Consider the following 57,636-nt stretch of genomic DNA (forward strand, 5'->3'; position numbering starts at 1 on the left):
GACGCCCGGAAAGAGATTACAGAAATGAAACAAAATCTGGAAGGATTTATGAGCAGAATGGATAAGATGCAAGAGGCCATTGATGGAATAGAAACCAGAGAACAGGAACGCATAAAAGCTGACATAGAGAGAGACAAAAGGATCTCCAGGAATGAAACAATATTAAGAGAACTGTGTGACCAATCCAAAAGGAACAATATCTGTATTATAGGGGTACCAGAAGAAGAAGAGAAATAAAAAGGGATAGAAAGTGTCTTTGAAGAAATAATTGCTGTAAACTTCCCCAAAACGGGGGAGGAAATAATCGAACAGACCACAGAAATACACAGAACTACCAACAGAAAGGACCCAAGGAGGATAACACCAAGACACATAATAATTAAAATGGCAAAGATCAAGGACAAGGAAAGAGTTTTAAAGGCAGCTAGAGAGAAAAAGGTCACCTATAAAGGAAAACCCATCAGGCTATCATCAGGCTTCTCGACAGAAACCTTACAGGCCAGAAGAGAATGGCATGATATATTTAATGCAATGAAACAAGGGCCTTGAACCAAGGATACTGTATCCAGCACGATTATCATTTAAATATGAAGGAGGGATTAAACAATTCCCAGACAAGCAAAAGTTGAGGGAATTTGCCTCCCACAATCCACCTCTACAGGGTATTTTAGAGGAACTTCTCTAGATGGGAGCACTCCTAAGACTAAACAGATGTCACCAGAGGAAATAAAATCACAGCAAAGAAAGCAGACCAACCAAATACTAACTAAAGGCAAAAAATAAAATCAACTACCCACTAAAAGCAGTTAAAGGAAACACAAAAGAGCACAGAATAAAACAACCAACATATAAAGAATGGAGGAGGAGGAATAAGAAGGGAGAGAAGAAAAGAATCTCCAGACAGTGTATATAACAGCTCAATAAGCAAGCTAAGTTAGGCAGTAAGATACTAAAGAGGCTAACTTGAACCTTTGGTAACCATGAATCTAAAGCCTGCAATGGCAATAAGTACATATCTTTCAATAGTCACCCTAAATGTAAATGGACTGAATGCACCAATCGAAAGACACAGAGTAATAGAATGGATAAAAAAGCAAGACCCATCTATATGCTGCTTACAAGAAACTCACCTCAAACCCAAAGACATGCACAGACTAAAAGTCAAGGGATGGAAAAACATATTTCAGGCAAACAACAGCGAGAAAAAAAGCAGGGTTGCAGTATTAATATCAGACAAAATAGACTTCAAAACAAAGAAAGTATCAAGAGATAAAGAAGGACACTACATAATGATAAAGGGCTCAGCCCAACAAGAGGATATAACCATTCTAAATATATATGCACCCAACACAGGAGCACCAGCATATGTGAAACAAATACTAACAGAACTAAAGGGGGAAATAAACTGCAATGCATTCATTTTAGGAGACTTCAACACGCCACTCACCCCAAAGGATAGATCCACCGGGCAGAAAATAAGTAAGGACACGGAGGCACTGAACAACACAGTAGAACAGATGGACATAATAGACAACTATAGAACTCTACATCCAAAAGCAATAGGATATACATTCTTCTCAAGTGCACATGGAACATTCTCCAGAATAGACCACATACTAGCTCACAAAAAGAGCCTCAGTAAATTCCAAAATATTGAAATTCTACCAACCAACTTTTCAGACCACAAAGGTATAAAACTGGAAATAAATAAATTGTACCAAGAAAGCAAAAAGGCTCACAAACACATGGAGGCTTAACAACACACTTCTAAATAGTCAATGGATCAATGAACAAATTAAAATGGAGATCCAGCAATATATGGAAATAAATGACAACAACACACAAAGCCCCAACTTCTATAGGAGGCAGTGAAAGCACTCATAAGAGGAAAGTATATAGCAATCCAGGCACACTTGAAGAAGGAAGAACAATCCCAAATGAATAGTCTAACATCACAGTTATCGAAACTGGAAAAAGAAGAACAAATTAGGCCTAAAGTCAGCAGAAGGAGGGACATAATAAAGATCAGAGAAGAAATAAACAAAATTAAGAAGAATGAAACAATAACAAAAATCAATGAAACCAAGAACTGGTTCTTTGAGAAAATAAACAAAATAGATAAGCCTCTAGCCAGACTTACTAAGAGAAAAAGAGAATCAACACAAATCAGCAGAATCAGAAACGAGAACGGAAAAATCACAACAGACTCCACAGAAGTACAAAGAATTATTAGAGATTACTATGAAAACCTATATGCTAACAAGTTGGAAAACCTAGAAGAAATGAACAACTCCCTAGAAAAATATAGCATTCCAATACTGACCAAGGAAGAAACACAAAAGTTAAACAAACTAATTACGAGCAAAGAAATTGAAACGGTAACCAAAAAACTACCCAAGAACAAAACCCCCGGGCCGGACGGATTTACCTCGGAATTTTATCAGACACACAGAGAAGACATAATACCCATTCTCCTTAAAGTTTTCCAAAAAATAGAAGAGGAGGGAATACTCCCAAACTCATTCTATGTAGCCAACATCACCCTAATACTAAAACCAGGCAAAGACCCCACCGAAAAAGAAAATTACAGGTCAATATCCCTGATGAATGTAGATGCAAAAACACTCATTAAAATATTAGCAAACTGAATTCAAAAATATATCAAAAGGATCATACACCATGACCAAGTGGGATTCATCCCAGGGATGCAAGGATGGTACAACATTCGAAAATCCATCAACATCATCCACCACATCAACAAAAAGAAAGACAAAAACCACATGATCATCTCCATAGATGCTGAAAAAGCATTTGACAAAACTCAACATCCATTCATGATAAAAACTCTCAGCAAAATGGGTATAGAGGGCAAGTACCTCAACATAATAAAGGCCATATATGATAAACCCACAGCCAACTTTATACTGAACAGCGAGAAACTGAAAGGTTTTCCTCTGAGATCGGGAAAAAGACAGGGATGCCCACTCCCCCCACTGTTATTTAACATAGTACTGGAGGTCCTAGCCATGGCAATCAGGCAAAACAAAGAAATACAAGGAATCCAGATTGGTAGACAAGAAGTTAAACTGTCACTATTTGCTGATGACATGATATTGTACATAAAAAACCCTAAAGACTCCACCCCAAAACTACTAGAACTGATATCGGTATACAGCAAAGTTGCAGGATACAAAATTAACACACAGAAATCTGAGGCTTTCCTATACACTAACAATGAACCAGTAGAAAGAGAAATCAGGAAAACAACTCCTTTCACAATTGCATCAAAAAGAATAGAATACCTAGGAATAAAACTAACCAAAGAAGTGAAAGACCTATACCCTGAAAACTACAAGTCACTCTTAAGAGAAATTAAAGGGGACACTAACAAGTGGAAACTCATCCCATGCTCATGGCTAGGAAGAATTAATATTGTCAAAATGGCCATCCTGCCCAAAGCAATATACAGATTTGATGCAATCCCTATCAAATTACCAGCAACATTCTTCAATGACCTGGAACAAATAGTTCAAAAATTCATATGGAAACACCAAAGACCCCGATTAGCCAAAGCAATCCTGAGAAGGAAGAATAAAGTGGGGGGGATCTCACTCCCCAACTTCAAGCTCTACTACAAAGCCATAGTAATCAAGACAATTTGGTACTGGCACAAGAACAGAGCCACAGACCAGTGGAACAGATTAGAGACTCCAGACATTAACCCAAACATATATGGTCAATTAATATTTGATAAAGGAGCCATGGACATACAATGGGGAAATGACAGTCTCTTCAACAGATTGTGCTGGCAAAACTGGACAGCTACATGTAGGAGAATGAAACTGGACCATTGTCTAACCCCATACACAGAAGTAAATTCAAAATGGATCAAAGGCCTGAATGTAAGTCACAAAACCATAAAACTCTTAGAAAAAAACATAGGCAAAAATCTCTTAGACATAAACATGAGTGACCTCTTCTTGAACATATCTCCCTGGGCAAGGAAAACAACAGCAAAAATGAACAAATGGGACTATATTAAGCTGAAATGCTTCTGTACAGCAAAAGACACCATGAATAGAACAAAAAGGTACCCTACAGTATGGGAGAATATATTTGTAAACGACAGATCCGATAAAGGCTTGACGTCCAAAATATATAAAGAGCTCACCCACCTCAACAAACAAAAAACAAATAATCCAATTAAAAAATGGGCAGAGGAACTGAACAGACAGTTCTCCAAGAAAGAAATACAGATGGCCAACAGACACATGAAAAGATGCTCCACATCGCTAATTATCAGAGAAATGCAAATTAAAACCACAATGAGGTATCACCTCACACCAGTAAGGATGTCTACCATCCAAAAGACAAACAACAACAAATGTTGGCGAGGTTGTGGAGAAAGGGGAACCCTCCTACACTGCTGGTGGGAATGTAAATTAGTTCAACCATTGTGGAAAGCAGTATGGAGGTTCCTCAAAATGCTCAAAATAGACTTACCATTTGACTCAGGAATTCCACTCCTAGGAATTTACCATAAGAATGGAGCACTCCAGTTTGAAAAAGACAGATGCACCCCTATGTTTATCACAGCACTATTTAAAATAGCCAAGAATTGGAAGCAACCTTATTGTCCATCAGTAGATGAATGGATAAAGATGTGGTACATATACACAATGGAATATTATTCAGCCATAAGAAGAAAACAAATCCTACCATTTGCAACAACATGGATGGAGCTAGAGGGTATTATGCTCAGTGAAATAAGCCAAGTGGAGAAAGAGAAATACCAAATGATTTCCCTCATCTGTGGAGTATAAGAACAAAGGAAAAACTGAAGGAACAAAATAGCAGCAGAATCACAGAACCCAAGAATGGACTAACAGGTACCAAAGGCAAAGGGACTGGGAAGGATGGGTGGGTACGGAGGGATAAGGGGGGGAAGAAGAAAGGGGGTATTACGATTAGCATACATAATGGGGGGGTGGGAGAAAGGGGAGGGCTGTACAACACAGAGAAGACAAGTAGTGATTATACAACATTTTGCTATGCTGATGGACAGTGACTGTAAGGGGGTTTGTGGGGGGGACCTGGTATAGGGGAAAGCCTAATAAACATAATGTTCTTCATGTAATTGTAGATTAATGATAACAAAGAAAAAAGAAAGAAAGGGGGGATTACTCCCTGGTAGGATAAAACTAACTGCAAATCACCGATTAATGCATGCTTTAAATATCCTTAATTTTGATCATTTAACACGTGTCAGATGATCAGCTATGGAAGTACATTTTTCTGATAATATTCCTTTTTCTTAAAAAAAAAGCAGTTCCTGTGTGGTGATCTCCAATAAGTTCTTCACAATCGTATAAAGGGCATATCAAAGTGTGGGCAAAGGGTTTGTTTGTGTTTATACAGAGGATCAAAGCCTAATTTGGCTACCCAGAAAACGAATTAAGATACAACATGAAGAAGAACTTCCAATATCAACATTCTCTGGAAGAGTCATTCCAGAAGATGATCATCAAAACACTTCAACAAAGATCCTGGTGCTGTTGCAGTTGTAGCTGCATTCATCCCACCGGTTCCTGGACTTGCCATTGGAATGAAGAAAGAGATATCTAAGCTGGCCTGTGCATACAGTAAAACAACAAATTTGACTGGATCTATACTTTCGGAACTCAACCAAGAATTAGGAGAAGTGCAAGTTGCAGCGCTCCAAAATCTTGTGACTATAGACTATCTACTGTTAAAAGAACATATGGGATGTGAACAATTCCAGGAATGTGTTGTTTTAATTTGTCTGATTTTTCTCAAAATATTCAAATTCAGTTAGATAATATCCATCATATCACTGATAATTTTTCACAAATGCCTAGGGTGCCTAACTGGTTTTCTTGGTTTCACTGGATATGGCTGGTAATTGTAGGTCTGCTTTGGTTATGTAGCTGTATTCCTATTATGTTAATGTGTACACACAATTTAATTAGTAATTTAAAACCTATACATGCTTATGTTACACTACAAGAAGATATGTCAAAGAAATAATCAATCTTCCCATGTTTTCTTCCGTCTGCTACTTCTATAGCTTCTCTTCTTCCTTCATAATTACAAACCCTAAGTAGAATTCGTGCCTCATATCGAACATTACCGAGTATCATAATTCTTCCAAGTGGTAAAGATACCTCAAGACAAATGCTGGGCATAGAAGCCACAGGGCATAAATATGCAAAGAAGTAAAAAGCTAACCTTTTCAAACAATATTGCTTCTCTCTCACTTACCAACTTTACATTTCCCAGTATGGCCCTGGAAGACAGCTGTTTAGCCAGAGATGGGTAAGATTCCTCAAGGGAGGAACAACCTAAGACAGGCACAGTCGCAGGGGAGCCATCAGGTGAGAAATTGGGGATCAACAGAGGTGAGGCTTAGAACCTTACCCCCCCTGTTTTGAGAGAAATCCTTTGCATCCGTGGATGTTTTCTTGCCCTTGTCTAGCTTGGATAAATACTTAGTCTATAGGCACACACCTGATCATCTACATTTGTCCTCTTACAGCACTAAACTATGTTTTCTACCTTTATCTTGCATCTACCTACCACTTCAGCATTTTATTAAAGATAATAATAATAATAATAATAATAATAATAATAATAAGGGAGAAATGTGGGATTCACATATAAATCAAGTACAAAAATCAAACGAATAATCATAATTGACCTGATTGTTTATAGTTCATGATGCGTGATCAAAACCAAAAGTTTCTGTGATGACTGCCCTTGCACTGTTCACCATGTAAGAACTTATTCACTATGTAAAAACTTGTTCACCATGTAAGAACTTGTTCGTTATGCTTCAGAAGATTGGAGACTGTTGAGAATTAGGCATGGGGTTGATTAATGATTGTGCATTGAGTCCCCTATACAGAATTTTATTGTTGTTAACAACCATATGATCAATAAATATGAGAGATGCCCTCTTAAAAAAACTTAAAATAAATAAAATAAAATAAAGTGATTTTGCTCCCTTTCTACGTGCATCATGTCAGGGCACATGGTGTCTGTATGTTATACTTGCTGCTGCTAGTGTTCATCTTGAACATTTGATGGAGGTGGTGGCATTTATGTTGCTCCAGGTAATGCTGCTGTTTTCCCATTGATTGTTAATGACAAATACTTTATCAACTTGTGTAGGAAACACTTTGAGGCTATGAAAATACTGGTTTCTTCTCAGACGTTTACTCACTGCTTTTAGAATCCATCTGGGGATCTCGCCTACAGCAGTTATGACCTAATGCTGACTTCCTATTGTCCTCCTTCCTTTCACATTTACTTATTGGAATTCTGAAGAGCCATCCTTTATCCCCCATTTATTTATACATTGTTTTTACAAAATTTATCTCAAATTACTGATTCAGATAACTTATTCAAATTATTTTTCTCATTCTGGACTCCCAGACAACCATGATACATTATCAGTTATAGTCAAATTAGATCACAATTTATTTTTTTCCTTGAATTGTTCCAGCTCTGGTCATCCGGAGCCCCTTTTGGTTGGTTCTGTGTTCTTCTGACAGACCCTATCCTTTATGACACTGGCACCATAAGATGTTCATGTTCATTTTGTATTTTTTTCCCATTGCAATCCTGGCATCGAACCACGTCTGGAAGGATCCTTGGGTCCTTTTCTTGGAGACTGACATTTAGAATCCAGTATCTGTGCGCATCCATTGTTAGTGGGATTTCGTTGCTGCTAGGCCCTGTCCATCAAAACAAAGTAGAAAATACATTGTATGTATGTACCCACGCTTCCAGACACATCTATATTTATTTCTATACCTACCTATATGTATAGATAATAAAAGCCAGGTCATACTGACGTATCTAATTTCAATCCATTCTAGCCTTATCTGTAACTTCTCTGATCTGGCTCCCTTTATCTACACTGCTTACCGGTTTGTTCATTCATGAAGTATACACATAAAGTAGTTGCAGAAATGCTAACCTATATCCCTGTTAGAAACAGACCTGTCTACTAAGTTGTATTTTTGTAGAGTTCTTTTTGTCTTTAGCCTCAGAGGATGCAATCAAAATACTGTTTTCCAAAGTTTCTTAGCTTAGCTGTTTTCTTCCTCACCTCTCAGTGTGGTAAAGATAGTCATTTACAATATGGTTAGATTCATTTGTTGCTCTTTGTATTTGAGTTTGGGACCTGCCTCCACCCTCATTGATTTTAATTGTTCATTTAATTGTTGGGTATGCGAATCATTACCACGATTCAGAGTCAGAAATGTCTTCCCAGTGAAGGGTCACTTTTTTGTTTTAGTATTCATTTGTCTGATTGCAAGTTTGAATCATCATGTGTTTGAGGACCGTGATATATATTTTTGTGAATCGTCTGTTCATATCATTTTCCCATTTTTTGACAGAACTTTTAGCCCTTTGCTCTTCAATATTTAAAAGTTCTCTATATATTTGGGGCATTACCCATTTGTCCATGGTGTATGCTGCAAGTCCTATATTCCAGTTTCTCAGTCTCCTTTTGATTTATTTAGGATATGTTTGTCAAACATTTTTAAAGTTTTTGTGCAGTCAAATTGATCGTTCTTGTCTTTCACGGCCTCCTAATTTGAGTCACAGTTAGAAAGCCTTTCCCTACAATGAGGTTAAAGAAAAGTTTTGCCATATTTTCTTCAAGAACTTGTTGTGGTTTCTTTTTTTTATGTTTAAATCCTTAACACCATTGCAGTTTATTTTCTGGAAGGTGTGTGATATGAATCTACTGTTATTTTTCTCCAAATGTCTCAGTTGATCCAGCACCATTTATGAAATGTCCATCTTTGCCCCAGTGATGTTACATGCACACCCCACCTCTTTTTTAATACTAGAATTTCCGTATGTACTTGGGTGCATCTCTGTGTTTTCTATTCTATTTCATTGGGCTATGTATCTGTCCAGGTACCAGTGCTATGATGTTGTAATTGCAGAGTCTTTACACCGTGCTTGAATGTCTGGTATCATTCCTCCCCTCTCGTAGATTTTCTTTTTCATTTATATCCTAGGTATTCTTGCATTTTTTAAATTATGAACTTTATTATTGACTTATCTTACTCCATAACAATGTTTGCTGCTAGTTTTGAGATTTCATTCAATCTATAAATTAATTTAGGGAGAACTGACATCTTCTTAATGTTGAACTATTCTGTCCATGGACAGTGACTGTCCTTTCATTTGCTCACTGTCACAAAGGAAAAAGTATTCCTTGTATAAATGGAATGACAATTCCTTGTCATTCGGAAAAAACTTTCCTTGTATTGATGTTCTTGCTAAGTTTATACCTATATATTTAATACAGGATTTGTCCCTGGGATGTAAGCATGGGTCAACACACAAAAGGCAATATGTGATACACCACGTTAACAATATGAAAGACAAAAATCACACAATCATCTAAATAAATGCAGGAAAGCATTTGACAGAATTAAAATACCTTCACAAAAAAAACTCTCAACAAATTATGTTTCGAAGGAATGCACCTCAACATAATAAAGGCAATATTTGACAGCTAACATCATGCTTAACACTGAAAAGATGAAAGTTTTCCCTGTAGGATAACAAACGAGATAAGTCTTCATACTGGATACTCTAGTCAATGCATAAGATAAGAAAAGGAAATAGAAGCTACACAGATTGGGAAGGAAGGCACAAAACTATCTTTTTTTTTCACAGATGATGTGATAATCTATGAAGAAAATCTGAAAGCATCAAGAAACTCATGGAATTAATAAGTGATTATAACAAGGCTGCAGGATACCAACTTAATATACACAAGTCAATTGCTTTCTTATGTACCAGCAATAAACAAGTGAAATTTGAAAGTAAAACCACAATACCATCTATGTTAGTACCCCGGATAGGAAAAAAGTATGTATAAATCTGGCAAATTATGTGCAACATCTCTTTGAGTAAAATTACTAAGCTCTGAGGAATGAAATCAAAGAATAACTAAATTAATGGAGAAATAGTCTATATTCTTGGATAGGAAGACTCAGTATTATGAGGATGTCAGTTCTTCCCAAATTGATGTATAGATTCAATGCAATCTAAGTAAAAATCCCAGAAGTTGTTTCGTGGATATTGATAAAATGATCCTAAAGTTTCTATGGAGAGACAAAAGGACCAGAACAGCCAAGACAGTATTGAAGGAGAAGAACAAGGTTGGAGGACGGACACTACGCAACATCAAGACGTACTATAAAGTTACACTAATCCACGCAGTGTGGTACTGACAGAAGAACTGGCAAATTGAAATAGAATGGGGAGCCCAGAAATAGACCTATGTAAATACAGTCAATTGATCTTTGATGAAGGAACAGAGGCAATAAATACAATGGAGAAAAGATAGTTTCAACAATAAATGGTACTGGAATAACTGGACATCCACATGCAACAAAAAAATGAATATAGACACAGAACTTACACAGAACATACAAGCTAAGTCAAAATGGATCACAGACGTAAATGTAAAATGTGGAACTGTAAATCTCTGGTGACATTAAATAGGAGAAAACCTAGACAGCCTTGGTTGCGGTGATGTCATTTTAGATGTAACACCAAAGACACAATCCATGAAAGAAATCATTGACAAGCTGTACCTCATTAAAACTAGAAATTTTTGCCATGCCAAAGACAACATCAAGAGAATGAGAAGACAAGTCACAGACTGGGAGGAAATATTTCCAAGAGATATCAGATAAAGGAGTGCTGTCTAAAATATACAAACAACTCTTAAAACTCGACAAACAGAACCCAAACAACCTGATTAAAAATTGGGCCAGAGACCTTAACAGACACCTTGCCAAAGAAAATATACTGCCGGCAAATTAGCATATGAGAAGATGTTCCCCTTCCTATGTAATGAGGGAATAGCAAACTAAAATAAGGAGGTACCACCACACAACTATGAGAGTGGCCAAAATCCAGAAGGGCAACTCCACCAAACGCTGATGAGGATGTGGAGCAACAGAAAAATCTCATTCATTGCTGGTGGGAATGCAAAATAGCTGAGACACTTTGGAGGACAGTTTGGCAGTTTCCCTCAAAGTTCAACATACTCGTACCATATGAACCAGCACTCACATGCCTTGGTATTGACCCAAGGGAACTGAAAACTACTGTCCATGTGAAAACCTGCACACAGATGTTTATAGCAGTTTTATTCAGAATTCCCAAACCGTGGGAGCAACCATGATGTCCTTCAGTAGATGAGACTAAATACATACACTGTAGTATATTTTGACAATGGAATATTACTCAGAGCTAAAAATTAATGATAAGAAATGAAGGAATCTTAACTGAAAGAAGCCAATCTGAAAAGACTACTTACTGGATAACTCCAACCATACGACATTCTGGAAAAGAGATCGATGGCTTCCAGAGATTAGGTGGAAGCAAGGGATCAGTAGGCAGAGCACAGATGACTTTTAGGGCAGTGAAACTCCTCTGTGTGACACTATAATGGTGGATACATGTCTATACACATTTGTCCACTGCCACAGAAGGCACAACAGCCAAGAGTGAACCCTAAAGTAAACTATGAACTCTGGGTAACAATAATGTATCCATGTAGGATCAACAATTGTAAGAAATGCAGCACTCTGCGGATAGGGGGGATGCTGATAATGGGGCAGCCTATGCATGTATGGGGTCTGAGGGCATATGGGAGATTTCTGTACCTTCTGCCCAATTTTGCTGCAAACCTATAACTGCTCTATAAAATACAGACTTTCTTTTAAAAGACAGTTTAACTTACATGAGTTTTGTACTAATGGGATATTAGGTACCACTGCGTAGATTTTTTTTTTAAAGAGTGCAACTTTTTGTGAGGAAACAGATTGGTATTATTCTAGATACCTTTTCTTATGAAAAAGAAAACAAGTAGAAATGTGATTTTTTTAAAAAGAGAAATCAACTTCTAGTGTAATGACACATCTGCTTTATGAATGTAAAATGTGATGTTCAAACTAAGAAAACTATATTTAACTGTTTCTCCTGAGCTTTGTGTCACAGTAGACTTTGCTGAGCCAAGTATGAGGAGAGGATGAGGAAGGTACTCAGATTTAGTATTTATTACCATTACATGCTATCCAGTGAAGCAGTAAGTTTACTGGCCACGACCCCTCCTATGACACTCTTAGAACTGGAGGGTAGGGTAGAGCTTCCTTAGGCTGGAAAGTTCTCGGACCTCTCCTACATAACTTGCTTTCTCAAAACCCATATGTGTGCAAGACATCCACACTTCTGACACTAGCAAGGCAAGGTTTGGGATGAGGATGTGATCAAATTATGTCTTGTTTTATGAAAAAAAGAAAAAAAACAGCTAGTGGATTTGGAAATTAAGTCAGGATAAAAAAGCAGGATGGAATAGTGTAGTGTAGAAGCATGTTTTAAAAAGTATGTACATACTTGTCCATAATTTCAAAATGGACCAATCCAGGTGTCCTCTTATCACTGTGGTAAATGGCCAATGGAGTGAAAAAGTAACCTAGGATTAAAGAATGAGCAACCTAAGGGCCCTTAAAGTCGTGTATTCCAGCACTCTCAGGTTCTAGATGATCTCCAAGGCTCACAGGTGGATTGTAATGGAAAACATGCCAGTTCTTCAGTTGGGAGACCCCAACCAAACTCCAGGCCCCCTCACAGAATTATGGTCTTTCCCCTTCACCACACAGCTTCTATGACCAGCCCTTTAAAATGGTTCTTGGCTTCCATACTCATAAAGTGAGAGTTTAACAGCCTGTCTCCTTCACATTGTGTGGAGGATTCCCTTAGAAGGAAAAACCTCAAGACACAATTCTGTAATCTTGGTGATTGTTCATTTCTAAGGACTACATGAGCAGCATGAGGTCACACGCACACACACACACACACAGACACAGACACACACACACACGCACACCACTAATGCTCCTTTTCCTTTCTAAACGGTTATCTAATTCTGCTCTGCTCTGTGGAGAGAGGATAGTAACATTGGACAGGTCCTCGCCTGTGGGGGAGGAACAGGATTTGAGGTTAATTCCAAGTTTCTGACGGGCTTCGAGCCTATGAGAAAGATATGAGCCTGAGGCCTCTTCAGGGGGAAGCTCCATCTCCCACCTCTGTCGCCCAACGGTGGGTCCTGCTTGCCTTTCCTGCCCCCTTGGTCTCCGCGGCACCCTGGGGTCATGCCCCATCCTACGACCCGGGAGACTGGTCACCCTTTGTCTTCAGGTTTTGGACTCTTCCACCTAGCGTCGTTGGCAGGCAGGGGTGTGCGCCCGGTGGGTTTCATCACGCCCGTGGTTCCATCCTACCCGTTCCTGCCGATCTCCCCTCCTGCCCCTGCTGCTATGGTATGTCCCAGGACCGGACTGGAGAGGAAGAGAGGCTCCACCGGCAGGCACAGCTGAGCGGAAAAGCGGTTAAGGACTGGCCGGAGGTGAGGCACCAGGGTCCCCAGGGGTGTGTGTGTGTATGTGTGTGCTGGCAGGGGTGGTTCTCTTGCCGCCTGAGCCCACACGCCCGCCCTCGTCATAGCCAAAGGAGGGTCTGAGGCAGAAGTGGAGGAGGAAGGGGGTCATTTCCAGACTGAGTAAAGGCAACAAGACTAGAGGAAGTTCCCTCTCCCTTCCCTCTCCCAGCGTGGCCAGTTATGGGCACTGTGCCCTCTGGCAAGTCATTGTACATCTCCGGGCCTTGATATCCTCTTCTGCTTGCCCAACGCCAAACTTCTTTGACTTCAGGAAAGGAAGCCCTGCTAGTCCCAAGTTCTCCTCCCTGCCAGGGCTGCCTGAGGACCCCAGCTGTTCCAAGGAGAGGCCCTTGAAGCCCCTGTCCGCCACCTCCTCATCAGCGAGCAGCAGGTACAGTCATGCAGGCACATTGTGGTAGTTTAAGAGCCTTCCTCCCCCATCCCTGGGGCAGAGTCAGATCTTACACCACCAACTCGTCTCTTCTTTTCCTCCCAATTCCAGATAACATCAAGAGGCCCAGGATTGAAGAAACAGTGCTCCAGAATGATCCCAGTGAAACAGAGAGTGGGGCCGGTAAGCCTAAAACACCAGTGCAGAACCGGGAAAACAAGAGCTTCTGCTTAGACAGCCACTCTCCTGGCAGGTCTAGAACTCTATTACCACTTCCTAGGGCAGGGTTTGATAGCAGTGGGTTAAAGAACTAGGCAGCCTGGGCCTTAAGTGCCTTTAAGGAACACGCAAGGGTCTTGCAACCTTGCACTTCTCCTTCCTCATCCTCCTGCAGCTCCTCTTTCGGATTGTTCTTTTCCTTGTCTTTTTCATCATTCTAATCCTTACATATAGGACCTACGCCCCCCACTGGCAACTAACAATAAAAGGCTTTCTGGCTCCAGAGAGAGAGAGAGAACAACAAAGCATAATTACTTATGTTGGACAAGACTTGAGAGTGTTGGAGTTAGTCGAAAGCATGGGAAATAGATTGCATTCTTGTATTCTGATTTTGTAGATTGCAAATGGTAGATTCACGGTCGATCTGAAAGTATCCAAATTATTTAGTGCTGGAACTGTGTTCTGTCCTTTTCCAGGGGTGCTTTGTTGACATAAGAATAATCACTGCTCTCGGGTAAAGTTCTTCAGATCTGTAATAATAGTATTTTTCTGAATAGGGGCCTGAGGTCTCTTCCACACCTTATGATAGGCATTAACTAGCCAACCTCACAGGAACTCAAAACTGCAATGTCTTACAATAATCTTCAGTGAACTTACTCAAACATCAGTCTGATTTGTGCAAATGTAGTGACTTGATCTAAACTCTTAAAGGCAGAAATGGGAAAAATAGTTGGGATGATGATCCATTAAGCTGAATCGTATATGACTCTCTTATGCGGCCCCTTAGGGTCACTGCTAGTAAACAGAATGCTACAATTCCTAGTTCACAGTGTCTCTCAAATAAATGGCTTAATGAATTGATTCAGTGGTATGTTTTACCATATGTAGCTTTGTAATTAGAGTACAAAGGAGATGGGAATTGATGGGACTAACTTTTGTTGACAGGCCTTTTTAATGAGATGTAAATATGCCTAAGTAGACCATGTCTTTGGTGAGAGTTTTAGGATTCTCACAGGTGATTTCCTGTATCTTGGGGACAAACAGTTCTCTCTGAACAAATTATGGAACTATATTGAAAGTGAGTGAGAAAATGGTTTTATTGCATAGTTTATTGTATATGCCACGTACACCAAGTAATAGTTTTAACTACGGTATGTACTTACTCTGTATCACGGGTGTAAGTAGTCTGTATAACGAACTCAGAATTGTGGCTCCCAAATTCCAGTGCTAGTGTGTGACAAAGTTCTCACCAACCTTGAGTGAAATGAAGCAAAGATAGTATAACGATTTTGTAAAGTATAGTTAAATTGATTCAACTTAAAGGATTGCTCTATTCTGACTGTTTCCTCTCTGCCTTTTGAGATGTGAAAATGTACTTTTTAATGAAATGGTGGTTTGGATGATGATAAGCTAGATTTTTGTTTGTTTACTTTAATGTCATTACGTAGAAAAACAAAACAGCGTATAGTTGTCAGGCACTCATTTTTATTTGTGTATTTTTGAAAATGTGTTGGCCTGTGGAATCCCCAGGTTTGGGAACCTTGCTTTAAGCATGCCTCAGCTTTAGAGCCATCTAGTAAGATTTGCAGTGCTGTCTGTAAGGAGACTCTCACCTTGTCCATCTTCCTATCTCATCAGAGGTCGGAAGAGGGTAGTGGAAAGAGGAACCTTTAGATAAATGTTTATTTTATAGGCCACAACTTGCTTGTTGTGTCTTTGCTGTGTTTTATTTCTTGTTTTGATGTTTCAAGCAAAGGCTTCGAAATCAGTTTCAATTTTTCCTTCGTAAGCTAACCTCTCTTCTCCGCATGCCTGACCTCTCTCAGAGTTTCCAATGCTGTTGAAGGGCAAAGAGTTCAGAGAAGCTCAAATATATATACCAGAGTGATTGAGTGAGTGTGTAAATTTGCTTGATGAATCTAAATCTGGGGGCCTTACTTGGCCAAGTGAACCTCTGAGTAAAACAGAAATTCTGCTCAGGTGGGTTTCCTGCTAAGAATTGCTATGCCTTTTTCCAGAGAGCTGGCCACAAGCACTTTCTGTGACTGATCTGACAGAGATAGTCAGCAAAGTTTCTGAGCTTAGCATTGCTCATGAAATCGTGGTAAACCAAGATTTCTACATGGAAGAGAGTGTTTTACCTCTCAACAGGTACAGATGCTTCTATTTTTTTCCCTTTTCCTCCTCCCAGCACAGGTTCGTTGACTTTTGACCAGATTTGAAACATTTTTATCAATTATAATTCAAGTTTGAGTAGTCTTACTTGGTTCCAACAGATGAAACATACCCTTCCTAATTTCCCACCTTAAGTGCTTCTCTTTTGCCACTCTGGGAATCTTACGACTAAAGCGCTTAGCTCTGTCAGTGTTTCTCTTGATCTTCCCGCTGCTTAGTTTGCCCTTGCCTGTTGCCAACACGTACCCATGGCAGGCACAGCTTCCCTGAGGGAGGTTTTCACCAAAACACAGGTCTCCTAGCATTTTCCTTACCACCTTCATGGTCCCTGGAACCCAGGTTAGGTTTATTTTCTTGTGGCAGGGGTGCAGAGAAAGTGAAACTAGGAGAGGGAGGATCTGTTACAGTGGCTAGGGGTCGTGGTGGGGACAGTGGCCAGTGAAGCAGAGAAAGTAATACTGTTTAGAGCTTGATTTCCATCGTTTTGCTTTTTACAGCCTTATTGTAGTGCAGTCATGTAGAAAGTACACAGAAAAGAGGTTGAAACAGCATTTGGGGTTATGTGTTCTTTATAAATAATTGGCGATTGGGTTGACGTTTTGGCTTACAATGCTACTCATCACAGTTACAGATCCTTAAGGGCAATCTCATCATCGGATATTTCTTCAACAAACATTTGAGGACCCACGGGGTGGAAGGTAGAATGTTGAGTGTGGGGACCTACAGTCAAGCAAGATGCTGCCTTTGCCATCACGAAGCTTCTGCAGGGGAGATAGACAGAGAGTTACTGTGCAGTGATAAGTCCTCTCACATCTGGGATGTGGAGTTCTATGTTTGTGTTCAGCTGCCTGAAGAGGGTCAGGGAAGACTTCCCTGATAAGGCAACACTTGAGTTGGGTCTTGGAGTATTAATAGGTGCATTTCAGGTGGTCTGGGAGAAAAGGATTCTCCCTGAAGCAGACATGACATGCCAGAAGCGTAGAGTGGTAGAAGATGATTACGTATTCATTAGTAGTAGATTGTTATTGTCGGAGCACAGAGTGTTGGAAGGAGGAAAAGGATAAAATAGGAGAAATGGCAGGAGATAAAGGAGGAGAATAGGATCGTGAAGGGTCCTACAGGTCATGTATCCTGCTGGTGATGGGGAGCCCCTGAAGGACTTTAAATGAGTGTGCAATGGTGCTCAGATTTGTATCTTAGAAAAATTGCTTCTTTTATCGAGAGTATGTGGCATTGTGGGAGGTAGGCCATCAGGGCAGGATAGGCCAATGGATCGATTGTTGCAGTAGTTGAGGTTGGAGGTGATGGTAGATGTGGATGGAGTCCAGAGATATTCGGAAGCAAAGTCTTTGGAATTTTGTGGTCAAGTGGACAAAAGGATTGAGGGGGAAGTAATTAAGATGGACTCTGGCACACACCAGATAAACACTAGTTGGTGACATCTCACAGATGGGATTGGTGTGCTGGGGGAGGAAAGTTGACTTTTGTTCATTTGTCTTTTTATTGATTGTAAACAAATTAGCAAAAGCATCCATTATTATTGTATATTTTGAGGTGAAAATTGCTTTCTAGTTTGCGTGAATGAGGAGCAGGTGTGAAAGGGGAAGGTGAGTTCAGTTTTCTGCTTGCTGAGTTTGAGCTGTATGTAAGACTTTTTCAAGTGTTATCAAGAAGGAAAATAAATCCTCTCCCAGATTTCGAGACTGAAGTAAAAAGATCATTCAGTTCAAAGGATCTATTCTTTATAAATAATTGACCACCCACTTCAAAGTATGTGTCTTTGGAAATGGAAGCTAAGGCACACATTTATGTTAGATGCAGAACCAGGGCTAGAGCTCAAGAGCTCAACCCTTAGTTCATGGTTCTTCCCACTGCAGGAGGGGAACTTCTTAGGAAGCCTGAGGTACACTTCTGAGAGGGTGTGGCTAGGGCCTTTGCATCTGAGACTAAGCTTAGTTCATCCAACTCTGCTCAAGCTTAAATGCAGTGCCTGGCCTGTCAGTTGAACGGTATTTCATGATGTTAAATGCTGCTTGGGATTTAGGAGATTATGATCCTATAGCAATTCTCTGGGCAAAGAGTGATTTTCTCATTCATCCTTCCTGCAGTCTGGAAGGCTGGTTTGTGGAGAAAACGTACAGTGCTTTTTGGGACCACCTGATAGAACAGCTATCGTGTACTTCCCCTGACTTCACCTGTGCTCTTGAACTTCTAAAAGAAATTCAGGAGATGAGTAACCAACCTTCCATTTGTGGATGTTAAGTTCCTGCACATCCCAGAACTTTGGGTTGTGGGGAGATAGTGACATCCCAAGTAGCATACTTCCTTTCTGAGCATGGTCCACTACTTAAATAGATAATATGGAGAAGCTTTCATTTTATTTGTATGAGATGAAGCTCGAAAGTTGGGATCTGGCTATGACAACACAAAATATCTGCATGTCATTTGTCGGCCTCCTCCCTGTCTCCGACCCGCAGATAAAGGAGGCGACGTGATGAGATATCGAAGAACTGAGTAGGCCAGCCAGGGGACTCAAGGCATACCAGCTCAAGAGTGGTGCTGAGAAAGCACCTCTCGTATTTATTAGTCACACAAATACATCCAAGGACAGTTGATGATCTCATGCATACAACCATTGGCTCATTGTGATCTCAGTGCACAACTCCCTCCGCAACGTTCCCCAGCACAACCAATAGGGGAGATAACTATGTTGCAGGAACTGGCCTTGGTTAAGATACAACATTCTTTTAAGGCACACACCACATTCCTCATCACTGATTAATAGAGAAGAACAGTTGAGTCATGATATTTTGAGCCCACAATCATTCAATTAAATGTTTTGACTGAATCCCCACTATGCTTTATGTGTTTCTAAAATGCTTAGATGAATGAGAGCCCTTGCACATAAGGAGCATTGTGCCAGAAAACTCTGGGCCAGATGGCATGCTGTAGCAGCTGCTCCTCCTAGCTTTCCCATACTAAAGAACTGACCAATAGCTCTTATTTTCCTCCCTGGACTGTTGGCTTTTGTTTTCCAAGGACAGTCTCTCAGGGCCCTTTGGATGACTTTCAGATCACTTGGACGCCCTTTAAGAAGTGATGCCGTTAAACTTTGAAGTGCAGTAATTCTTTCCTCTAGAGATTTCCCAGATGCTCCCCTACGTGTCCTAACTCAAACCCTCTGAAGGGATGGGAGTGAGGATTATCCTTGTTTTGCACCTAGAAGAACCAAGATCTGGAAAGGTAAAGTGATATGCCCAATGAGCTAGAAACTCCATCACCATCATTATAACTACTCCCAGATAGTGGTTAAGACTTTGGTCATTTTCCTTCGACTGACTGCTGTTTCTGGGAGGTGAGAGAGTGGCTACAGTGGGAAGAACTCTAGACTGGTGACGAAAAGGTCAGGAGATGTATCTGTCCCTAGTTCTGCCAGAAACTCGCTCGGTAGCCTTGGGTTCCTGGCCAGTGACTTTATTTGTAAATTGGAGGAGGACTGCTGCTCTGAAGGCCCCTTTTAAGTCTAAAATACTGTAATTTTAGGACTCCTTGCTTGGGTTCCACCCATGCATGTTAGATTTCCTCTCATAGTGTAAATATTTGGTTGCTCCTTATGACAGCGGTGTCTTCCATGATGTGATGGAAATGGACATGGTGAGCTGTACCCTCCGGAGCCTTCAACCTTATCTGCAGGAACATTCTGTCTAGGATGAAGGAAATAAATTCCAGGGACGCCTCAACAAGCAGCCCAGTATGTTTAACATTTAAGGGAGGGAGAGGGATAGAGAGAGTTGACCTTGGGTCTACCTTCTTAGGGTGATAAGAGTATCTTCTAGGTCTTGAATTAAAAATAAAAAGATTAGGGGGAGGGGACGAGAGGCTGTAAGAAGTAGGAGCATTTCCCTGAGACAGAAAGACCTACAAAGTCACTTCTTTATTGACGAAGAGTGTGTCTAAAAGCCTTAGTCTTCAAGCCTGGGAGCTTGAAGATAATCGCATATTTCTCCTCTGTATCATAGATGTCCTTGCCTGCACCACAAAATGGCCAATCAAAGCAGCAGCAGACTCACTCCACCATCTCCGAGTTCTCCCAATCCTCCCCCCTCCTCCAGCACAGCCTGTTCATCTCCAAATTGGGCGGATGAAAACTGAGAGCTGGCAGCTCTACAATGGTGCTATCCCAGGGTTACCTGAACCTTCTTCCCTGGGATCCTGACAATGAAGATGTCCCTGAGGTTGGGAATGTGTGTGAAAGCTGCACCTTCTTGTTTGGTATTCAACACCCCCACCCAAACTCTCCTCTCCCGAAGGCCCACTCTTCCCTTCCTCAGCAGACTCTGCTGATGGACAGAACCTGGCTGCAGGAGATGGAGTCCCAGTTGCACAAGTGAACCATCCTGGCCTTAGTCCTGTGAGTGGCCAGAAGTTTCGGTGGTAATGTCTTATTTAGCTCATCTGCATTTGCGGATAAACTCAAAGGCATAACCAAAGCTCTGACAGAAGAATTTAACTTCAGGTAAACTTCATAGATTAAGCTTAGCCTTGAAAACAGTATGTGCTGTTAGGGACACAAGAGGAAGGTTCGGGTAACTATGGTATTGCTCATTCTTCATGACAAGCCACACAGGGGACCTTGGGAACCACCTACAATGATTGTTGGTGTCCTTCGATAAGTCATATTGAGACTTGGGACTGGGGGTGGGGGAAAGACCTTCTTTCTGAAGAGGAGAGTATGGGAGCCAGTTTGCTAAAAATGAGTCACTCTGTACTTGAAATGGTGACACTTGATTTGTGTATGTCCAGAAGCTGATCAGTTGGTCAAATATATTCATTGGTCATTCATGGCCTACAGAGAACTAAAGCCAAAGTGGAAAGAGGAATCACAGTGCAGGTCTCTTAACACAGTTACCATTTAATTGGTGAAACAGGAAAAGCAACCATGGAAAATACCCAAGAAAGTCTTAAAACAGTATTTAAATGTACGTATGGTACTAAAGAATAGTGAGTGGGTGCAAGGATAGACCTTGTCCAATTTATCTTTCCTTTGAAGTGGAATGTAACGTGGTGTGTCTGAATTAGTTGGCACCTTGAGGGTAACGGTGAAGGTATTTCACCTGCACATGGTGTCCTGTGGTCTACTAGTGGTGGGGGGCTGTGATTCTCCTTTGAGTGGGCCTGGTTTCAGGAATGGCGCTCTCTGTGCTTTGCTGCAATTCCAGGGCCACTCTGTTTTCTGTCCTTCATCACTAGGTCTGCAGAGGCGATGCTGAGTTGAGTGAACAAGTGTCTCAGGAAATCCACCAAGGCCTCAGAGACAGGGGCTTCACTGTCCTGAGCAGTGAAAATGCAGCATCTCTTATAGGCCAACTCCAGAACATTGCTAAGAAGGATTAACTGTGTTCGTAGCAACATCGGTAAGAGTCCCCCCCAGGTTGTGGTGGCAAGGGTTGGCAAGAATGGGGAGGATGAGCTGGTGGACTCAGCCCTGGAAGTCAGCTCCCAAACCATATAGAAATGGAAAAGCATGATCACTGGGAAATTCTTTTGGCCTTAGTTTCCTCATCTATAATATGCAGGGTTGCAGTTGACCTCTTGCAGTTTGAAGTGAATGCATAAGTCTGAGGTGTATCTGCAGCTAGGATATGTGACTTTGAGGTGTGTGAGATACTGTCCCACCAACCCTACTAATTCATCCCTGGTCATTGTCTGACTGCAGCCCAAGACCTATGGTAGGAAACCGTTTGTGTATCTCATGCCTTAAGCTACCAAGCAGGCCTCTACTTCCCTCCTAGGAACTGATGCTGACTTAGGCTGCAGGACATATTCCATGCTGGAATGGAAGCACTGAACTTGACCAGCTAGCTTCTAACTTTCCTATCTTTACATAGTCTGCTTTGGGTGTGTGAGCCTGAATTTGGTGCATTGGCAGCAATGTGTGGACCTTAGGATCTCACTTACAATATCTGGGAGCCTCCTAGTAGGTCAGATGTGCGCCAGGAGCTCACTTACAGCCACATAGTCTCATTAACAGACAGAAATTTATGAACTGAACATATTTTGATCATGCACTCTGTTGGGGAGCTTGGTCGTGTTCCCTCCCCCAGAATAAACCAAGCAGATCTCACTTAATTGAATTACCCAAATGGGTGCATAGGTCAGTGAAATACCTCAGGTAACTTAAACTTTGTGGAGCAGAGAGCACAAAGGCATTGTGCATTTCTTCTCAAACCTCTTTGATCTTCTCCTTTCCATAGTTTTCGCTACTTCACAGGAAGCGGACCCGTGTGCTTCTCCAATGCCGTTTGGTTCGCGACACGCAGAAATCTCGGGTAGACTTCCCAGGAGGCCTTACTGTCACTGAGGGGGAGCTGGCAAAACTGGGCTGGAAGTGTCCCAACCTGATGCATCCCAACCAGCAGGTGTTTAGCCTCTGCTATGCTGAAATCCTAAAATCATATCATTCTGTCGGCTCAGACACAGGGAATACCAGTGGGGTCTATCTGATAGTGCTGGCCCCTGACCTTGACAACAGGGATCCAGAGGAGAGGGCTCAACATGTTGGCTGGGATGCCATCACCTGTGGCCGGCAGAGCACACAGTCTTCCTCACGACATCCAGGACGCAGGACTGCAGGGTCCAGGCATGTAAACACCGAGTGGCCCAAACCCCTTCATCAATAAACTTCTGGGCTGCAGGAAAACCTTGGTTCCTTCTGTGTTGCAACTGGACCCAGATCGTGTGCCCTTATCCCCTAACTAGCTGAGAAGAAGCCAGTGGGCCCTCAGTTTTCCTTTCAGTGACTGATCTTTCTTCAATATGCTGGCTTGAGCAGGCACCAGGGTATCATCAGCTGCTAGTATTATTTTCTCTAGTGAGAAATCGGGGTCTTGAGAGCCATGAGAACTCTGTGAAATTGTCCAGAGTGTTAGTATAAGGGCTTCTGGAAGTCAGAAATTCACTGTGCTACAGATCAACAGAGGACATAGAACCCCATTTCTTGTACCAGATTTCCCTATGGTTTTCAAGGATGCAGCAGTAGTAAGAGCCCCCACCTCACTGTGTGACATGAAGCAGTATGAAAACTGGGGTCTGGACTAAAGCTGACACTGTCTGCTAGCAAGCACTCAGTTGGGGACAGGTCCCAGCCTCTGTCTCCCAAGGGATCCTCAGGGTCAGAGTCGGAGTCTCTGATAGTGACAGCGGAGCCAAGCAGTTAGGTCAGTGACTTATCTGTGTCACGTCCATCCCTGGTCCCATTCTGTAGCTGAAGGAATCTCCTGTTTCCACACTTCCAGGCTTTGAACACAGCATTCTCCCTAACAGAAGTGATGTGGGTATTCAGGGCTGGGAGCAGCCACCACGCCTCTTCCCACTTGCAGTCTGGGAACAGTCTTAACTGGCGGGTTACAATCGTCAGCATGGTTGGCATCACAGAAGCCCAGTGGTCTGGCTTTGCAGGTACCGGGGCTTGTTTTCTGAGTCTGTAGAGATTCATCCTCTCATTCTCAGGCCAGCTGAAGCAGACCAACAGCAATGTAGGAAATTACGGGGAAAAGTCAGTTTAGATTTGGACTTGGTTGGACTGGACAAGAGAAAATAAAAACTCACTTATGGGGTATTGTAACTGGGTGGGAAAATGTCCTTACCATTTCAGGATGGAAAGAGCTGTGTATCCTACTAGTCCCATCCCCACTCCCACCTCCACCCCCAAGGAAATAACAGGTGGGATTTTAGTTCTGTGAATCCCAGGGTGATTTCTCTGGAGAGTGGATCCCAGATGGGTGATACAGCCAGGTGAACAGAGTGAACCTTTTACTTTGGCTGGATGTAGTGAAGCTGGGAAAGAGACCATTCGGGGGTTCTAATTTTGTGACTTAAGTCTCAGGAATGAAACCAAGGCTGGTTACTATGGTGTATTTAATAAACAGGCAGTGAACTATTTCTAATTGGATTTTCTGAATCTGATTTGACATGAGGAAAGTTTAAAACAGAAATCTTAGCTTTGGAAGTCTGATTCTTAATGGAACGATGTGCTCTTAAGGGATCCCTGTGGAGGTGACTTGAGTAGTTGGCAGCTACAGACGTTGGACTGGAATGCAACTTTGCTTGTTATTTTATAATTAAAATTTGGCATGACTGATTTCTTAGGGATTCTGAGTTGGTTCTGTATCCTCACATGGAGGAGGTAGGAATCCTAATCGAAAACAAACACAGTCCACTGGATCCTGCTCATCATGGAGGGAGAATCATATGTATGTGGCACGTGCACGTGGTTAAAAAAGACGTGCAGAGAAAAGTCAATTGCTCTTCCACCCCATTTCTCATTTTCCCTATCCACAGGAAACCACTTTTACTGTATTTTCGCATATCCTTCCAGGGATGGTCTACACAAGTGCAAGTGCATATTATGATAATAGATAACGTTTATGAGCACATATGTGCCCAGCTCCCTACATAAATGATTTCTTTTATTCCTCCACAGTTTATCTCCAGTCTGTCCTTCCATTTCTAGCTCAGTGTGTCTCAAGAAGCTGCAGTTGGGAGTCAGAACTTGCTGTCTTCTCTGTCTGAGAGAGTAAGGTAAAATCTTTCGGTTTTTCTGGGCTTTTTCTTCATCTATAAAATTGCATATTGGATTGAATCGTTGATCTTATTGTTTAATCCCATACAGCCGTTCTACAGAACGATGAAATATTCCCAGGTAGCCATGAAATAGATAAAAAGTAGGCAGCCTGAGTTGAAGAACAGCTGGAAGAAGTAGTTTTGAGGATGGTTTGAAAACCACTGGCCCAGATGATGTCTAAAGGTTCCTGTATTATTTTCTTATGGCTGCTGTGACAAATTACCATGAACTTGGTAGCTTAAGACATGCATCACTCTCTCATAGTCCCAGAGCTCAAGTCTAAAATCAGCTTCACTGGGTCAAAACCAAGGTATCAGCAGGGCCACCCTCCCTCTGGTAGCTCTAGGGGAGAATTTGTGGACTTGCCTTTTCTACTTGCAGAGCTGCACTCTCGTCTTCCCTGCCTTGTGACCCATTCCCCCATCATCCAAACTGGTAGCATAGAATCTTGCTTCAGTTGCCACATTGCCCCCTTCCTCTGTGTCAAATCTCCCTCTCTCTTCCTACCAAAACCGAACCAGGCTTTTTGGATATGTAGAGAAGCTTATTCTAAAATGTATATGGGACCACACAAACCCCAGAATAGCTAAAACACGCTTGATAAAGAAGAATAAAGTAGAAGGAATCCCTCATGTAATGTTATTCTTACTATACAGCTATGGCAATCAAGATAATGTGACATCAGCAGAAGTATGGACAGATGTGTGAATGGAACAGAATACAGACCCCAGAAATAGAACCACACTATGTTCAAGTGATTTTTGAAAAAAGGTGCAGAAGTGATTTAATGAAGAAAGGGTAGACTTTTCTGCAAGCGTGCTGGTGTCGTAATGGGACATCCACAGACAAAAAAGAAAAAACAAAACGATCTTTGACCTAAACTCCACCTTACATGAACAACTAACTCAACATGAGTCACAGATTTAAATGCAAAACTGTAATACTTTAAGAAAATATCACAGGAGAAAACATTTGGATCCAGAGCTAAGGGGACTTCTTTGACGTGGCATCAAAAGCACAATCAATTAAAAAAATAATAAATGGTACCTCGTCTAAATTAAAAACTTTTCTCTTTGAAAAGCTGTGGAATTGATGAAAATGTTAGCTACAGAATGCAGAAAAATTCAGAAACCACATATCCTTCAAAACACTAACACCTAGAAAATAAAATGAACTCTCTTATCAACTATCAATAGTGAAAGAAAGCAGGTAGAAAATGGGTGGAAGACATGAGCAAAAGTTTTGGCAAAGAGGACAGACAGATGGCAAATAAGAATATCAAAATATCATCCACATCATTAGGCATCAGAAAGGGAGATATCACTATACACCTATTAGAATACCTAAGAAATTTTTTAAAAGGGGATAACATCAAATACTGGCAAGAATGTGTGGGGAAACTGGATCACTCATGCATTAATGGCTGGAATGTCAAATGGTTCAGGCACTTATTAAAAAGGTTCAGCAATTTCTCTGAAAGTTAAACATGAACTTAATTAACATGTACACCAGTACTCTCACTGTGGGATTTAAATTAAAGGCTTAATTTCACATAGAAACTTGTACAGGTTTTCACAGCACCTTTATTTGTAATACTCACCAAATGGAAAACCCCAAGTGCCCCCACATGGGTGAATGGTTAAAGAAAGGGTGGTATATCCACATCATGGAATTCTACTGAACAATAAAAAGTTACACATTCTTGACAAATCCAAAAACTCTGCTGGATATTCAGGGAATTGTGTTGCATGAAAAAGAGCCAAACCCCAAACTTAGTAACAGAGGATTCCTTTTACCTAGTTTTGAAATGGCAAAATTTTATAAATGGAGACAGTTTAGGAGTTTCCATAGGTTAATTATGGGGAAGCATTCTAGAAGGGAGGTAGGTGTGGTCATGGAATAGAACACTATAAATGAAGAAATAGAAAAACAAAATGGCAAAACTGGAGAGATCAATGTGCTGATGGAATTCTTTGGCATCTTGTCTATTGTGATGGATACATGGACCCACATGTGGTAAAACTACACAAAACTAGGTACATACACACACAGATATACACTGGAATAAAACAAAATGTAAATAAGATCAGTGGGTACTATCAGGGTCAATATCCTGGCTCTAATATAATTTTGTAATGTGTCATCATTGGGGAAACTGGACAAAGCGTGCATAGGGCCTCTATGTGTTATTTCTTACAACTGCATGTGAATGTACAATTACCTCCAAACACAAAGCTAAAATATCTTTATTTTTTTTACAAAAGAAAAATGTTCATCCCCATCCTGAATCTACGCTGCATTCCTCCTGGGGAAGAAACACCTAGTGCATCTTTTATTGACATGGCACATAGCCTGAGGCATAGTCTTGAGGCAGCAAAAGGGGTTGCTTCTATCTAACTTTCTTACCATCCACCTACCAATATTAGGATTCAGAAGGAAGATAGAACAGAGTCATTTGTACAATTACTGAAATTGAAAAATGAAATCAGACTTTCAATAATGAAAGGTAATTCTGATCACATTTGAATTTGTTTTTCAGTGAGGACTAGCTTTCCAGTTAAGTAACATGCTGACATTTCCCATAAACTGAGTGAAGTAAGACTATGATGCCAAGATTTAGAAAAAGGATACTCAAAGCACATACAAAATGTACAATATACCAGGGACTGAATCCTTTGCCAATGAAACATGTGAGAGGGCTGTTTCCAAAATTCTGTTAGGATATATAAGGGGGTGGGGGAAGAAAACATCACCTTAAGATTCTGCTTTGGAAAACTTTCTGCTGTTGTGATCTGCACCAAGCAATACTCTGCCTAAAGAAAGCTGTTAAGTGCTTTTTCATCCCAGCCTGCCCATTTCCCCTTAGGACAAGTGGGACTCCAATCTGGCCCCTTGGGCTGTTTCCTGTTGAGGAGTCTCTGGGGCAGTACTAGACGTTAGGCTGGGCTCATGTGCTTTCCTTGGAGGGAGGGAGAACAGGTTTTCTAATGATCCCTGCCTCGGGATGTTTGGGACCTTTTCTGGACCCCTTAAGCACTTCAGCTGTCCATCACCTACTGTGAAGAGTCAAAGATTTATACTGTCCTTACACCACATATGGTAAGTAGTATCGACGGGGCTTGAAACCCCAACAGCCTGATGAGGTCACCTCAGCTGCCAGTGGCATTTTGAAGATGGGTAATGGAGTCTATGAAGGGTCAGTGTACCTGGCCGAGATCACTTATCTTCCACGTGGTAAATAAAGCCCTATCACCAGGGAGCTAATCTTACAGATTTTACCATCAACCAGTTGCTCATTTTCAAACTAACACCCCTTGCTGCATAGCCTATACATTTGGACATTGGATCTCTGTGTTTGAGACCTGGCCGGTTAGAAACCGTGGCCAGGCAGTGCCCAGGACAAATGCAGCGACACCGTGCTTCACTTTCTTTTTTTTTTTTTTTTATTGCCTCTGATCTTCAAGGAACTTGTCCTGAGGTGGATGTTCTGTTCTTCGCTTTCTACCCATGGGGATCCAAGATGGCGGGCCACACGGACACGCAACCTTTCACTCCTGCGCTCTCGGTGGAATGGAGTCCTTGGAGGCAGGTCACGAGTCTGGCCCTGCCTCCCAGCCCAGAGCTGTTTGACTAGGAGGGCGTCACCTGACCTAAGCTCCGCCAATAGAAGTCCTCTCCTGACCAGTTTAACTTCTAGAAGAAACCACTGAGACTCTGTGCACTGCCGAGACCGGTGTTCTTTTGAGGCAGCGTCCTCAGAGGAAGCAAGTGGCTCCGGCTGCTGAGGTCTCGGGTGTTTCCCAAGTTTTCTCCAACTCTCCTAGCAAGTAGGTAAGTTACACCAGTCATCTCTCAATAAATGATACCTGTATCAGCCTAAATTACCCACGGTCGAGGTTTGGAGATTAAAAAGACAGGAAAGCCAGTCAGATTGGAACCACTTTCCTCTCCGCTCTCTCTGCATCCCCCTTTTCTTACGTGTGGTTCACTTCTATTGTATCGCTAATAAAGTCATACTCTCTCCTCAGAATCTAACAGCCTTTCTCTTCTTAAAACAGAGTATATTTCTCCTTTGCATCTTAGTTTTGTTTAGATTACTGTTGCTGTCCCAGACCTTAAATTGTAAATATTGAATTGTATATCTATATACATCTATATATATATATGTGTGTATATATATATACTTCTCTTTCTATTGTATTTCATTTCCTTTATACTTAAAATGCTTTTCTCCGGTGGAGATCAAATAAGTAAGTATTCAGGTACATCCTGGGCATGAATGCAGCTTCATTCCTTAAAATGGGCTCACAAAGCAGTTTCAATTCATTTTTTAATGGGTGAGGTGCTGTGAGCATTTATCCTACTGTCTTCCTTGCTGTGATTCAGCAGGCCAATTATTATTAAACCATGTGATTTATAGACTAACCATATCTTTAACCACTGACATTGTATTTTTTAATTCCTTATTTTGAGTAATTTTAGATGCATGTTAAGGTCGCAGAAAATGGCACAGAGCGTCCTTACCCAGATTTCCCAAATGTTAACAGTTCACAACACCAAGGAAGGATGAGCAAAACCAGGAAATTAACATTGATGCAATACTTTTGACAAACGACATACTTTATTTTAATTTCCCCAGTTGTCCCACTAATGTCCTTTTCCTATTCCAGGATCCCATTCAGGATACCACCGGGGCATTTGGCCGTCATTTCTCCTTAGTTTCCTGCAGGCTGACGGTTCCTCAATCTTTCTGGTCTTTCACAGCCCTGACGCTTTTGAAGATCTTATACTGGTCAGGTATTTTATAGAGTGTCTGCCAATTTGGGTTTGCCCAATATTTTCTTAAGATTAGATTTAAGTTACTTATTTGGGCAAGAATTGCTGTTTACCTCCATTGGTGATGGGGGACTTTCCATCCTAGTGTTATCAGGGTGGCCGAACACATGACACCCAACACTGAGCAGGTGACATCCATAGTAGTTTATTAGTAACATTTACTAAGTCCCTGGGTGACGAGGATGCTACACACCAGGTAGTGCCTCTCAGGTGTCATGCTCTGGAAGAGAGTGAAAACCGGGGACTGTGGGGTGCAGGCTTCGTAGTAATGAGAGAATGAAGTGATCCTTGGTTCCCGCGGGAGGATGCGATCGGCTTGTTTGAATGATTGTGTGGGCTGGTTGGGAATGGAAACTGACTACTCAGGGGTAAGCAAGCACTGTGCCTAGTTCCCATGATAAGAAGGGTTCTTTGACCAGGGAACCTTCTTTTTGGGAAAACAATACGCAGGGGAACTTGTGGTTAGGCCATTCGAGGTCCTCTGGGTTTTCCCCAGATGACAAGGCGTGTATATCATTGGGCCTTAATTTTAGGGCTTATACCATGAAACTGCAAAAGTGCTTTTGCTCCCTTTCTACGCACATCATGTCAGGGCACACGGTGTCTGTATGTTGTACTTGCTACTGCTGGTGTTCATCTTATCACTTGGCTGAGGTGGTGGCATTTATGTTGCTCCAGGTACTGCTGCTGTTTTCCCATTGTTAATGACAAATACTTTATCAACTTGTGTAGGAAACACTTTGAGGCTATGAAAATACCTGTTTCTTCTCAGACGTTTCCTCATTGCTTTTAGAATGCATGTGGGGATCTCACCTACAACAGTTATGACCTAATGCTGACTTCCTATTGTCCTCATTCCTTTCACATTTACTTATTGGAATTCTGAAGAGCCATCCTTTCTCTGCTATTTATACATTTCGAGTTTTTTTTTCAAAATTTATCTCAAATTACTGATTCAGATAACTTATTCAAATTATTTTTATCATTCTGGACTCCCAGACAACCATGATACATTATCAGTTACAGTCAAATTAGATCACGGTTAATTTTGTTCCTTGAATTGTTCCAGCTATCTTCATTGGGAGCCCCTTTCGGTTTCTTAGCTTAGCTGTTTTCTTCTTCACCTCTCAGTGTGGTAAAGATAGTCATTTACAATATGGTTAGATTCATTTGTCGCTCTTTGTATTTGAGTTTGGGACCTGCCCCCACCCTGATTGATTTAAATTGTTTATTTAATTGTTGGGTATGAGAATCATTACCACAATTCAGAGTCAAAAATGTCTTCTACCCGAAGGGTCACTTTTGTGTTTTAATATTCATTTGTGTGATTGCAAGTTTGAATCATCATGTCTTTAAGGACTGTGATATATATTTTGTGAATCATCTGTTCATATCATTTTCTCATTTTTTGACAGAACTTTTAGCCCTTTGTCCTTCAATATTTAAAAGTTCTCTACATATTTGGGGCATTACCCATTTGTCTGTGGTGTATGCTGCAAGTCCTCTATCCCAGTTTCTCAGTTTCCTTTTGATTTATTTAGGATGTGTTTGTCAAACATTAAAAAAAAATTTTGTACAGTCAAATTGATCATTCTTGTCTTTCACAGCCTCCTAATTTGAGTCACAGTTAGAAAGCCTTTCCCTACACTGAGGTTAAAGAAAAGTTCTGCCATATTTTCTTCAAGAACTTGTTGTGATTTCATTTTTTAATGTTTAAATCCCTAACATCATTGCAGTTTGTTTTCTGGAAAGTGTGTGATATGAATCTACTGTTATTTTTCTCCAAATGTCTCAGTTGATCCAGTACCATTTATGAAATGTCCATCTTTGCCCCAGTGATGTTACATGCCCCTCTTTTTTTTAATACTAGAATTTCCGTATGTACTTGGGTGCATCTCTGTGTTTTCTATTCTATTCCACTGGGCTATGTATCTGTCCAGGTACCAGTGCCATGATGTTGTAATTGCAGAGGCTTTACACCGTGCTTGAATGTCTGGTATCATTCCTCCCCTCTCGTAGTTTTTCTTTTTCATTTATATCCTAGGCATTCTTGCATTTTTTAAACTACGAACTTTATTATCGACTTGTCTAACTCCATAACAAAGTTTGCTGCTATTTTTGAGATTTTATTCAATCTATAAATTAACTTAGGGAGAATTGACATCTCTTTAACATTGAACTGTTCTGTCCATGGACAGTGACTGTCTTTTCATTTACTCAATGTCACAAAGGAAAACGTTTTCCTTGTATAGATGCAATGACATTTCCTTGTCATTTGGAAAAACCTTTGCTTGTATCGATGTTCTTGCTAAGTTTATACCTGTACATTTAATGTTATGTGTTGCTGTCATATATGGGATCTTCTCTCCCAGTGTGTTCTCCCCACTGGGTTTTTGTGTGGTTATATACAAAGACTATTGATTCTTTTATGTTAGCTTTATATGCTGCTCCTGTACTGATTTTGATTATTGTTTCAGTTAATCTGTCATTGTTCTGTTGGATGTGCAGGTATGCTGTAATATCATTGGCACACAGAGATGGCTTTACCTCTTATTCTCCATTCTTATAAATCTGATAGCTTTCTCTTGTCAACTAACGAATACGTATAGTACAAGACTGAGTAGGGATGAAGGAGTGGGCATCCGTTCCTTATCTCTAGTGGTCCCCCATTTAATAAAATACTGGCATTAGGAATTAATTATGTACCTTCTTTCATGTTTAGAAATCATCCCTTGCTGCCTATTTTCTACACGTTTTTCTTTTCTTAACATGTAGCGGTGTTGAACTTTCCCAAAGGCTTGTTCAGCAGCTGTGGTTGTCCTTAACTATATTGCTATCGTGAGTGATATAAATGGAATTCATAATATAGAGCCAACTTTGTATTAATAGAATAAATCCCAGTTGGTCGCAGTGTATTAGTTTCTTAACGTATTATTGTTGGGTGTTTGCTAATGTTTTATTTAGGATTTTCGTATCTACATTTAACCTATCAGTGTCATACTTGCTTCATAGGAGGAGTTAGAGACTTTTCCTTCCTTTCTAATGTTACTGAATAATTTATAGAGAGGCCATTGGTCCTGTGGCATCCTTGATACTGTACTAGAATTCACCTCTAAGACCACCTGAGCAAAATGGTACTTGGGGGTAATTGCATAATAACTTTATTTCTTCTATGAAAATTGGCAAATTTCAGCTTTTTAACACTAGAGTTAGCATTTTGTTAGTCTGAACTTCTCTAGGACAATATCTACTTCATTTGGATTTTCAAAGTTATTTTCAGAGGTTGCACAGGAATTTCTTTTTTCTGTTCAATATTTATTTTCATTCTTCCACTTTTTCTTGTAAAAGTCTTCAGCACTCCGAATTTGCCTCTGATAACTACTTTATGTGTATCCCACAGATCCTGATACATAGTTTGTGTAACTTTAATTTGATTCTCCTCTTTAAAGCAAAAAATTTTTAAACCAGAAACCCTTTACTGGTAGAAAAGCCTTTCTGTTTTCAGTTTGTGTTAGTAATTTTAACTTCTGTTGCTTCGTGATTAGAGAGGACTATTTGGGGTATTTCTAATTTTAACTTTTGGTGCTTTATGATTAGAGAGGACTATTTGGTCTATTTCTAATTTATGGAAGTAAATGGTGCCATCCCTGTTTAATTTGCATCAATTTTGACAAGAAAATAAATTCTCTATTTTCAGAGCATGTACACACACATATGTATATAGATACTGTATATATATATATATGTACACATATAGTTTATTATGTTGTTTAGATTTTCTACACCATGTCCCCAATTTTTTATACTACTTGATCTCTCTTATACTGAGACTGGTGTATTAAATCACCCATTTTTACCATATTTTTATCTATGTCTCGTTGCCTTTTTGCTTCATGAAAGTGTTTGCTGTGTTATTTAGTGTATAAATATTCCTAAGTGTTACATCTTCATTGTGAATCTTGACTTTTATCATCAACATGTGTCCTTTGTCATGTTAAATGCTTTTAAAAAACTCATCCTGAACTACCCTATTTTCTGAACACTTTCTTATCTGGTCCATTCTTCTGCACTGCCCAGTATTATTTAATACTCACCTACTGCTTTATGACTAAAAGTTTAACTGTCTTTTGTTCTATATTTCTGCTTTCTCTCATGTTTAATTGCACCACTTCTGTGTTTTCACAATATTGAAGCATTTTTGCATTAGTCTTCCCCCCTTTTCCACCACTTAGATTTTGTTATTAGCTGTAACATGCTCACCATTAGATGTTTTGGTGATGTTTTCCATCATCACATAGGGGATCAGAATCCCAATTCATCTTTTAGAAGATTCTTGGCAATCAGCCTGTGAAGAGGAATACAGTAAATGTTTTTAAGTGTGTGGGCCACAGTGTCTCTGTCAAAGCTACTCAGCCTTGCCATTGCAGTGCAAAAGCATCTATAGACAATACATAAATGATTGATTGTGGCTTTGTTCCAATAAACCTTTATTTACAAAATCAAGTGATGGACTAGATTTGGCACAATGGGCTGCAGTTTGTAAAGCCCTGCTCTAGTAGATACCTCAGAAAGCGCTGAGGGGTGCCAAATTCCCAAGTTCCTATGTGTTAAAAAACTTTCTCTATAGGCTGTGATGTTTGAAGGACACTCTAGCTGGGATGGAAAATCTCAACTTCAGACTTACTTTTGGTTCACTTCTGTTTTTATAGTTTTAAAAAGGATTCTGATTCAAGCAGGTGTCATATCCTCATATGCTTGCTTGAGTGCAATTCTGTTTGGAGTGTTTGCTTACAGTCTCCTGCTTCATGGTTGTTTCATATGTGTGAAAATTTTTTTCCTCATCTTTTTTTTTTGAAATGGTTGCATATGTGATTCCCCTTCCTTTTGCTCATGTGTATAATATTGTGTTTTTTGCCAAGATTTCCACTTTAGTGATGTCATTTTTGTGTCAGAATAGCAAAGTCCAGATCCTTAATTTATTTTGTTTTGGTAAGGGAGGGAGAAGCTGTGATTGCTCTGATTTGTGGTTCTCGTATGTCTTGGAAGATCCTTCATTTCCCCACTACCCAAGTGCCCGGGATGCTTCTCCTTTCCTCCTTGACTTTATTATTCCCTAGAAGTTATGTCTTTCAACGACTTCACCTTTATACCCTCCCTACCCCTTTAAATGCTCATACTCCGGATTCTTTTCCCTGTAGGTTGAAATCTCACCTTCCCGGACACTGTTTTGGTATTTTCAGACTTATTCTGCTGCAGTGATAGATCAACTTTAAGCCCCTCACCATTTTCCTCCTTCTATGTCTTGCAGCTTTTCTGGAGACGTCTGTCTTTGCACGCCACAAAGCCTAGCAATGGGAGTGTGACAGCCTGTGTGCTGGAATTTCATGATTTTTGTTACTCCCAGTTACATTGAACTTTGCACATTTTGTATGTTAAAGTACTGATCAGAGTGTGGCTTTTGTGTAGATTTGCATTTTCCTTTCTGATTGGTCGGTATCCTTTTGGGAGGAAATATACTGAGAGGAAGACAGCTCCATAGTCAACATCATATTCTGCTAACTTACCTGTGATTTCTAGGGGCATTTTATTGTGTGTGTGTGTGTGTGTGTGTATGCACACACACACACACTTAAACACACAAGCCTATTTATATTCTATCCCTGTAGTAGGTATCACTAGAGGTCACCATATGTTTATTCAATAAATATTTTTTCTGTAACTGACATTGGAGGCTGTAGATGTCCTCTTCGGATTTCTAAATATTCTTTACCCTGAAGCAGGTTCAAGATGGACAAAAAGACCACAGGCACTCTGCTAGAGCTTGCTGCAAAAAGTCTTCTGAGTAATGAGCTGGCTGCTCTCCATGCCCTGGATGAGCTCCCAAGAGCCCTCTTTGTTCCACTGTTCATTCCTGCCTTCTTGGGCAGGCATAAGGAGATACTAAAGGCAATGGTGAGGGTTTGGCCCTTTCACTGTCTCCATATCGGGACACTGAGTGTACAAGGGTCAGACTGTGACATCTTGGAAGCCATGATTGATGGTCTGCAGCTCCACTCTGCCCAGAACTCTTCTTCCTGGTAAGACTATATCCAGTAGCGATAGAGTGAGTCAGCAGGAGAGTGTGCTGGAGCCTGGGGCAGGGGAATATCTAATAGTCTTCTAGAAGTAGCCAGCAGTGAATGCTGAAGATCTCTGTGGGGCTACTGGTCCAACACTTGGGGTCACCTTAACAACTCTAACGTCTCACAGACTTGATTACAGAATAGAGGTGACTGAGGATACTATGGGTGAATTTACCTCCTGAGTGTAATTACAAAGAAGAAGGACATGGGCATTGATATGGGGAAAGACCAGAGGTGAACAAAGTAAGCGGAAAAGAATGAAAGGTACTGAATTTTTAGGAAAGGAATTCTTTGTGAATGACATATGCTGTGAAAAACTGGAGATAAAGGGTATCATGCCTTCTCAACACTGAACTTGGGAGATTATATTACAATTGGCTACCTCTCATGTGTTCTGTCTCCTCTCCTTACAGGGGCTCAAAACTGAGGCTCTTAGATTTAAGGCAGGACCCGGACTGTAAGATAATATGCTCTGAGTTCGGAACCACATTCTCTTCCTGCTTTCAGTCTTGTGCTTACTCTCGGAACTCTACTCTTAGAACAGAAGGAACCCAGCATAGCGTCAGGTGCCCCGGATTTGATGATTCAGAGTCAGAGCCTCACTCAGCCTCAGAAACTGTGGAATTACTGGTGGACCTCTCCCTTGATGGAACCTTGAGAACATGGCAGTTTGTTTCCTTTCTTCAGAGTAAACTCAGGCAGAGCTTTGGGTCTTTGCACCTCTGCTGCAGAGATTTGGAAATTTTTGACATGTCTGCCGACAGAAGTATACTGCAGTTTCTGGATCCACGATGCATTAGTAACCTGCAGGTGGATCTGGTTCATTTGAGGGAAGTCAACACTCTTGTGGCTCAGACGGTCTACCTGTACAGACTTCGTCTGTCTGACATCCACTTTACATGTTTTGCGGGGAGACAGCTCCAAACTTTTCTCCACTGTCTTAGGAATCTGGACAGCCTCCAAGAGCTCGACTTGTCTACCCTGTACGTCAGAAACCGATTGCACAGATTTCTCAGGTGAGCGGGTGGGAGGAACCTGGGTTCCTCATGAATAAGAAAAGAGAAGAGACGATGCTTAGATATTCTTAAGCTCCTTGTAAAGTGTTTCTCCTTCCACCTCAGCATGGGAACTGCTGGGAATTAGCATTTGGCCAGGCTAGAGAGAGATACTTCATGGTGAGGAGAAAAACAAAGTTAGAAAAGGAAGCTGTGCTCATTTGTGCATTCATTCAGCCAATCGTGTGTAGACTCTGTGATGAGTCTGTAAGTATATTGGTAAAAGTCTCGGTCCTAGTGGTGTCTACAGCTCTCTAGAGAGCAAGAGGAGGCATTCAGATGAAAAAAGTTTTATGCTGTAACACTGCTGCACATCCCCCTGGACTGGCCACAGTAGTTAACACTGACAGATCCTCTTGCTCCTGTGTTTTCCCCAAGGCTTAGACACTGAATGGAGGGGCAGTCATCTGGGAACCAGTCAAAGGGAGCCTTCAGTTGGCTGCCTTCCCAGACCTGTCCTCACCATATAAGTGAACAGGAGTGGCCATTGATGATGATGTATATACTCTGTGCATACAGTTTTTTTCATTTAATCTGCAGCACACTCTGTAATGATAATTACTGGTGTGCACATTTTAAAGATTAAGAACATGTGTCTTAGAGTGGGAAAGTTACTTTCTCATGGTCACAAATATATTTAGTCTGATTCCAAAACACACATGACTAAGGACTGTTGCAAAATAGGAACAGAAGTAACTATAGGGGAGGTGCTGGGGTGGGACTAAACCTAACCAAACAATAAGATATGTCCAGATTAGTTTATTCTAGATCTTATGTGCCTGTTATTCAGGGCTCACTGCCCTGGTCCAACACTCATTCTTCTGAAATAACCTTTCTTTTTTCTCTCTGCAGAGTGCTGCCACCTCAGCTGAAGACATTGAATCTATCTTCCTGTGGCCTATCTAGCATAGATGTCACCATCCTGTCCCAGAGCTCTCAGGCCACCCACCTAAGTCAGTTGAATCTCAGTCACAACCAGATATTCTCAACGGCTCACGGGCCCTTCCAGACTCTGCTGGAGAGGGCCTCAGGTACCCTGCAGCATCTGCAAATAAATAATTGTGTGTTAACTGATTCCATTCTCTCCGCTCTCCTCCCAGCTCTGAGCCACTGTTCATGCCTCCGTGTCCTTAGCTTTGCCTTCAACCCCATTACAATGCCTATGCTCATGAGCCTTCTGCAGCACCTAAAATCCTTGATGGAGCTGAAGTATGTGATTTATTCCATCCCTCTCCATTGCTACAGAGATTGGGATGTTCCTGACGGTTTAGACCAACAGCAGTTGGCTGAAGTGGAGGCCCAATTGAAGGCAATGCTGCAGGCAGTACAGCGGGATGACATGATTTGGACTACTTGTCCTGTGAAATTCCCGTAGTACAAGGAGTCATGTCAGCACTGATGTGTGGCCACAAAAGCGCTCAGTGTTTTTCTTGAAGCCCTACTTTGTAGAGACACATGTAAAATTGTACTGTTCGGGAAAAGGAGGCTCAGGGAGATTGGCTGTGTCCTTGACCTCTGTGAAAGAGGAACTCTAAGAAGGAAGGAGAGGAATTTGGAAGCTCCTGTGGATCTGTTGCCCATTGCCCTCTACATCCTCTTCTGCTTACTAAGTACAGTGTTGGTTACGTGATGGAAGCTATCCCAGTCATGTACCATCACTTCCCTGTGCACACGGGTGGGTCCATTTATCCTCATAGGCCCTTGGCACGAGTCCCAGAAACTGAAACTCTCCCTGGCTGTGGTAGTTGTTGAAGCCAGTAATTTCACTCTCGAGGGCCCTGAATACTTCCTGTATGTATGATTGCCTTAGGTTGCTTATGAGAAACCCTATGCAAGGGGAAGGAAACAAACAAACTACTCCCACTGCCTGCTGGTGTCTTCGTCATGCTGCTAGCTTCCTCTGCGGGTCTCAGACCCTTGGCTCAGTTACTTTTACCTCACATGCACTCACCCCGTGTCTATTGTGCTTTAGGTACTGTTCCAGGTGCTAAGAAAGATCAAGTCCCTTTCAGAGTAACAGCTGCTCCAGTGTTTTGTCTGTTTCTCCACTCTTCCTTAGGGCATTTGGGAAAATTATGCCTCCATGGCTGAGATATTTGTTCACTTTTTCCCTTAAATACAGCTGCTCAACCCTCAGGTCATGGCTTATATCTTACCTCCTCAGCTAGGTTTTCTCTTACTTCCCAATTTAAGTAGGTTTTTACTTGCTGTTGGTCTCAGTGTGCCATGTGCATGAATACTCCTTCATTGTATACACTATTTCATATATGTTTGCTTCGTGTGATCTTCCACTAGGTTTGCACTGCTCTCGATGGTACACACTAACCACACGTGGCCACTGAGCGCTAGAAATCTGGCTACTCCGAAATGTGATGTACTCCAGGTGTTAAATGCACACCACATATCCAACAGTTAGTAAGAAACAGGATGTAGAATAACTAACTGATAGTTTATTTATATTGCTTACATGTTGGAAGGATAACACACTGCATGTCAGAGACAGGGAAGAAAGAATGTAAATTGTTTATATTTACCTGTTGAAATGGTAGCCCTGTATTTCAAAGAGTTAGTATGAAAAGAGTGAAAATGACTAATGATCTGTTTATGCTTACATATCAGAATGACAAAATGCTGTATTTCAAAGACATTGAGAAAAAGGAATGTAAAATCGCTTGTTCCTGTTGCTTACATGTTGAAATAACACACTGAACTTTAATGACTTCATAACAAAAACAATGAAAAATAATTTGTAGTTTGTGTGTACTGTTCTCTTGTTGAAATGAGAACAGACTTGGTAAGACAGAAGAATGGAAAGGTAATTGATGGAATACTTATATTGTTTCCATGTTGAAATGACACCACGTGCATTTCAAAGGCTCAGTAAAAAGTAATTTAGAGTTATTCTTTCTTGTTGCTTACACCTGATGTAACAAATTGCATTTCAAAGACTGACAGAAAAGATCGTAAAAATTAATAATGAATAAAAATAGTTAATATTTTTAATCTATATTTGGCAACAATACACAGCACTGGACTTAGACGAACCTGTTAAAAGAGCTAGTAAGTGCATTGCATGCACTATTTCTTTGTTGAAATTGTAACAGATGCCCTTTCAAAGACTTTGTAAGAAAAAGAGAATGGACAATCAGTAATTTGTCCATATTGCTTACGTGTTGAAAGTCCACACTGCACTTCAAAGGCTTACTAAGAAATGTAAAAACTAACAATGTCTTGGTTTCCATGTTGAAATTGTCATTTTTGTTCACTTTTGTGTTAAATAAAGTCACTAAAATTAAACTCACCTGATTCTTTTAACTTTAAGAGGTTTTCACTTTTATTTTGGTGAGGCTTATACTGCGTTTCTTTTTGACAGCATGGCACCTGTGTGGGAACTGGGGGAGAAGAAAGCAAGGTCAACAGCACAAACATCAAGCTGCTCTGTGGGTAGCACGTTCTTTCCCCTCTGACCCAGAAGTCTCTTGTGTTCTCCAGAATCTATGAAACTGTGGCAGGCTAACTTAACTCAGAAGGAGAGGAAAATAACACACCTTCCATGGTTGAGGGTTTGGATGACAAAGATGGGATGTTGACAAAGACATGGTTTTCCTGAAGAGGAAATGCCAGGGGCCTTCGTCCTGGTCTGGAGGATATGGGGAGGCTCCCTGAGATCTTGTACTGAATGTCCTCCTTCAAAGTAGTGAGTGAGAGCAGCTGAAGGTCCCCGCCTACGCTGCTTGTTAATGAGCGCCTGGAAACTGAGTGGCAAGAGGTAGGAGAACCTCGCCCCTAGTCTCGCAAATTAGTCAAGACATTTTTGATTGTTGGCTCCTGAGCTTCCTATCTGCATGACGTGGGCACATGACACTCTTTTGTGGTTCGGTTTCTTCATCCATAAAAAGGGAAATGACACTGTTTACTTCCCAGGCATGGCATGAAGGGTAACCGAGTTCCTCCCATGAAGTGCTTGGCACAGTGCCTGGCACAGTTGCTGTTCAGTCAATGAGGACTCTTAGTACTTTAGCAATGCCTGGTTTAAGCAACACCGACTAACAAAGCAGTGTCCGTTATAAGTGTGGTGAGGAAAGGACGTGCAATCAGCTGGCAAGGTTAGAGGTAGAGTCAGTTCTGGTTCATTCTATCTTCTGGTTAGAGGTGCCCCCAAGACTGCCAGTGTTCAAGGACCTGTTTGTTACTTTCAGGAATAATAACTACAACAAAGCCTCCAGCTTTGCTGTGGCACTGAATATTTTGTTCTCCCCAGTAATACCAAATGGTGAGGAAACATCTATAAAAAGCGAGGAAAGGATACTGACGTAACTGTGTGGTAACTAATTAGAGGCAATGACACTGATTGACGGGATCACCAATTCCTCGGATCCATAGCTGCATATTCTACGTGTGAGGACAACATTCAGTTTTATGCGGCAGTGTATATGGTGTAGAGAGCTGAATGCGGGTCACCAAGTAATGACTGTTTTATCCCAGCATGGAGTCTTCTCCCCCTCTCTGCTTCTTACCCTTTCCCCCACCAATTTGCAGTATGGCAAACTGGACACAATTATGGAACATGGAATGGTTTTGCACATGCTTGAGACAGCTATTGCAGTACAGAATTGATCATGGCAAGTGGTAAACTTGCTAACTGCTGCTTGAGAACACTTTTCCGGTAGTTGACCAAGAAAATCGGGTTCCTTGTATGCCTTTGCAGGAATGCCCACTTGAGGCTTTTGCTTTTACCCTTTGAGCCGATCATAAAGCCTTTCAAGAAAGATCAAGCTATTGAAGTGCTTACTAAAAAGGGAGGTTCACATCAGACTGCGTGGGTATCCACGTTTCAGGGGCCCATGCCATCACCCGAGTCTTAGAGAGAAGATGGCAAAAGGCAGTGCCTGAAATTTTGACTCAGACTGACCTGGATTTGAGTCCTGAGATGTTCCTTCTACTTCAAAGGCAGTAACAACAAAACCCCACAGAGGCCCACACGCTCTCACTGAGTTTCCAGTCAGGGTCGGACTTGGTATTCCTGCTGAAGGCGATAAACATTCTCTGACAGGGCATCATCAAAGGGGAGGGCAACTAGGACCCCTACAGGTGCCAGGCCCTGCGACAACCATTTCACAAGCCCATTTAATTCATTTTTCACAGCTGCCCAAGAGGGTGAGGGTCAGAGGTCAGATATGAAAGGGCCCTGTGAATTCCATAGGCAGGATTACAGTAGCCATCTTCATCACAGAGCCCTGGAAAGTCTCTATCATATGCAACTTTTGTCTTCGTGTGTGCTTTGTGTGTGTGTTGTATGGACATTTTCATGTCTTTTTCAAGAGCTCATGTACCCTAAGGTGGATAAGGGTGTGATACAAACATATAATCCAGGTAAGGCCCAAATGGCTTGAGGACAGGGGCGGTGGTCATCAATGTCAGGAGGAGATGATGGAGAACGTAGGACCTTACCAGGCGCAAGAACTGGGGGAAGCACTTCCTGGTGGCACTGTGAAAAGCCAAAAATAGGAAGAAGGGATTGACAGTTCCAAGTTGCCAAGCCTCTTTCCATTTGTGTCTCCCTCTTGCCCTCCTACCTCTTTTTCCTCCTGGGCAGCTCCCACCTAGACAGCCCTGGGTCCCTCCTCCAGGGCCACAAGGAGCCATATCTGGAGCTGAGACTCCAGGCTGCCTCCCCATCCCTGCCTCCCTTCCTTCCTCCAGGTGGCCTCTGAAGGCCCCAGAGAGGAGAGGGAATGAGGTGGGAGCCCGGGACTCGGCCACCTCACTGGGGGCCAGCATTCTGCCAGGACCAGGGTGCCCGCAGGATTGGTCCTGCAGGCATCCATGGAGGCAGGAGACCTTGCCCAATAGGAGTAGAGGGTCAGGCTCCAGCTCTTCATGGGGTGCAGGGTCTTTGGCCACCTTTCAGGATCATCGCCTTCTTTCCCAGTGGTCCCTGTGAACCTGTGCCTGTCTTAGTTCCTTGACCGAGGAAACATACTTGTGTTGGGCTACCAGGAGCCCCTGTGGGGGTCCAGGCAGGATGATGTGAGGCCTGCTTCACAGCCCTGCCCTTTTGTCTCCTCAACCCCCTTGCCTCCGCCTTGCACTCCTGCCTCTGGAAGCCCGCTTCTCACTGGCAATAGTCTGCTATGGCCACTGGACTCAAGGAATGTTGGTTTATCCCAAGGAGGGTCTCAGACACCTGGCTTAGTTATGTTTTTAAAATTTTTTTATTAAGGTATGATTGATATACACTCTTATGAAGGTTTCACATGAAAAACAATGTGTTTACTACATTTACTCATATTATCAAGTCCCCACCCATACCCCAATGCAGTCACTGCCCATCAGTCCAGTAAGATGCCACAGATTCAATATTTGCCTTCTCTGTGCTACACTGTTTACCCCATGATCCCCCACTCCATGCGTACTAAACGTAATACACCTCAATCCCCTTGTCTGTCTCCCGTGACCCTCTCACACCCCTACCCTTTGGTAACCATTAGTCCTATCTTGGAATCTCCGAGTCTGCTGCTATTTTGTTCCTTCAGTTTTGCTTCATTGTTATAAGCCACAAATGAGGGAAATCATTTGGCATTTGTCTTTCTCTGCTTGGCTTATTTCACTGAGCATAATACCCTCCAGCTCCATCCATGTGGTTGCAAATGGTAGGATTTGTTTCTTTCATGGGTGAATAGTATTCCATTGTGTATATGTACCACTCTTCTTTATCCATTCATTACTGATGGACACTTAGGTTGCTTCCATATCTTGGCTATTGTAAAAAGAACTGCAGTAAACATAAGGGTGCATATGTCTTTTTGAATATGAGAAGTTGTATTCTTTGGGTAATTCCAAGGAGTGGGATTCCTGGCTCAAATGGTATTTCTATTTTTAGTTTTTTGAGGAACCTCCATATTGCTTTCCACAATGGTTGAACTAACTTACATTCCCACCAGCAGTGTAGGAGGGTTCCTCTTTCTCCGCATCCTTGCCAGCATTTGTAATTCTTAGTTTTTTCGATGCTGGCCATCCTTACTGGTGTGAGGTGATATCTCATTGAAGTTTAAATTTGCATTTCCCTGATGATAAGAGACGTGCAGCATCTTTTCATGTGTCTGTTGGCCATCTGAATTTCTTCTTTAGAGAACTGTCTATTCAGCTCCTCTGCCCATTTGTTAATTGTGTTATTTCCTTTTTGGGTGATGAGGCATGTAAGTTCTTTATATATTTTGGATGTTAACTCCTTGTCAGATATGTCATTTACAAATACATTCTCCCATACTGTAGGATGACTTTTTGTTCTGTTGATGGTGTCCTTTGCTGTACAGAAACTTTTTAGTTTGATGTAGTTCCATAAGTTCATTTTTGCTTTTGTTTTCCTTGCTTGAGAAGATGTGTTCAGGAAGTAGTTGCTCATGCTTATATTCAGATGTTTGCCTATGTTGTCTTCTAAGAGTTATATGGTTTCACGACTTACAGTCAGATCTTTGATCCATTTCAAGTTAACTTTTGTTTATGGGGTTAAACAATAATCCAGTTCCATTCTCTTGCATGTAGCTGTCCAGTTTTGCCAACACCAGCTGTTGAAGTGACTGTCATTTCCCCATTGTATGTTCATGGCTCCTTTATCATATATTAATTGACCATACATGTTTGGGTTTATATCAGGGCTCTCTAGTCTGTTCCTTTGGTCTATGGGTCTGTTCTTGTGCCAGTACCAAATTGTCTTGATTACGGTGGCTTTGCAGTAGAACTTGAATTTGGGGAGCATAATCCCCCCAGCTTTATTTTTCCTTCTCAGGATTGCTTTGGCTATTTGGGGTCTTTTGTGGTTCCATATGAATTTTAGAATGATTTTCTCTAGTTCGTTGAAGAATGCTGTTGGTATTTTGGTAGGAATTGCATTGAATCTATAGATTGCTTTAGGCAGGATGGCCATTTTGACAGTATTAATTCTTCCTATCCATGAGCACGGGATGTGTTTCCATTTATTGGTATCTTCTTTAATTTATCTCATGAGTGTCTTGTAGTTGTCAGGATGTAGGTCTTTCACTTCCTTGGTTAGGTTTATTCCTAGGTATTTTATTCTTTTTGATGCAATTGTGCATGGAATTATTTTCCTGATTTCTCTCTCTGCTAGTTCATCATTAGTGTATAGGAATGCCACAGATTTCTGCATATTAATTTTGTATCCTGCAACTTTGCTGCATTCAGATATTAGATCTAGTAGTTTTGGAATGGATTCTTTAGGGTTTTTTATGTACAATATCATGTCATCTGCAAACAGGGACAGTTTGACTTCTTCCTTACCAATCTGGATGCCTTCTATTTCTTTGTGTTGTCTCATTGCTGTGGCTAGGACCTCTAGAACTATGTGGAATAAAAGTGGGGACAGTGGGCATCCTTGTCTTGCTCCTGATCTTAGAGGAAAAACTTTCAGTTTCTCACTGTTAAGCATAGTGTTGGCTGTGGGTTTGTCATATATGGCCTTTATTATGTTGAGGTACTTGCCCTTTATACCCATTTTGTTGAGAGTTTTTATCATGAATGGCTGTTGAATTTTGTTGAATGCTTTTTCAGCATCTATGGAGATGATCATGTGCTTTTGTCCTTCTTTTTGTTGATGTGGTGGATGATGTTGATGAATTTTCGAATGCTGTACCATCCTTGCATCCCCGGGATGAATCCCACTTGGTCATGGGGTATGATCCTTTTGATGTATTTTTAAATTTGGTTTGCTAATATTTTGTTGAGTATTTTTGCATCTATGTTCATCAGGGATATATGTCTGTAATTCTCTTTTTTGTGTGTTGTCTTTGCCTGGTTTTGGTATTAGAGTGATGCTGACCTCATAGAATGAGTTTGGAAGTATTCTCTCTTCTACTGTTTGGAAAACTTTAAGGACCATGGGTATTAGGTCTTCACTAAATGTTTGATAAAATTCAGCAGTGAAGCCATCTGCTCCATGGTTTTTTTCTTAGGTATGGTTTTGATTACCAGTTCAATTTCATTCCTGGTAATTCATCTGTTTAGGTTTTCTGTTTCTTTCTGGGTCATCCTTGGAAGGTTGTATTTTTCTAGAAAGTTGTCCATTTCTTCTAGGTTATCCAGTTTGTTAGCATATAATTTCTCATAGTTCTTTGTATTTCTGTGGTCCTTAGTGATTTTTCCTTTCTCATTTCTGATTCTGTTTATGTGAGTAGACTCTCTTTTTTTTGATAAGTCTGGATAGGGGTTTATCTATTTTGTTTATTTTCTTGAAGGACCAGCTCTTGCTTTCATTGATTCTTTCTGTTGTTTTATTCTTCTCGATTACATTTATTTCTGCTCTAATCTTTATTATGTCCCTCCTTCTAATGACTTTGGGCATCATTTGTTCTTCTTTTTCTAGTTTTGTTAATTATGAGTTTAGACTGCTCATGGGGGATTGTTCTTCTTTCCTGAGGTAGGCCTATATTGCAATATACTTTCCTCTTAGCATGGCCTTGGCTGCGTCCCACAGATTTTGTGGTGTTGAATTATTGTTGTCATTTTTCTCCATATATTGCTTGATCTCTGTTTTTATTTGTACATTGATCCATTGGTTATTAGGAGCATGTTGTGAATACTCCATGTGTTTGTGGGGATTTTCATTTCCTTTTAAATTTTTTTTCTAGTTTCATGCCTTTGCAGTCTGAGAAACTGGTTGGTACAATTTCAATCTTTTTGAATTTACCAAGGCTCTTTTTGTGGCCTAGTATATTTTCTAGTCTTGAAAATGTTCCATGTGCACTTGAGAAGAATGTGTACTCTGCTGCTTTTAGGTGTAAAGTTCTGTAGATGTCTGTTAGGTCCATCTCTTCTAATATGTTGTTCAGTTTTAATTCTGCTGGTATTTGTTTCAGGTATGTAGGTTCTCCTGTGCTGGGTGCACAGATATTTATAATGGTTATATCTTCTTGTTGGATTGACCCCTTTATCATTATGTAATGTCCTTCTTTGTCTCTTGTGAGTTTCTTTGTTTTGAAGTCCATTTTGTCTGATACAAGAACTGCAACTCCTGCTTTTTTCTCTCTGTTAGTTAGATGAAATATCTTTTTCCATTCCTTCACTTTTAGTCTGTACATGTCTTTGGGTTTAAAGTGAGTCTCTTGTAGGCAGCATATAGATGGGTCTTGTTTTTCTTTCCATTCAGTGATGCTATGTCTTTCTATTGGTACATTCAGTCCATTTACATTTAGGATGATTATCAATAGGAATGTACTTATTGCCATTGCAGGCTTTAGATTTGTGGTTACCAAAGGTTCAAGGTTAACTTCCTTACTATTAAGAGTCTAACTTAACTAGCTTAATATGCTCTTACAAACACAATCTAAAGGTCCTTTGTTTTCTCCTCTTTTTTTCTTCCTCCTCCATTCTTCATATATTAGGTATACTATTCTGTGCTCTTTGTCTATCCCTTGATTGACTTTGGGTATAGTTGATTTAATTTTTCATTTGCTTTGAAATTAGTTGTTCTACTTTCTTTACTGTGGTTTTATTACCTCTGCTGACAGCTGTTAAACCTTAGGAACACTTCCATCTATAGCAGTCCCTCCAAAATACACTGTAGAGATGGTTTGTGGGAAGTAAATTATTTTAGTTTTTGGTTATCTGGATATTGTTTAATCCCTCCTTCAAATTTAAATGATAATCTTGCCAGATATAGTAATCTTGGTTCCAGGCCCTTCTGCTTCAATGCGTTAAATACATCATGCCATTCCCTTCTGGCCTTTAAGGTTTCTGCTGAGAAGTCTGATGTTAGCCTGATAGGCTTTCCTGTGTATGTGATCTTATTTCTCTCCATGGCTGTTTTTAATAGTCTATCTTTATCCTTGATCTTTGCCATTTTAATTACTTTATGTCTTGGTTTTGTCTTCTTTAGGTCCCTTGTGTTGGGAGATCTGTGCACCTCCATGGACTGAGAGACTATCTCCTTCCCCAGATTGGGGAAGTTTTCAGCAATTACCTCCTCAAAGCCCCTTATAACCCTTTTTGTCTCTCTTCTTCTTCTGGCACCCTTATAATGCGAATATCATTCCATTTGGATTAGTCACACAGTTCTCTCAATATTCTTTCATTCTTAGAAATCCTTTTTTCTCTGTGTGCCTCAGCTTATTTGTATTCCTCTTCTCTAGTTTCTATTTCATTTATTGTCTCCTCCACTGTATCTAGTCTGCTTTTAATACCCTCCATTGTGCTCTTAAACGATTGGATCTCTGACTGGAATTCATTCCTGAATTCTTGAATATTTTTCCATACCTCCATGAGCATGTTAATGATTTTTATTTTGAAGTCCATTTCAGGAAGATTCATGAGGTCGATGTCATTTCAATTTTTCTCAGGACTTGTATTAATAATTTTTCTTCAAACCAGTTTCCTTTGGCATTTCATATTTGTATATGGCGCCCTCTAGTGTCCAGAAGCTCTACTCTCTGGAGCTGCTCAGTCCCTGAAGCAATGTTGGGGGTTGCAGGGGAATGGTATTAGTGCCTGGGGTGAGGAAAGAACTGTTTCCTGCTTCCTGGCTGCTATGCCTGTCTCCACTGCCTGAGCCAGTGGGCCAAGCACACAGGTATAAGCCTCTATGCTTTGTGTTTGTAGTTGCTGTAGACAGATATTTCCTCTGGATGGCCTAACGCCTGGGTAGGATTTGTCGATTTGCAAGCCAGGTGGGGCTGGCCAGGAGAAAGGCACAGTAGGCTGAGTATCATGGAGGGGCTCCTAGGAGCTGTGTAGCCAGCCAGGGAGCTGGAGCACCTGGACATCATGAAAGGTCCCAACCTGCTGGGCAGAGTGCACACGGATGGTTTTGTCTACCTGTCCTTTCTCCTGAGCAGAAAGCTCTGTGCAATCCTTGTCCCTTTAGCAGCTCTCTTGCTGTTAGGAAGTCTCTCAGACTGCCCACCTTTCTTTTGTTCCAGAGCAGCTGGATGTGGATCCCTGCTTTCTGCAAGTGGCTGGAATCTCAGTCTCTCTAGGAATTCTGCCTGTCTTAGCTTTCCAACCCCCTAATCATGAGAGTACCATGAAAGCACCATGAAATGTAAGTTTTGCTCCCAGAGCACATCTCTGGAGTTAGGTATTCAGCAGTCCTAGGCCTCCATTCCCTCCCCACTCCGTTTCTCTTCCTCCTGCCGGTGACCTGGGGTGGGTGGGGAAAGGGCTTGGGTCTCACTGGGCCACAGCTTTGGAAAGTTACCCTGTTCTGTGAGGTCTGCTCTTTTCTCCATTTGTATGCAGTCTGGCACAGTCCTCTTTCCTGTTGCTCTTTCAGGATTAGTTGTATTAATTATATTTTCATATTATATGTGGTTTTAGGAGGAAGCCTCTGTCTCACCCCTCACGTGCCATCTTTAATCCTCCAGGCAGTTGTTTTTCTAACAAAGTATTTCAAACCTCTGCCCCTTTCCAGAGTTGTGCCTAGAATCCAATAGGTTGGTGAGTTCATTCAAATCACTGCCAGAGTCCCCAGCCATAACTGTCTTCAGTCACATGAACATACAGCTCACAGGGCCTTGATAGGTCTATCACACTCCAGGCCTGCATGGCCTAGACAGCCCATTTTGCCATAGTAAAGGCAGATGCACATGTCTCATTCCAGTCCCACCTGACACCCTTTCATACCAACTGGTATAAGGGCTTCAGAACATGTAACCTGCCAAGTGCAGATAAACACTCTCCTGTAGCCTAGAAGACTCAAAAACTCCTGTAGCAATGCTCCAGTTGTAGAGGTAAGAAAGGCCTGGAATTTATCTATAATTGCTTCTGGTATAACTTTGGTCTTACCCGACCAGACAACCCCCAAGAATTTGGTACACAAACCAGGTCCCTGAACCTTGGTGCTGTTCACAGCCAATACTTTCTCCTGTAAATGTTACAGCAGTCTAGGTGCTGCACCTTCTAGATCTGAAAGAGAATCGGACTTGAGCATGACATCATCAATATAATGGTACAGCCCCACCATTGGAAGTTTCTCCCATGTAGCCAAGTCATAGGCTACAAATTCATGGTGGGGATGTGGAGGTATCCCTGTGGAAGGATGGTGAAAGTCCATTGCCATCCTTCCCACGTGAAGGCAAACTGTTCCTGACTTTCCTGCTCAATGTCAATGGAAAATAAAGCATTAGAAAGATCTACCACATAATGGTATGTTCCTAGTTCACGGCTGAGTGTATCCATCAGGCCTGCAATAGAGGGGATGGCAGCACACATAGGGGGTATGACTTTATTCAGTTCTCTGTAAGCCATAGTCATATACCAGGAGCCATATCTGGCTTTTTTACTGACCACACTGGGGAGTGGAAAGGACTATGGGTGGGCTTTATAATACCCACCTTTTCCAGCTCCTGGAGAGTTTCTCCAATCTCTTTATGCCCTCCAGGCAGTTTGTATTGTTTGGTGTTGGTTACCAACTGAGGCACAGGCAAAGCTATGGGCGAGTACCTAGCACGTCCCCTCAGAACTGCCTTCACCGCACATACTCTCAGTCTGAACTCACCTACAGTGGTCTGCAACCATAGACCCTGTAGGATATCAATCCCCAAAATATACTCAGGGATAGGAGATATATACCCAGTATACTCTTTTGGGGGTAGATGCCCTATTCCCAAAAGGATTTGGGCTTATTTTGCTCTGATAGCCTTACCCCCATGTCCATCTGTGATAGTGGGGGTCCCAGGGAACTGCTCAGGGTCACCATGAATCAGTGAACATTCAGCCTCTGTGTCCACCAGAGCCAGGACATATTGTATGTTCACTGAGGTCCAATGGATAGCTATTTCAACATGTGGCCTCTGGTCCCCCCTGGTCCCTCAGGGCAGATACCTTGACCTTCCCCTCAGTCAAACCATGTTCCCCAATCACCTTCCTGTGTGGGCTCAAGTGAGGCTGGCTCGCTCTCCAGCAGGAAGTCTTGCAAACACAGAGGCTGGACTTATGGCTCTGTCCCTGACCTCTGCCTCTCTGGTCTTAATGGCTGAAATTGCTGCTCTGGTTTCAGTTGTTGCCATAGCTCCAGTAAGATCCTATTTGACTTCCTGTCTAATTTCCTTCCATCTGCTCCTGCCCGCATTAAATCAACCCACATCTGGGTCCTCGTAACCTTCATGGGGCCCTTTAAATTCTTCTTGTGAGTAGCAGTCCTTATTTCTTTCTGTGTTTTCATTGCTACAGCCTCTCCTAAGTCTGCTACTGTACATGTAACCTCGCTAATGGGCTGCTCTCAGTGAGGGGCAAGAATGGCCAAAGAGGGATGTGGAAGCCATTTGAAGCACAAGATTTCTTATACCTATAGTAAAAGGCTCCTCATTTGAGCCATGATTCTCTGGCCTACAGATTGCATTTCTTATGCCTAGCTCTTGTAACACCTGTTGGAGCTCAGCATATGTCTAACATCTAACAGGAGAGGATGGTACATCACCCAGATTGGGCCACACAGCATAAAGTGTAGCCATAAGCCAATAGAGGAAGGAGTGACTCCCTGGGGTCTAATGTGCATTTTGTAATCGCTGCCTCAAGGCAGGCTGCTCTGTCACGGGAGCGAGCTTTCCCATCTGTGATCCCAACAGAACAATTCCATCCACCCCTAAGTCCCACAGACACAGGAGCCAAGCTGATATTGACTCCAAGGCTTCTGCCTAAACCGGGAGCCCAAATCCACCCGCTCAGCCTGAGCATAGGGGGAGAGCATAGAGTTCTCTACGACCTGGGGAGGGTCTGTGCCTCTCCTTAGGGAACTCTTGGATGCTGGGTTTTTATTTTCTTTACAACCACTGTGTGTGCTTTCAATAGGGGAAGGGTCAGTGCCCCTGGCACCACCCCTTCATCCTTCCCCAATGCCTCCATTTCCACGGCTGATGGCACCTTTCTCTCCCCTCTCCCGAGTGCCTCCTCTGCTACATCCTTTACCTTTTCTACTGTGCCTCGCAGCAATGCTAGCTCAGTCTTCAGCAGCTCTCTTACTTTCACCTCAATGCTTCGCAGCTGGTGTTCTCGTGCCACCTCCAACTGTGCTTCCCTCAGGAGTTCATCTTTTTCCTTGATGGCCTTTTCCTCCTTCAGGGCACCTGGCAGTGCTGCCATCTTGTTCTGCAAGGAATCTTTTACCTCTTCAATGGCACCTCACTGCTGGTGTTCTCGTGCTGCCTCCTCTCGCATCAATGCTATTTCCTTCTTCAGTGAATTCATATCAGTTTGCAGCTCACATTCTCATGCCACCATTTCTTGGGCCTTTTTCAGGAATGTGTCCTCTTCTGTAGACTTTTTTAATAATGTGAGAAGCAGCCAACCCACAGTCCCCACTGCCTCACTGGCACTCTGTCTCTCAAAAGACCTACTTTCTATACCAAGGGCTATCCTTACTGCCTCAGCTATCACTTCCACTTGCCTCCAGTCCTGGGGTGGGGCCCAGCCCTCTAGAAGGCAAGCCAGCTCAGACCGCATATGCATTGGGTGACAATCCACTATCTCCCCATTCATAGGGACAGCCCACTGAAGCACTCCTCCCATAAGGGCAGCCTGTCTTCTCCTTGGTCAACAATGAACCCTGCCAACTTCGCCAATTACCTTGCCCATGGGTTCCATCCCCCAGCAAGTTTGCTATGGATTCAGTGTGACCAAAGAAATGACAGTAGAACGTTCTTTGAGGTGAAAGGGTTTATGTCCCGGCTTTTTATCCCGGAAGTAGGTCGAGCACTAGCATCTCTACCTCCGCCCAGAGCACTGTGCCAAGCTCTCTATATAGCACAATAATACCTTATTGCCCAGAGGTGTTGAAGTGGTAACCTTGAAACTGGCCAGTTACATCATCAGGTGGTTTAAGTTCAGGGAGGATCCTGGCCACAGGAACCCCAACTTCCCCACAGAGGTATTTAAGGAACTGACTAATATAGATTGTTAGAAGTTCCACTTCTTGCATGATAGTAGGAAGAACTCTTTTGATCTGCTGCCCAGTAAAAAATGGTGAGAATTATTTTTAAAAAACACCTAACCATTTAAATTGTCTATAAATGGTCCTAAGTGCATATATCAAGTGAAGAAATATTTATTCAAGAAAAACTACTAAAATTTGATAGAGACAGTGAAAGTCTGTGGCATTTGAACTATGACCTAAACCCTCCCTCACCATTCTTATGTAAGCAGAGAGAAACTCCACTCCAGACTGGTGCAATTAAGGAAACAGGGCTCCTTCTTCCCCCAGCTCCCTGAGGGATTTTTCCAGAAACAGCAAAGCATCAGTATTTCTCATATTGTCCCCAGCTACCTTTTGCTGACACTAAGTTCCAGGTGAGTACTGTCCAAAGGTTCCCATCTTCCCTGCAGTCTCCACTCAGGATTACCTTGGATACAGCACCGCTGAGAATATGGAGCCCCAACTTGGTAAGAGGTTCCACAGTGGAAGATGTAGAACAAGAGACCTGAAACTACTTCCCCTTTTCAACTGACTGCCCAGCTCCTATCAGGAGTGTCACTCACTGAAAAGCTCACCATTCACAGCTTGCGATCCATAGCTGAGAGGTTTTTTGCCTTTCAAAACAGGGCTCAGTGTTAATTCCCAAAGGAAGTGAATCAACTTCCAACAAAGTATGAAGTTGAAACCTATATAGGCTCTCTCAAAAATAATGGAGTTTGTGGTTAAAAGCAATTAAGAGGAAATTGGTAGAATCATTAGAAATAAAAGCTAAACTGTAGGAAAGCTAGTTTACCAGAGACAATCAGGGAAAGTGACAACTAAGAAGACCCCTCTTGGGATCCAAACAAATCTCAAACACTGACCTCAAAACTACCTATCAGAGGAACCCAAATTTAATTGGCTCAGTATGTTGAGCAATTTATGCCATAGCCAGCAGTTAGTGATTAACAGCTGAGTGTGGTCAGGGAAAGAAACAATCAAAGAGAGCCCCACAAAATACAGTCATCCCAGGTCACCTGTAGATGTATCCAAGCCTGTACTTTGTTCCCTGCACAGCAACATCAGATGTTTCATGCTTTGAAGAAGGAGGATAGACTTCAGTAAAAGAATCCAACCAGTCACTAAACAAACAAAAGAACAAATAACAATAACAAGCACCAGAGGAAGGGCCAGTACCCAGAGTTGCTACAATATAGTGTCTAAAAGGTGCAGTTTCCCCCCAAAAATGAGACATGCAAAAAAACCAGGAAAGTCTGACCATGGTTTTGATTTGCTCCTATTTACCACATTGGTGAGAAAGGGATGCTCCACCCTAAATAGTATGTGATGGCCAAACCCACAATACCTGACACCAGAAAGTTAACAACAAGTTTATTAATCAAATATACAGCCCCAAAGGAGGGCATGGCAGTCCACACAGGGCCACATGAGGGTTGCACTTGGAAACAGAGTGAACAAGCATGGACTCTGAGTGGCAGGCTTTGTAGTAGCAAGAGGGTGAGATGACCCTTAGTTCCTTCAGGAGGATGTGATTGGTTTGAATAATTTTACAGTCTGTTAAGGAAGTGAAACCCATCAGGCTGTGGACTAGATGGAGTAGCTGGTCGGGCCCAAAAGAGAACTAGCTAGGTGGAAAGGCTTTCTCACTGGCTAGGGGACCTTACTGGGCGAGAGCAAAGGAAGTCATATGTAGGCTTTTGAGGCCATATGAGGCTCAAAGACGTCAAGGCAGCACATGACATCTTAAGCATTGCGATACAAGCCCATTCAGTGGGGAAAAAAAACTGGTCAAAAGAAACTGCCTGGTTTTCCATGTGGGCCTCTGTTTGTGCAGCATAGCAGGTCAGTAGGTAAGAAATTGCAACTGGCCAAAGAAGCTGGTTCTATTGCTGCTGCAGGCTAAGCAGGAAAGACAACCCATATTTAATGGTCAGGACCATCCTGAGCCTGATGATACTTTCCTGTCATTTCAGTTGTACATAAAACATCCATAAAAGAACAAGGAAAACTTCTTAGCAATCAGGTCAAATCAAAACACAATGTACAGTCATAGTAAAGAGGAAATATTCAGTTTGGTGATGGCCTGCCTTCAGGAGAAAATCCATCGAAGAATGAAACCAGCTTGCTGGCTTCAATTTATAAAATCATTAAAGGTAGCACATTCAAGAGAGAGAAAATGTGTCAAAACAGTAGAATTAGAGATGGTATGGATAATTTGATCACATCAACACCAGGAACAAGACAAAAAACTAAAAAACAAATATGTTGAAAGTTGGTGGCTATGAAATGGCAAATCAACACATAAAACAAAGTGGAAAATTAGAATATAATCCTTCCTCTGGCAGTCTGCTGAGGACTACATGGTTGAAGACCATATTTTTTCCTGTCAACTTTTTTTTACCAGTGAATAAAAATGACACATCAGAATCAGACTCTCCAGGACAGGTTGTGGAAACTGAAGATATAGTAAAACCACTTGATACCAACACTACTGAACCAACTAATGGCATGGTTTATTCAAGTCAAATAGTTTAAATGAGGTATTTATAAATAATAGTTTAGAAGAAGCATCAGAAACAGTTCATTAGGATATCCCATCCTTTAAGCACCGGCAACTCTAGGTAGTGGTTATTCATCAGCTCCTGCAGAGGCCACCTATAAATATGACTGGAAAGTATTTGACTCCTACATTTCATAAAGCATGTTCCATTATTAACAGAACAACTAAATAGGAAATCTGCTTTTCTGTTGAAAATAAGGAGCAAACCATAATTCTGTCCACTTTTAAACCTGTGTAAAACCCTAGTACACTGTAGTCTAAATGAGCTAGAAGATGCAACACTTACTTTTCCAGTCCTTTCAAAGGTAAGATTTATCAGATATATGTGAGATTAAGACTTTGCTTCAGGGAATTCTTAAACACAATTTCTCAGATGTATAAGATCATTCTCTTCACTGCTGCTAATATGCAAATGCAGGTAAGTTACTGAACATATTAGATCCTATAAAAGACAACTTGTCAGGCACTCACCTTTTTGTGAATATTGTGTTTATGTATAAGGAAAGTATACAAAGGACTTAAATATCCTTGGAAGAGATCTTTCAAAAACTATAATAATTGACAACTCACCATGAGCCTTTCCATAACAGCTTTTTAATGGAATCCCTATAAAAAGCCAGTTTATTGACAGAAATGTCGATGAACTTAAATTGATTCCATTTCTGGAGAAGACTGTAGAACTGAATGAAGATGTTTGACCTCACATTAGAGGAAGATTTTGCTTGCATGATTTGCTGTCCCCAGATTAAATATGGAGACTTGTCAAATCACTGAGGGGAGAGAGAATGCAGAGTCCTTTTGTACTTAGACAAAAACACTGTCATTACTTGAAATTTTGCAATTTGTACCCCATCTTACTTTCCTTATCTTTGATGCCCAGTGGTAATCAAGGTTACACAGAAAGACTTCATACATCTCAGAATGAATACACAAAGTAGGTAGGCTAAAAGAGAAGAGTCTTTAGAACTAGTGCAACTCCAGTAAAATTTTTATGTATAGGGCATCTGTAGTTTATACAGAATTCTGTTTCTGCCACAAGTAGATTGACCTATAGTCACAAAGGATTTTAAAATAAAAAAAGAAAAAATTGACTTGTTTTTTCTCTCTGGTGTTCTAAGGGAGTTTGAAGCCACATTCTGTAACTGTAATATTCTCATCTAAATAGAAATTGCCTGTAAAAATTGTTTCATGTTGAGCCTTTGTCCTGCCTCCTGGGGACCCAGAGGTCATCTGCTGCAGGCTGCCCAGCTGGCCCTGTGCACACTCTTGTCACTGGACCGCAGTGTTTGGAAGAAGGCCCGTGTGCTGTCCCTGGGCCAAGGGAGAACCTTCCAAGCAACTGCCACCGCAGCCACAAAGAGTTTCAAAGCAGGGGCGGAGCCAACATGTGGGCGTGAGTAAGACAGTGGGAATCTCCTCCCAAAAACATGTATATTCTTGAAAATACAACAAATACAACTAATCCTAAAAGAGAGACCAGAAGACACAGGAAAACAGCCTGACTACATTCACACGTGCGAGAGCCCAGCGCCTGGTGAAAGGGGTAAGATACAACCCCCGGCCTGGAGGGACCCGAGCACACCTCACCCCAGCTCTCGGCGGGAGGGAGAGGGAGCCCAGGACTGCTAAACACCCAGCCCCAGCCACCCGCACCAGAGCGCAGACACAGTGCATGCGTGGAGGGCTGGAAACTAGGGAAATAGAGCAGCAAGACCTCTGAGCGGGTGCCGAAGCTGATGCCCCTGTGACAAAGAAAAGCGAGTGCATTTTGAAAGTCTTAAAGGGACAGGGATTTAACAGCTAGATGGAAACAACACAGGTCACAGCCCAGTGGCTGGAAATTACAGGGAAAACCAGGCGCACTAACCCCCTGGGCAACAGCTCTGAGACCCCTCACGGAGGTAAACAGCCAAACAGCCCCCCCATCCATTACCCCTTCGGGCGCTGCGAAAGCAGAGAAACAGCCTAAGGCAAACCACGCCCACAGAAAGGAAAATTCCTACACTTCGGCCGGGCAAGACACAAAGACCCAGCCTACACGCAATTACCCAACACAAGCCACTAGGGGTCACAGTTGTCCCAGTAAAGAAAGGCCAGTAGCAAGTGAAAAGTTTGGACCTCCCAGCTGACAGTCAATAGCACCTGTCAACATGAAAAGGCAAAAAAATGTGATCCAGACAAGACTAACCCAGACAGCTTCGGCATCTGCTACAACTTCCCCTGAGAAGG

At 41.7% G+C, this 57,636-nt stretch overlaps 1 protein-coding gene and 2 pseudogenes across 1 annotated transcript; all 3 read left to right on the forward strand.

Moving 5' to 3' along the window:
* The first annotated feature begins 13,111 nt into the window (after positions 1-13,111).
* On the forward strand, positions 13,112-22,972 carry LOC130681800 (T-complex protein 11 homolog; annotated as a pseudogene).
* A 12,566-nt stretch (positions 22,973-35,538) lies between these two features.
* On the forward strand, positions 35,539-38,303 carry LOC118932003 (melanoma antigen preferentially expressed in tumors-like). The gene is made up of 3 exons (XM_036925014.2): positions 35,539-35,828; positions 36,287-36,889; positions 37,781-38,303. The coding sequence occupies exons 1-3, from the start codon at positions 35,539-35,541 to the stop codon at positions 38,301-38,303; spliced, it is 1,416 nt and encodes a 471-aa protein (XP_036780909.2).
* A 16,533-nt stretch (positions 38,304-54,836) lies between these two features.
* LOC118909154 (CTD small phosphatase-like protein 2) lies at positions 54,837-56,156 on the forward strand (annotated as a pseudogene).
* The last annotated feature ends 1,480 nt before the right edge of the window (positions 56,157-57,636 follow it).

Source organism: Manis pentadactyla, chromosome X (genome assembly GCF_030020395.1).
Source record: "Manis pentadactyla isolate mManPen7 chromosome X, mManPen7.hap1, whole genome shotgun sequence".
NCBI lineage: Eukaryota > Metazoa > Chordata > Mammalia > Pholidota > Manidae > Manis > Manis pentadactyla.

Excerpts from the sequence above, each read along its gene's own strand:
- LOC118932003 (XM_036925014.2), top strand. The coding sequence starts at position 35,539 with ATGGACAAAAAGACCACAGGCACTCTGCTAGAGCTTGCTGCAAAAAGT. Across the intron at positions 35,829-36,286 it reads GCCCAGAACTCTTCTTCCTG|GGGCTCAAAACTGAGGCTCT; the intron begins GTAAGACTATAT and ends CTCTCCTTACAG. Across the intron at positions 36,890-37,780 it reads CGATTGCACAGATTTCTCAG|AGTGCTGCCACCTCAGCTGA; the intron begins GTGAGCGGGTGG and ends TTCTCTCTGCAG.